This window comes from Loxodonta africana, chromosome 1 (assembly GCF_030014295.1).
Source record: "Loxodonta africana isolate mLoxAfr1 chromosome 1, mLoxAfr1.hap2, whole genome shotgun sequence".
NCBI lineage: Eukaryota > Metazoa > Chordata > Mammalia > Proboscidea > Elephantidae > Loxodonta > Loxodonta africana.
In genome coordinates, this window is record NC_087342.1 from 23,949,359 (window position 1) to 24,021,447 (window position 72,089).

General features: G+C 38.0%; 1 pseudogene; it reads right to left on the reverse strand.

Moving 5' to 3' along the window:
- Nucleotides 1-17,045: 17,045 nt before the first annotated feature.
- LOC100667227 (small ribosomal subunit protein uS2B-like) lies at nt 17,046-36,527 on the reverse strand (annotated as a pseudogene).
- Nucleotides 36,528-72,089: the final 35,562 nt, after the last annotated feature.

The following is a 72,089-nucleotide window of genomic DNA, read 5'->3' on the forward strand; positions in this document are numbered from 1 at the left end:
ACATCATAAGGGTTACCAAAAGGAACAGGACAAAAATCTGTGGCCTCAGGAAGATTTACAATCTGGTAAAAAGGAGGAAAAAAAAGCTGGCAGGCACTGCACGGCTTTCGTACAACATTGTATTGCAAGCACGCAGCATAGTGCCAGCAAACAGTAAGTGCCAAATCAATGATTAATACATGAACAAATGAGAGAGACAACAATATTTAAAATGTTGAGGATCACAATTGTTCCCTCTATCTTTATGACTCATAAAGGAAATAAACTGTAAAACTCATGGTTTAAAAGGGTTAATCACACTTTAAAAATGGTGGCTTTGGTACTTGAAAAGTCAAACTAAAGAAGTAGCAATAAAAGATGGGTTTTTGTGATTTCATTTTAGATCCATATCTATCTCTACATTTTACTCAACCCTTTCATCAAAATTATTGAAGTTTTTGAAAAGGTTATTTGCTTTGAATCTGTTTCATGCCATTCTGGCAGAGGGGTGGGTGCCTTCTGATGATTAAAAATATTAACTCAAAGCAAGAATGAATCTTTCACTCAAAGCCATATTAACATTTTAGCAAATTTGTCATGCACATGTGTAAGGCAAAGCATATTTGTTTCCTTTGTGATAATCCAAACTGCTATAAATAGTGGAATCATTCTTCAATAAGGAATTATAAAGGTTTTGCATATTTTAAAAGTTCCAAACAGAGCAACAAAGAATAAATAAAAGGGGAAGAAAAAGCAGAGTCACAATTGTTCTTGGGACTCAGTGCTAACTGCAAACCAAAAAAGCGGAGATCAAGAAGGTTATAAATATGGGACATCTCAGGGACTGGTAATGAAATTTATTCATATTATATTTTTCCTTTGCAATAAAAGCAATATTTATTATTTTGAAATGATTGCAGAAAGAGAAAAGTCATTATATACAAGGGAATAATATTTGGGACATTTAAGCAGAGTAGGCAGTTTCATGATAAAGGAAATATCTAGGCAGTTTTTTTGTGGTTGTTTTTATAAAGAGCAAAATATTTGCTATAATCTTTGGAAAATCTCAGCAACTTTAATCAAATAGAACACATGTAGTTTTCAAAATTTATATTATCTTAGTCCAGGAATTGGTTTAATAAAAAGGGAGACAGTGAGCATCTGAAGTTTTTCAATCTAAATACTTCAACAACAAAAAGACAAATAATCCAATTAAAAAATGGGCAAATGATTGAGCAGACACTTCAGCAAAGAAAGCATTCAGGTGATTGACAGACACATGAGGCAATGCCCACGATCATCAGCCACTAGAGAATTGCAAATCAAAACTACAATGAGATAGCATCTCACCCCAACATTACTGGCACTAATAATAAATAAATAAATCAGAAAATAACAAATGTGGGAGAGATTGTGAGGAGAACGGAACTCTTACCCACTTCTGGTGGGGATGTAAAGTGGTACAACCACTATGGAAAATGAGGAGGCACCTCCTTTAAAAGCTAGAAATCAGCCTTCCCATTCTTAGGAATATATCCTAGAGAAATAAGAGCCGTCACACAAACAGGCATATGCACACTCATGTTCATTGCAGCATTATTCACAATAGCAAAAAGATGGAAACAACCTAAATGTCCATCAACAGGTGAATGGATAAACAAACTATGGTACATACACGCAATGGAATACTACACAATAAAGAAAAATGATGAATCTGTGAAACATCTCACAACATGGATGAATTTGGAGGGCATTATGCTGAGTGAAATAAGTCAATTACAAAAGGACAAATATTGGATGAGACCACTACTGTAAAAACTCAAGAAAAGGTTTAAGTGCAGGAAAACAAACAAACAAACAAGCTTTGATGGTTATAAGGAAGGGGAGGTATGGGGAAGGGAAATCATTCACTGGATAGTAGACAAGTGTTAAATTTGGTGAAGAGAAAGACAGCATACACTATAGGGGAAGTGAGCACATCTTGACCAAGGCAAAGCCATAGAAGCTTCCTAGACACATCCAAACACCTTGAGGGGCCAACTTCCCAGGCCTGAGGGTTGGGGACCATGGTCTCAGGGGATATAAAGGTCGATTGGCATTGCATAATTCAAAAAAGAAAACATTATCCATCCTACTTTAATGAGTAGTATCTGAGGTCTTACAAGCTTGCAGGTGGCCATCTAAATAAGATACACTTATTGGTCCTATTTTATACCATCCGGAGCAAAGGAGAATGAAGAAAAACAAAGACACAAGGAAAATATTAACCCAAACGACTAATGGACCACATGAACCATAGCGCCCACTAGCTTGGGCCCAGAAGAAACCAATGTTGTCTGGCTACCACCACCGATCACTCTGACAGGAATCACAGTAGAAGGTCCCAGACAGAGTAGGAGAAAAATGTAGAACAAAATTCATATTCACGAAAAGAGACCAGGCTTACTGGTCTGGTGAAGACTAGAGAAACCCCCAAGACTATGGCTCCTGGACACCCTGCTCACTCAGAACCGAAGCCATTCCTGAGGTCCACCTTTCACCAGGTCTACTAAAAACAAAATAAAACAAAACAAAAACATTGCCCTCAAGGCAATTCTGACTCAGGGATCCTACAGGACACAGTAGAACTGCCCCCATAGGGTTCCGCAACGAGTGCCTGGTGGATTTGAATTGACAACCTTTTGGTTAGCAGCTGTAGCTCTTAACCGCTAGGCCACCAAGGTTTCCAGGTCTATTAGACCGGCCTATAAAACAAATACTACACGTGAGGAATGTGCTCTTAGTTTAATCAAGTGTACAAGACCAAATGGGCAACACCTGCCCAAAAGCAAAGACAAGAAGGCAGGAAGGAACGGGAAACCTGGACAAATGGACACGGGGAACCTGGGGTGGAAAGGGGAAGAGTGCTGACACATTGCAGGGATTGCAACCAATATCACAAATCAATCTGTGTATGCATTTTTGAATGAGAAATTAATTTATGCTATAAACTTTCACCTACAGTACAGTAAAATTAAAAATATATAATATATCCCCCTCAAAAAATTTTTATTTAAATCTTTAAAATTTTCCTTTTTGAGGAGCAATCTAGTTATTATTAGAGATCATTTGAAACCTTGATATTTACTACTAAGTTATTATTTTGAAGCATCTAAACTAAGGTATGTATTTTTTTCTAAAGTGCTACATTTAGTTTTTGTTAAGATGCAAATTTTCCTTCAGCCATAATTTAAAGGAATTAAAGTTTCTTCATCAATATTCATCAAAACACACAGCTTCATAACAAATATAAGTAAAGCATTTCAAATTCTATCATAAATATAATTTAAGCCTACTTCATTCTAATAAGCTTCAATTATCATCCCAATTAAAAAGAAATAAATAAAATCAAGACTGTATGGAGTTCTTGCCCTGAATCTCACAATATCATAAAGAAATAATCTCCACATATTCAATTCAATTTAACCAACTGTTATGTACAGGCATTGTAGCAGGCATTGTGCAAGATATGGAGTTGGTTTTCTGCCTTTTAAGAGCTCAACAGTGTATTAGTTCTTAACTATAGCTTTATCTCCTAAACTTTAATCCTTTTTTTTTTTTTTTACCAAACAAATTCATTGTATCTCCCCATTATTCTAACTGGCCTGAGTAGGATTAAGTGTAAACTCAATACCCTGGTGACCTGGAAGAGAAAGTTCTGAAGTCTCTGGACTGCATGTTCCACATTACATCTTTATAGAAAAAAAAAAAAACAACTGAGCTCTAATACAGAGAGATCTGGCACACTCTTACATAATTAAGAACAATTCAAACACAGTACGTACATTAGCATACTACCTAGAAACTGTTTTATAGATAAAACAATATTAAAACTACTTAGTCTAAAAACAATCCTAAAATATCAATGTAAACTTACATTTTAATCAAGATGGAGTAACAAGAGAGTAGATTTATCTTGATTACTTAAACAACTAGAAAACTGGACAAAATATACGAAACATTGAAGAAATTTGGTTCCCGGAAGAAGAGAAACAGAAAGCTAAGTCCTACACTTTCACCAGCATAATGCCTAGAATGTACTTCCAGGCTACAGCTCAAAAAGGGAAGCTAAAGAGAACCTACTATTCCTACTGAACTGAGGACAGAAGTCAGTCCTTTAAACAGAGATAAAAGGTCAGAAAGGTCAAGATGGCTAGAGTTTGGGGACAGAATATCAGAATAAAGAGAACTGCACAGGGAGAAGGCTCAAGGATCCATAGGAAAAAAAAAAAAATAGAAAGGTCCCATTAAATCTTCAGTTGAGTGCTGATTTGTGCATGCATAAGAGGAAACAACCAGAAGCTAGGAGAAACTCACATAAAGGATAAGGCATAACAATAACCAGATCCCAACAAAGGGCTCAGAATAATTCACACTCTCACCAGACAGAATGAAAAGACTTTACACGAGGCAATAAGTACATCTTTAGAAGGGTACCTTAGAAGGGTGCCACTTCAGTAGAATGTCTAAATTATATTTTGATTTAAACTTTTTCTGGAACTTCCCGCTAAGAAAGCTTAAAAGTAAGCCTCAAAAGTCTCCAATAGATTCTTAGTATCTTAAATAAGCACCTGAAAAATCCAAAAGTCTTTAAAGGAATACCAAAAAATTTAACAACCAGTAACAGAAAATTTTGGATGTCCAACTTCTAATTGAAAATAATCTGGCATACAAAAAAGCAGAAGGAATAGTAACCATAATCTGTCCTATAGGGTCGCTATGAGTCGGAATCGACTCGATGGCACCGGCTGGCTGGCTTAACTATAATCAGGATGAAAGTCAATCAACAGAAACATATCCAGAAATGGTAAGTTTAATAGAATTAACAAAGATATTTAAAAAAAAAAAATTTTTTTTAAATATCTTTGTTAATAGCTATTATAATACGCTGCATATGTTTAAGCAGGTAGAGGAAAATATTAGGGTTAGAAGAATAATGGAAGTTATAGAAAAGGAAAAAAGGAAACTTTTAGATCAGAAATATTCAATAAAGTGAAAATTACATTGGATGGAATTAACGATAGTTTGGACAGGAATTAAGAATAGTTTTGGCACTAGAAAAAATAGCAATAAACTTGTAAAAATACAATATATACTTTTCAACGTAAAGCGTATACAGAAAAAAAGATAATTGAAAAAGAAAAATTAACAAAGCACCAGAGATTTGTAGGACTATATAACGTAGTCTAAAATATGGCTAATTAGAGATCCAGGAGAAGAGAGTAGAGGAAAAAAAGGTGTTTGAAGAAATACTGTCCAAAAGTTACTCAGAATAACTATTAAGTTATTATTTTGAAGCATCTAAACTAGGGTATGTATTTTTTTTCTAAAGTGCTACATTTAGTTTTTGTTAAGATGCAAATTTTCCTTCAGCCATAATTTAAAGGAATTAAACTTTCCTAATCAATATTCATCAAAACACACAGCTTCATAACAAATATAAGTAAAGCATTTCAAATTATATCAAGTAGAATAAACATGAAACAAGTTATCCTAATGCAGATCACATTGATTAATGTGAAGAAAACCAGTGATACAGAGTAAATCATAAATGAAGTCAAAGAAAAAAAGATGAATTACTTACAGAGGAACAAAAATAAGAATGATGGAAGGTTTCTCATGAGAAACTATGAAAATCAGAAAATAATACAGGACATCCTTAATGTACTAAAAGAAAAAAACAATGTATTTTTCAAAATTGTTAATGAAAGAATAACTTTTACTGACCTATAAAAAATGAGATGATTTATTATCAGTAAACCTAAACAACAAAAAATGTTAAAGGAAGTCTTTCAGGCAGAAGTAAAATGACACTAGTTGGAAATTTGGATACACACACACACACACACACGATAAAGGACAACAGAAAAAGTAAATATGTAAAGATAAAAGATGTTTTATTTTCAATCTTAAGTCCCCTTAAAATATAACCATTAAAGATAGTAACAAGGAATAGTGGGGATTATAACATATGTAAAAGTAAAATGTATGATTAAAATAGCATAAAAATTAGGGAAAATGGGACATAAGAATGTAAAGCTTTTACACTATGCATGAAGGGGTAAAACATTACTTGAATGTTAGATTATGATAAGATAAAGATGCATATTTTAATTTGTAGAAAAACCACTTAAAATAAAACCAACAAGTATAGCTAATAAGCCAGTGGTAAACATAAAGAGAAATCATAAAAAATACTCAATAAATCCAAAGGAAAGCAAGAAAAAAAAGGATAAGAAAGAACAAATGGGAAAACAGAAAACAAATAGCATGATGGCTTAATTAAATTTAACTATATCAATAATCACAGTATATGTAAGTGATTTAAATGCTCTGACTAAAAGGCAGAGTTTGCTATAATGGATTTAAAAAAAAAAAAAGAGGGCCTCAACTACATATCATATAAGAGACCCACTTTAAACATAAAGACATAATAGATTAAAAGTAAAAGTCAGAAAAAGATATATAGATATACAGAAATGAATCAAAAGAAAGCTGCAGTGGCTATATAAATACCAGAAAATGTAGATTTCAGAACAATCAAGAATAAAGAGAGAAATTTCCTAATGATAAAGGTATCAACTTACCAAGAGGACAAAACAATCCTGTGTTTTTCACCTAAATCAGTGTTTCAAAATACACAAAGAAAAACTCATAAAAACAAAAAGAAAAAGAAACTAATTCAAAGTAATTCGAGTTCAAACTTTTCTCTCGGTGACCAATAGAACAAAAAGACAAAAAAACCCAGCAATATTGTAGAATATTGAACAACTCCACCAACTTGACCTAAATGTCCTCCACCCAAAATGAAAAAAAAAAATCACTCTAATCACTCTTTTCATATGCACATGGAACATTCACCAAGTTAGACTGCATTATTGGCCATAAAATAACTCTCAATAAATTTTAGGTTTTAAGTCATACAAAATATATTCCCTAATCACGATGACGTTGAACTAGAAAATCAATAACAGAAAGATGTATGAAAAAATATACTCGAATATTTAGAAATTAAACACATTTCTATGTAACCCATGAATCAAAGAATAAATCTTCAGTATTGTTAGAAAATATCCTATAAAAATAGAGGATGCAAATACGGTCATTCAGTAGAGAAAAATTTATATCATTCAAATATTTATATTGGGAAAGAAGAAAGTTCAAAATGATCTAAGTTTCCACTAAAGGAAACTAGAAAAAGAAGAGAAAATTAAACACAAAATAAGCAGGAAAAAGAATATAAGAATGATCAGAGAAGAAATAATTCATTAGAATCAGAAAACCAATAAAAAATAATGAAGATAAAAGCTGGCACAAAGAGAAATAAAATCAATAAATCCTTAGCCAGACTGAACATGAAAATAAGAAAAAACACGTAAATTATCAATATCAGGAATAAAAGAGTGGACATCGCTAGAAATACTACAGACATTAGAAGGATAATAATGGAGTTTTACAATCAACTTTATAACAATAAATTTGACTACTGAGATTTAATGGGCAAATTTCTTGGAAGACAAACTATCAAAGCTCACTCAATAGGAATGGATAATCTAAATAGTCCTATCCCTTTAAAAATGAACTCATATTTAAAAAGTTTTTGAATTCATAGTTAAAAATTAAAATTGAATTAGTAGTTAAATAACTTTCTGGGCCTTTCTATTCGTTCCAGGTGACTTCATTAATGATTTATATCAAACACGTGGGGATGAAAGTCTACCAACCAGTCCAAACTTTTCTGAGAAATAGAAGAAAAGGAATACTTCCAACTTACTTTATAAGGCCAGAATTACCAATATGGAAACTGCACGAAGACATTATAAGAAAACTGTAGACCAATGTTTCAGATGAATAGAGATGAAGGAATTCTAAACAAAATCTTACCAAATAAAATTAGACAATATAGAAAAAGGACCATGAGCAAGTTGGGTTCATATTATGAAAATAATGTTGTTTTAATGTTTTTTTAAAAATCAATGTAATTCAGCACTTACTAGGCTAAGGAAAGCAAAACCATATAATCATCTCGATAGATGCAGAACGACATTTGACTAAGTTCAATGTCAAGACAGAAAATCTCAGAAAACTGGGAAAAGGAGGGAATTTTCTCAACTTACTAAAAGATATCTATGAGAGATCTATACCTGACATAATACATAATGGTGATAGAAATATCTTATTTCCCATAAGATCAAGAACAAGGCAAGAATGTCCAATCTCATCACTTTTATTTAACACCATACTGGAGATCACAGCCAGTACAATCTGGAGGGTTGAATTTAAACAATCTTTAATAAAAGACAAACTATTGTCTATGTAGAAAGTCTTAAGAAATGTACTGAAAAGCTAGGAGAACTAATAAGTGAGTTTAGCACAGTTGCAAAATATTGGCCAGTATATAGAAATCAATTGTATTTGTCTAAGCTGCTGGCGTAGTGGTTAAGAGCTACAGCTGTTAACCAAAAGATTGGCAGTTCAAATCCACCAGTTACTCCTTGGAAGCCCTGTGCGGTAGTTGTACTCTGTCCATTAGGGTCACTATGAGTTGAAATCGGCTCGATGGCAATGGGTTTGGTTTTATTTTTTTAAGCTAGAAACGAATAATTGGGAACTGATTTTAAAATGTACAATAGCATCAATAAATATAAAATAATTTGTAATGAATTTAAAAAATTGTGTGTAAGACCTGTATGTTGAAAACCACAAAACATTGCCAAGAGAAATCAAAGACCTACATAAATGGAGATACATTCATACAATGTTCATAGATCAGAAGACTCAATACTATGTCAGTTCTCTCTGGTTGATTTATAGATTCAATAGAATTAAACCCAAAATTCCAGGAGGCTTTTTTTGCAGGATAGATAAAACAGCTTTGAAAAAAGAACAAAGCTGGAGGACTGACATACCTGACTACAGGATATACTATATAGTGTCATTTATAAAATTACTGCAGTCAAGACATCATGATATTGCTAAAAGGGTACACATCTAGATCAATTAACAGAATGCTGTCCAGGTACAGACTTACAGTGATTAATTAATTTTTGATAAAAGTGCCAAATTGATGTAGAAAGGATAATCTTTCCAATAAATATACTGGAACAATTAGAACAATTAGATATATTCGGTGTAAAAATAATAAATCTTGACCCTTACCTCACACTATCCTGAAAGAGTAATTTAACATGGATTATCGACATAAATGTGAGAGCTAAAACAAAAAACTTTTAGCAGAAAACAGGAAAAATTCTTTGTGGCCTTAGGTTTGGTCAAGTTTTATTAGATAGTACATAAAAAAGCATAAACTATGAAAAAAAATAATGTTTCATCAAAATTTAAAATGTTCACCTTTCAACTGACAAAGTTAAAAAATATATATAAATGAAACCCACAGGCTGTGAATAAATATGTACAAACAGATATTGTATAAACTCTTTGTACCCAATATATATAAAGGACACAAATAAATAATAACTGAAACAAAAATGATAAAAATAGAAAAAAATTGAATAGTGTCATTCAACAACTACCTGAAAGGTTGTTAGTTTGAACCCACCCAGAGGTGCTTCAGAAGAAAGGGCTGGCTATCTGCTTCCAAAAGGCCGGAGTCTTGAAAACCTTATGGAGCACAGTTCAACTCTGCTCACGTGGGTTCGCCATGAGTTGGAATTGACTCAGGGCCACCGGTTTTTTTTTTTTTAGTTACTTAATGCTCTAACAGAAAAACCACATAGGTAGTTTTAAAGAACAGAAATTTGTTTTCTCACAGTTCTGGAGGCTAAAAATCCAAATCAAGTTTGCGGCCCTTTCAAATTCTGTGAACTCTCTTCTCGTTTTTGTTGTCTGTTGGCAATCCTTGGCATTTCTTTGCTTGCAGCTGGGTCATCACATAGCATCTGTCTTCCCCGTGTGTGTGTGTGTGTGTGTGTGTATGTGTGCGCGCGCATGTGCGTGTGTGTGTCTGTGTCACTGCTTTTATAACTCAAAAGTGATTACGTGTAGGACCCACCCTATTCTGGTATGATCTAATTAACATAACAAAATGAAAACTCATTTCCAAACAGGATCACATCCATAGGTACAAGGGCCAAAACCAAAAACCAAACCAAACCCATTGCCATCAAGTAGATTCCAACTAATAGGAACCCTACATAGGACAGAGTAGAGCAGCCTCATAGGATTTTCAAGGCTGTCATTTTTATGGAAGCAGACTGCCACATCCTTCTCCAGTGCAGTGGCTGGCGGGTTTGAACCTCCAACCTTTTGGTGCGCATCTAAGTGCTTTAACCACTGTGACACCAGGGCTTCTAAAAGGGCCAAGCCTTCTGTATATATTTTTGTGGAACACAATTCAATCCAAACAAATAGACGCTTCACCATAGAAGTATATGAATAGCCAACAAGCATATTTCAGATAAAAAGATATGGCATGAATAAAGGCCTAAGAGTGGACGAGAAATATGTGGAGGCTTGGTCACGGAACAGTGAATCCAAAGCGGATGGAACGTGGAGTACTGTGAGGGAAGGCAGAAGAAATGCAAGAAAGGTAGGCGGCGGTGTTACTGAGAAAACCCTTGAAAACCAAGCTGAGTAGTTTAGCCTACCTCAAAGACACTATTTTTGAGGACCAAGGCTTTGCATAAAGTTTGCTCTGGCATTGTAGAAAGGAAAGTGGAGAAAAAGGAAAAAGAAAACCACTCAGAAGAATGCTGCTTTCATCCAGCACTACGTTGGGAGGATTAGCTCCTGGGGGTTTCCCCAGGATCAGAGACGCCGCAAACGTGTGCGGAAGTCAGGGGAGCACCGCCATTTTGAAAAGTCAGGTTGGGGGAAAAGTTACACAGTGAAACTCTGCCTTTCTTTATACACTGCAAGACTTCACCTCCAGAGTAAAGACGATTTTACTCCTCTCTCCCTCCTCCTCCCACTGCCCCGCCATATTCCAGCCCTTCTGCAGCCTAAATAACAGGGTGTTTCCCTGCATACAATTTCCACGGGGCACTTTGAAACCATTTATCAACTGACTGCAGTTCCCGGTTGTGCAGTGTCTTCTTTATGAGTCTGTGAAGGACTTTGCAACCTTTGAGAATCAACACATAGTCTTGTCGTGAAACTCTCCCTTTTTAAAAAAATGGATGCAGTTGCACGATTGGACACATCATAAGAAGTATGAAGAATTATCTGAAGAAATCACAAATCTTAGTGCGATCCAGTCAGCATAACTACCTTCCAGATCTGACTCCATTTGAATTTAGAATTAAACCAAACCAAACCAGTTGCCATCCAGTCAATTCTGAGGCCTGACGACCCTATAGTACAGGGTAGAACTGCCTCATAGGGTTTCCATGGAGCGGCTGGTGGATGTGAACTGCCAACCTTTTGGATAGCAGGCGAGCTCTTAACCATTGCACCACCAGGCTCCAAGTTAGAATTAGAAGATAGAATTTTTATTCTCAACTTTTATTTTCCATGTTCCTGTCCAGGAAACATCCACAAATTCCTCCGTTAATATTCTGTATGAGCCCGTGGAGATATGCCAGATATTTGAATGATGAGGTCAGGAAGTACATCTCTTGACTAGGTGATGCATTGATCTGGATTACTCTGTGGGAAACAGCAAAGAAAATAAAAATCCAATCTCTTTGTTTCAGAAGTTCACTGATTAATTGCCACAATAACCTTGTAAGTGAAAACCATCATTGTAACGAACTTTATAAATAAAGATATATGTGCAGAGACGGTAAAAAAAATAATAAATGTTCGAAGTCACACAAGCAATCAGTTACAGGGCCAGGATTAAAACTCGGGTAGTCTTCATCCAGTGGTTAACCCACGTGTTTAACCACTATAGTGTTCTGCATTTCATTGAACTAAACTCTAACCTCGGCATAAACCTTACTATTCTGTTCACTGAATTACAGTTACATGTGTCTAGGACTTTCTTTCCAACACAGAGAGACAATGACATGTAAAGAGCTTACTTAGACAAGGAACCAAAACTGAAAAACAAACCTGTTGCCACTGAGTCTATTCTGTCTCATAGTGACCCTGTAGCACAGAGTAGAATGGCCCCATACAGTTTCCAAGGAGCAGCTAGTGGATTGAAACTGCCAACCTTTTGGTTAGCAGCTGAAGGCTCAACCACCGCACCACTTGGACTCCAGTGCAGTCACTTAGTAAGAGTCTATTAAATGATTACCAATATTACTATAATTATTAAACAGACAAGGAAAGATAATTTTTGGTCTGATGTTGCCTAGAAGAGCCTCACTTCAAGTGTTAAAAGGATCTTGGTAGGTTGGATTTAGGAAGAGGGGCATCCTAGGTAGGATACAAGGCAGGGAGGTAGACTGGTGGAGGTCAGGAGGGGGGAGGGTAGAGACAGAAGGCTGGAAACGTAGCCATAGGACAAATTAAACAGAATTCGAATGTTCTTCTGTTTGTGATGACAAAACCATTAACAGCTTTATCAGGAGGAAAAGAAATTGAATTTTTGCACTTTACAAAAACAAAACACTTTTGGAAGACGAGTGGAGGGTGAATTGGAGAAAGGAAATAGGAAAACCAGTAGACAGATACAGCAAACCAAAAAATCAAACCAAACCTGTTGCTGTGGAGTCGATTCCAACTCATAGTGACTCTGTAGGACAGAGAACTGCCCCACAGAGTTCAGATACAGCTAGTTGCCTCTGAATTCTGGGCTATTCATTGTGGTCTAACATTTATAGACTTTGCACCATGTTCCAAGTAATATTCTGAGCTAATTTAGTGCAATGACTAATTTACTTTTTTTTTTTTAAGATTCAAGCTTTCTTTTACTTTTTTTTGCATTAAAAGTATTCAAATTTATTTCTAATTTTCCCACCCCATTTTTTTTATTAACTTTTATTGAGCTTCAAGTGAACGTTTACAAATCAAGTCAGTCTGTCACATATAAGTTGACATACATCTTACTCCGTACTCCCACTTGCTCTCCCCCTAATGAGTCAGCCCTTCCAGTCTCTCCTTTCGTGACAATTTTGCCAGCTTCCAACTCTCTCTGTCCTCCCATCCCCCCTCCAGACATGAGATGCCAACACAATCTCAAGTGTCCACCTGATATAATTAGCTCACTCTTCATCAGCATCTCTCTCCCACCCACTGTCCAGTTCCTTTCATGTCTGATGAGTTGTCTTGTCTTCGGGGATGGTTCCTGTCCTGTGCCAACAGAAGGTCTGGGGACCATGGCCGCCAGGATTTCTCTAGTCTCAGTCAGACCATTAAGTATGGTCTTTTTATGAGAATTTGGGGTCTGCATCCAACTGATCTCCTGCTCCCTCAGGGGTTCTCTGTTGTGCTCCCTGTCAGGGCAGTCATCGATTGTGGCCGGGCAAAAACTAGTTCTTCTGATCTCAGGATGATGTAGGTCTCTAGTTCATGTGGCCCTTTCTGTCTCTTGGGCTCTTAGTTGTCGTGTGACCTTGGTGTTCTTCATTCTCCTTTGCTCCAGGTGGGTTGAGACCAATTGCTGCATCTTAGATGGCCGCTTGTTAGCATTTAAGACCCCAGACGCCACATTTCAAAGTGGGATGCAGAATGTTTTCATAATAGAATTATTTTGCCAATTGACTTAGAAGTCCCCTTAAACCATGGTCACCAAACCCCCTCCCTTGCTCCTCTGACCTTTGAAGCATTCATTTTATCCCGGAAACTTCTTTGCTTTTGGTCCAGTCCAATTGAGCTGACCTTCCATGTATTGAGTGTTGTCTTTCCCTTCACCTAAAGCAGTTCTTATCTACTAATTAATCAATAAAAAACCCTCTCCCTCCCTCCCTCCCTCCCCCCCTCCCTCCCTCCCCCCCTCGTAACCACAAAAGTATGTGTTCTTCTCAGTTTTTACTATTTCTCAAGATCTTATAATAGTGGTCTTATACAATATTTGTCCTTTTGCCTCTGACTAATTTCGCTCAGCATAATGCCTTCCAGGTTCCTCCATGTTATGAAATGTTTCACAGATTCGTCACTGTTCTTTATCGATGCGTAGTATTCCATTGTGTGAATATACCACAATTTATTTACCCATTCATCCTTTGATGGACACCTTGGTTGCTTTCAGCTTTTTGCTATTGTAAACAGAGCTGCGATAAACATGGGTGTGCATATATCTGTTTGTGTGAAGGCTCTTGTTTCTCTAAGGTATATTCCGAGGAGTGGGATTTCTGGGTTGTATGGTAGTTCTATTTCTAACTGTTTAAGATAACGCCAGATAGATTTCCAAAGTGGTTGTACCATTTTGCATTCCCACCAGCAGTGTATAAGAGTTCCAATCTCTCCGCAGCCTCTCCAACATTTATTGTTTTGTGTTTTTTGGATTAATGCCAGCCTTGTTGGAGTGAGATGGAATCTCATCGTAGTTTTAATTTGCATTTCTCTAATGATCGAGAGCATTTTCTCATGTATCTGTTAGCTTCCTGAATATCTTCTTTAGTGAAGTGTGTGTTCATATCCTTTGCCCACTTCTTGATTGGGTTGTTTGTCTTTTTGTGGTTGAGTTTTGACAGAATCATGTAGATTTTAGAGATCAGGCACTGGTCGGAGGTGTCATAGCTGAAAATTCTTTCCCAGTCTGTAGGTGGTCTTTTTACTCTTTTGGTGAAGTCTTTAGATGAGCATAGGTGTTTGATTTTTAGGAGCTCCCAGTTATCGGGTTTCTCTTGGTCATTTTTGGTAATGTTTTGTATTCTGTTTATGCCTTGTATTAGGGCTCCTAGAGTTGTCCCTATTTTTTCTTCCATGATCTTTATCGTTTTAGTCTTTATGTTTAGGTCTTTGATCCACTTGGAGTTAGTTTTTGTGCATGGTGTGAGGTATGGTCCTGTTTCATTTTTTTGCAAATGGGTATCCAGTTATGCCAGCACCATTTGTTAAAAAGACTATCTTTCCCCCAATTAACTGACACTGGGCCTTTGTCAAATATCAGCTGCTCATACGTGGATTTATATCTGGGTTCTCAATTCTGTTCCATTGGTCTATGTGCCTGTTGTTGTACCAGTACCAGGCTGTTTTGACTACTGTGGCTGTATACTAGGTTCTGAAATCAGGTAGAGTGAGGCCTCCCACTTTCTTCTTCTTTTTCAGTAATGCTTTTCTTATCCGGGGCTTCTTTCCCTTCCATATGAAGTTGGTGAGTTGTTTCTCTATCACCTTAAAAAATGACATTGGAATTTGGATCGGAAGTGCATTGTATGTATAGATGGCTTTTGGTAGAATAGACATTTTTACTATGTTAAGGCTTCCTATCCATGAGCAAGGTATGTTTTTCCACTTAAGTATGTCCTTTTGAATTTCTTGTAGTCTAATTTACTTTTTACAAATAACTTATGTGGTGAATATTTATTAACGCATGTTTTCCCCCACTTCACTCTCAAAAAGTCCTGCTTTGGAAATTACATTTTGTGGTCACCCAGTCATGCAGCACTTTGTTCCTGGGTGAGAATAAAACCAAACTTGCTGCCATCGAGTGGATTCCAACTCATAGCGACCCTATAGAACAGAGCAGAACTGCCCCATATGGTTTCCAAGGAATGGCTGGTGGATTTGAACTGCCAACCCTTTGGTTAGCAGCCGAGATCTTAACCACTGTGCCACCAGGGTTCCAGGTGAGAAAAAGAAGTGGAAAATAAGGCAAAATTGTGCTATAATGCAGCAACCAGAGCTTTCAGTGGATGCACTGGGTAGGGTCAGAAGACAGGAGCCTTTAACACAAATTCTGACTCCGCCCTGAGATTGGCTTTTTCTTTATTAATTATTCCTGACCATAAGGATCAAAAATTGCTGCTGCTAGAAAGAACATTACCAATATCAGTTTCATTTTAGTCAATTCCGACTCATGGTGACCCTTATGTGTGTCAGAGTAGAACTGTGCTCCATAGTTCTCAACGGCTGATTTTTCAGAAGTAGATTCCCAGGCTTTTCTTCCAAGGCACCTCTGAGTAGACTCAAACCTCCAACCTTTCAGATAGCAGCTGTCTTATCTAGTGCTGCTATAACAGAAATACTAAAAGTGCATGGCTTTAACAAACAGGAATTTATTTTCTTACAATTCAGGAGGCTAGAAGTCTGAATTCAGGGCATCAGGTCCAAGGAAAGGCTTTTTCTCTATGTCAGCTCTGGGGAAAGGTCTTTGTCATCAATCTTTCCTTGAGTCTAGGAGTTTCTCAGTGCAGGGACCCTGAGTTCAAAGGACACACTCTGCTCCCAGCTCTGCTTTCTTGGAGGTAGGAGGTCCCTCTCCTCTCTCTTTGCTTCTCTCTTCTATATCCCAAAAGAAATTGACTCAAGGTACAACCTAATCCTATAGACTGTATCCTGCCTCATTAACATAACTGCCTCTAATCCTGCCTCATTAACATTATAAAGGTTAGAATTTACAACACATAGGATAATTACATCAGATCACAAAATGGAGGACAACCAGGCAATATTGGGAAACATAGCTTAGCCAAGTTGACACCCATTTTGGGGGGACACAATTCAATCTATAGCAGTAGCCAAGCACATTAACCATTTGCACCAGCCAGGGACTTCAGAAGGAACGTTAGAAGTCATCTAATCCAATTAGTCTTAATAGACACGTATGTGGACCCATAGAGACCACTGATGATAACATCGTAGGCAAAATTTGCAATGCGTTTTAAATGTGTTTTACCTTTTCCTTTTTTTTAATCTGAGAGGAACATCCTCATTGTTTTTTATTATCAGAATTAAAACCAAAAACTCATTGCCTTTGAGTTGATTCTGACTCACAGCAACCTTATAGGGCACAGTAGAACTGCTCTATAGGATTTCCAGGGAGTGGCTGGTGGATTCAAACTGCCGACCATTTGGTTAGCAGCCAAGTTCAGAATTAGGAACCATTTATCTGGACTAGCCTAGAAAATGATGAGTCCCAAAGTCCTAAGACCACTCAGTGATTATTCCTCCCCACTCAGTGGCCTGGTCGGTGGGTGGGCTGCAGACCAGTCTTCAGTCTTCAGTTGCAGGCTGAGCACTCCAGTCTTCTGTAGGGGACTTGCTGAATTGGTTCAGACTAATCTACAACCTGGGCTGAGCAGCAGTAAATTCAAGAGCGGGAGCAGTCCATTCACCCTGAAATTCCTTCTTGGCCACATCCTCTTCAGCAGTAGCCTGCATTTTCTTCACAAACGCTTCAGGATCTCTTTAGAAGTAGAGATACGGCATGACCTCCCATGAGTCCTCACCGGAGATGACAACACGCATGTGGAGAACTTCCTAGGCCACCATCTACTGCCATCACCAAGTGAGCGTCTTTGTTGTTGCGTGGGTTGGCAATGTCCATGTAGTACAGAGGAGAATCTGTGTGACATAGAGCAGTGGTAGGGAAGTTAACATAAGACGCCTCTGTGAGAAGCTAGTGGTCAGCCCTGGGATCAGTAACCACCAGAAGACACAGCTCCCAGAAACCCGCCTGGATCTGGCTAGTGAAGGTGTCAGGAGTGAAGCGTCCATCAATAGAAGCAGCTCCATGGGCAGCAGCAAACTTCAGACTACCCCACTGGACGGTATTCCTGGGGGATATGACACTAACATCAACCGGGTTTTCAGTGGCAACAATGGAACGAGCCACCAGCAGAGGCTTCTCTCAGGTGTATGATGTAAATAACATCACTTTTACGTAGATGTCCTGTTCCCTTTGGAAGTCAAGGTTGGTGCCACTTAAGTGGGTCCCTGCTGCAAGTTAGAGGACACCCTTCTCTTCTGTCTGCAGGACATCAAGGGCTCTGAAATTGTGAAAGGTTTCGTTTAAGTCGTGACAGGAACCCAGGACTACGCCATATGGACCCCTTTTTGGTTATCCAGAAAGCTCTGTGCCCTTTTTTCTTATATTCAAGTAAAGAGAATTGAAAAGGTGTGATTTGTATGATTTTGGTATCGTTTACTTATGCAGAGAAAGGATGAACAGTGAATATGAGATCCAAAGAAGCAGGGGTTGCATTTGTTTTGTTCACAATATCCTCACTGCTGAGAACAGGAACGGACCCATAGTAGGCTCTCTCAATAAGTACGTACTGAATTAATGAATGAATGACATAAATGGTCTGATTTACTGTATTGTTGCTCTTTTGGATCTCTGTGAACAATGTGCACAATTTGGCCACATGGTGGAGCCATTTTTACAGTTATTTGAAAAGTGGAACTAAAGAGGAAACCAAATAATCCAAGAGACTACCTTTCCTTTGAGGCAGTGATTCACATTCAGACAACAGTGTAAAATATTGAGATAATTTCTCTGACAGATCTACTCATTCAGAATCCAACATAAAATGGACACAGGACAGAAGACTTGGATCACTGATAAAGTATGGAAATGTTGCATCTGTGCAGAATTTGTACTGGTTTAATGTAGGAAGTGTACTAATCCACATGGTATTCACCTGGGTGGCTGGTAAGCACCACTCTACAGCACTCTTTGGTCACTCAGCACCTTAGGACTGACAAAAGCATCCACATGACAGTTGGCTGAGCCAAGAGAAAGATCCTTCCTAATGTCTAAAGCTGCTGATATGTGGGCCACAAAGATTTCTGAACGGGCAATAAAGAAGAACTAGAGTTACTCCAGATTTCAATGTTTTTATCACTGAGTAAGATAAATCATGGAACAAGTGACTAAGAAAGACAGAACATAGAGCTTTGTAAGTGGGGTTGGATGGTAGAGCTATGGGGAGAGCAGTTTTGAAGCCCGCTTCCACTAGCTCTTATGAGCAGGTGATTCTCGTTTGGTATTAGATAAGTTCTGTTTTCTCTTTAGCTTTCACACTCAATAATGGGGAGAAGGGAACTGGAGAATTCCAGTACCCCTACTCAACACCATTTCAAAGTTAACTTTCTGGTTCTTTCCAATGCCTCCAGGTTCTCTCTGCACATTCACCCTACTTCCAGTACACATATATTCTCTTTCAACTTCCCCACCTCCACCTCCACCCTCACACACATATTGTCTTCTTACAGCCTCCAGCTGTGGCTATTGGCCTCATCCTCGGCATAATGTCCTAGAGTTCATGATACATGACCAACTGTTAAAATGTCACTTCCAACATATAGCGCTATGTAAGTGATTTAATTCATTGTTGCTGGTTTTTTTTTTTTTTTTTTCCCTTCTTTTCTCTCAGTTAAGGTACCTGAGGGCCCATTTTTCTGAACTTTCCCAAGGATATACCTTGAGTTTTAAGTCACGTTGTATAGATATTGGGATTTATGATCCTCCTATAAATGATCTTTGCTAAACCTGTGAAAAGAAACAAGACAGCCCTAAGACAAAGAATTCACCAGTCACCTGCCAATTTGTCATACTGTGGTGGCTTGCATGTTGCTGTGATGCTGGAAGCAAGGCCACTGTATTTCAAATACCAGTAGGGTCACCCATGATGGACAGGTTTCAGGGGAGCTTTCAGACTAAGAGACTAGGAAGAAAGGCCTGGTGATCTGCTTCCAAAAATTAGCCAAAGAAACCTTATGGATCACAATGAAACATTGTCTGACACACATCATAAGGAGGGATTAATTGCCAGAGGAAGACAACATGTTTGGTGAAGTAGAAGGCCAGAGAGGGTATGGGAGACCCTTGGTGAGATGAGTTGGTCATATGGCAATGATGGACTTGAATATGCTGATAATTGTAAGGCTGGCACAGGACGAGGCAACATTTTGTTCTGTAGTGCATGGGAGCACCATGAGTTGGAGCCAACTCAACAGAAGCTAACAATAGGACAGGGAATATGGTATGGCTGGCCACAGAGTCAGTTTTGGAGATTTTCCTTGGCTCTCATCAACAGCCTGTTCTAAGTCTCTTGTGTTCTCTCTCTCTTTATTTCCCAAATTCTCAAAGTCTTAATGTCATCTCCTTTTCACTCAAAGCTCTACTGTACACATGCTAAAATCTTGCTTCACCAATCGCATAAATGCCTCAAAATTAAAAATCTTTTTTACCCAACCCTATGAAAATGACATTTTTCTCAATTCCTTATAGTATTATATTAGAACATTTTTTCTGATTAAAAATAATTCACATCAGTGAAATACCCTTAACCTTCTCAGGGATTTGCCAACTCAACAAATTCCATTCTGAGGAGAATTTGAAGGCTTGTATGTGTGTGTATGTGCGCGCGTGTGTGCGTGTGCACGTGCATGCAAGCTGACATGATTTGTATAAATTCATCCATTCTTTAAAAGTTTCACAAAGAGATAGGAAAGGGTCATCAGTAGCTAAAATATATATATATTTTTTTTTGTAAAATAGGCAGCAGATGGAAGAATACAGACAAAAAAAGTAGTTAAAAAAACTGCTCATAACACATTAAGAGTTAAAAATGGAGGCAAAATCTGACAATTTCTGCAAAACTTCCTGGAAGTTCCAGATGAGAATCAGAGGTATGGCAGGTGAGGAAAAAGAAAAAGGGTAAAGTAATAAAATTAATCAATTGTCTATAGTACAGCTGTACATAGGAGCTCCCTGACTTGATGCTGGCTCCTGTCTGTGGAACTGATAGCTGATAGTCGCTAGCATTTATGACCTTGCAGAAAACTGTAGGGTTCCTCTCTAAAGAAATAGAATCAACAGCTCCTGGAAAATTATGACAGCTAATGGCAATACTGGCCTCCAGGGAAAAGTCATTCCTTGTTCTGGTAGTCTAATGAATATTAACCCATGAACAGATCAGAAAGGGAAGCGCTTTGGTCTTCAGCCTCAACCAAAGATACAGGGTATCAACGCAGCCTTTTTATTTAGAGAGGAGGACACTGGGAAGACAGACCTGCACGTACCTAAAAGAAACCACACCAGCTAACTAGAATAATAAATCCAGTGCTTCACTTTTAAATATTAAAAGACAACTAAGCTCAGACAGACATACGAAGAAAGAGAAAGACTGAGATGAGCAAAGAAGATGTTTACCCCCGAGGTGGGGGGAGGATAATTCAGGGAATAGACAGGGACCTAAAATAAATGAACAAACAAAACTCCTAAATTAGAAAGATGTGAGAAATTTTGAAGGATGCCACGAAAATATAACAGTGAGACAAAAAGAAATTTTTTGATATTTGCAAATGTGAGGGTTAAAGATTGGAATTTAAAAGATTGGTAGTTCATAACCACCAGCAACTCCGCGGGAGAAAGATGTGGCAGTCCACTTCCATTGCGATTTATAGCCTTGGAAACTCTATGGGGTCCCTCTAAGTCGGAATCGACTCAACTGCAGTGGGTGGTTTATACATATATATATATAATAAACTAAGGAACTCCCTCCCCTTAAAAAAACAGAACAAAACTGTTGATCTAACAAGTGAGTTCAGCAAGTTTGCAGATTTCTATACAGTAGCAATAAACAATTCAAAAATAAAACTAAGAAAAATTCCATTTAAAGTGACAACAATAACAAAATGAATAAAAGGAGTAGGAATAAACTTACAAAAAGAAGTGCAAGACTTTTACACTGAAAACTACAGAACTCTGCTAAAAGAAATTAAACAGGATCTAAATAAATAAATAAATGGGAAGATATCCCATTTTCACAGATCACTGTTAAGATGACAATACTCCCAAAATTGACCTACAGATTCAACACAAACCCTGTTAAAATTTCAACTGGCTTCTTGGCAGAAATTGATCCTAAAGTTCACGTGGAATTTCAAGGGGCCCTAACTAGCCAAAACCATCTTTAAAAATGAAGAATAAAGTTGGAGGCCTCACATGTCCTAATTCAAAACTAACTGCACAGCTACAGTAATCATGACAGTGTGGTACTAGAATGAGAGTAAACATATAGATCAATGGAATAGAATTGAGAATTCAGAAACAAATCCTCACACTATGGTTGATTTATTTTTGTCAAGGATGCCAAGAAAATACGTGAGGAAAGAATAGTCTTTTTGCAAATGGTGCTGGGACAACTGGATAGTCACGTGCAAAAGAATAAATTAATACCCCGTCTCACACCATACACAAAAGGTAACCAAACTATATCAAAGACCTAAGTGTAAGAGCTAATACTATAAAATGCTTAGAAGAAAACAAAGGAATAAATATTCCTGACCTTTGATTATGCAATGATTTCTTAGATATGACATGAAAAGCACAAACAAGGGAAATAATTAGCTAAATTGGACATCTCCAAAATTAAAACTTTTGTACTTCAAAAGACACAACAATAAAGTGAAAAGACAACCTATTGGGAGAAAAAAAAATTCAAACCATATGTCTATAAAGGACTTTTATCAAAAATATTTAAGAATACCTTACAACTCAGTAATAAAAAACAAACAATCCAATTAAGAAGGGACAAAGGATTTGAACAAATATTTCTCCAAAGAAGATGTTCAAACCACCAATAAGCACATGAAAAGATGTTCAACATCATTGGTCATTGTTATTAGTTGCCATCAAGTTGGCTCCATTCATTACAGAAAGAAATGTTGCTGGTCCTACCCCATCTTCATGATCAATGAAATGTTTGAGTCCATTGTTGTGGCTTTCATGTCAATTCATCTCATGGAGGGTTTCCCCTTGTTTTCACTGACACTCTACCAAATATGATGTCCTTTTCTAGTGATTGGTCTTTCCTGATGACATGTCCAAAGTAAGTGAGATGAAGTTTTACCATCTTTGCTTCTAAGGAGCAATGTGGATGCATTTCTTCTAAGACTGATTTGTTTTTCTTCTGGCAGTTCACGGTATGTTCCATATTCTTTGCCAATACCACAATTCAAGTGCATCAGTTTTCTCCTGTCTTCTTTTTTCATTATCCAGATTATACATGCATATGAGACAACTGAAAAGACCATGGCTTGGATCAGAAACATCACAGTCCTCAAAGTGACATCTTTGCATTTTAAATCTTTAAGGAGATCTTTTGCAGATTTCCCAATTAATTAAATTTCTTGACTGCTGCTTCCATGGGTGTTAATTGTTGATCGAAACAGAATGAAATTATTGACATCAAATTCTTCTCAATTTATCATGATGTTATCAGTCTAGTTGTGAAGATTTTCATTTTGGGTCAGATGTAATTCATAATGAAAGCTGTCGGTTTTTGACTTTCATCAGTAAGTGCTTCAAATCATCTTCATTTTTAGTAAGTAAGTCTGTGTCATCTGCATATTGCACATTGTTAATGAGTCTTCCTCCAATTCTGATGCCACATTCCCTTTCTTATAGTCTGGCTTCTCAGATTATTTTGTTCAGCATACAGATTAAACAAGGTTCTACATGAGCACAATTAAGGATTCTGGAATTCCCATTATTTGCAATGCTATCCATAATTTGTTGTGGTTCACAAAGTTGAATGCTGTAACACAGTCAATAAAACACAGTTAAACGTATTGCTGGTATTCTCCGTATTCAGTCAAGATCCATCTGAAAACAGCGATAATATCCCTTGTTCTACATCCTCTTCTGAATTCAACTTGAACTTCTGGCAGTTCCCTGTTGATATATGATGTTAGTCATTTTTTAATTATCTTCAGGAAATTTTGCTTGCATTGGTATTAATGATATTGCTCAATAATTTCCACATTCAGTTTGATCACCTTTCTTTGAAATGGGTAAGAATGCGGATCTCTTCCAGTTAGTTGGCCAGGTAGCTGTCTTCCAAATTTCTTGGCATTGATGAGTAAGTGCTTCTAGCATTGCATTTGTATGTTGAAGCATCTCAGTTGATGTTCTTTCCATTCCTGGAGCCTCATTTTTCACCAATGCCTTCCTTCAGTGTAGCTTAAATATCTTCCTTTAGTACCCACAGTTCTTGATCATATGCTACCTCTTGAAAAGATAGAACATTGACCAATTCTTTTCAGTACGATGACTCTGCATATCCCTTCCATCTTCTTTTGATTCTTCCTGCATCATTCAGTTTTTGGCCCATGGAATCCTTCAATAATGTAACTTGACATTTGAATTTTCTCTTCAGTTCTTGCAGCTTGAGAAATGCCAACGTTAGTTGCAGAATTATTCACAATAGCCAAAAGGTGGATACAATCCAAGTGCCCATCAACTGATAAGTGGATAAATAATATGTGATATATACATATAATGGATTATTTTTCAGCTATAAAGAGAAATGAAGTTTGATACGTGGATGAACCTTGAAAACATGCTAAGTAAAATAATCTAGACACAAAAGGTCAAATAGCATATGATTCCACTTTTATGAAATACCTAGAATAGGCAAATCCTTTGAGACAAAAAAAGATTAATTATTACCATAGGCTGGGTGAAATTTAGCATGATGAATTCTATGGTATGTAAATTATATTTAAATAAAAGTATTATAAAACAAGGTTTGCCGTGTCTTTAATAAATTTCAGAAAAATAAGAGTAAGAAAAGGTTTTCAAAAATATTTCAGAGAGCAAAAGAGATTACCTATAAAAGGAACAAGAATCAACATAGTATTAGAAAACTCATTTGTAAAAAATAGAGCCAGGATTTCAAAATTCTGGAGAAAAAAATTCATTGTAAATTTGATTTCTACCTAGACTTGTTCTCATTCAAGTCTGAGTGGTACATTTGCTTTCTATTGCTGCTAAACAAATCACCACAAACTTAGCAGCTTAAAACAACCCGTTGTTGTTGTTAGGTGCTGTCGAATTGATTCCAACTCATAGCGAACCTATGTACAACAGAACGAAACACTGCCTGGTTCTGTGCCATCCTCACAATCGTTGTTATGCTTGAGACCATTGTTGCAACCACTGTGTCCATCCATCTCGTCAAGGGTCTTCCTCTTTTTCACTGACCTTCTACTTTACCTAGCATTATGTCCTTCTCTAAACAACCTACACTGACCAATTTCCATGTATTAGGAGTCCAGGCGTGGCTTAGCTCATCCTGTGCTCAGGGTCTCAAAAAGCTTCAATCTAGGTACATCAGGTGGGCTAGATTCCTTTTTGGAGCTGGGAGAACTCTTCCAATTTCAAGTGTTTACCGGCAGAATTCAGTTATTTGTGATTGTAGGAGTGATGCGCTTGCTTCCTTGCTGGCTGTCAGCTGGGTGCTGCTCAGCTCTTAGAGGCCCTCACAGTTCCTCATCATATGGCCCTCTCACAGGCTGTCTTACAACATGGCAGCTTACTTCCTCGAAATCAGATTGCGTCTTCTCTCTGATATTCTACGATGCCATCGTGTAATCAAGGGAGTGACTATCCTACTATCTTTGCTAGAAGCCAGTTGCAGATTCTATGTACACTCAAGGGTATGACACAGTGAGGATCACCTTAGAATTTTCCTTACCACAGAGGGCATGATAAATCACAGAAAGTTTATTCTTCTTATGCCTTTTCAGAGCAATTTATCTCATGTCCTTACAAAACTTGGTGAAAACAAAGAAAAAGAAAATCATGATATAAAATAGTAAGTATATATATGTGTATATATATATATATCAGGAGAACCATTTTGATATGGTTGCCAGCAGTAGATTACTGGTGTCAGCTCATCCGAACTAATTGTTAACTTTTTGGGAATTTTGCAGGCAAGTTGTTAAGTACAGATATTATTAAAATTAAATTTTATAAACTTAAATTATATTTAAAAACAGAGGTAATGAGTACTCAGAACTTACCATTTCTAATTATTTTACAACACTTTATTGCTATCTATGCTGTTGATGGAGCACTGGTGGTGCAGTGGTTAAGAGCTAAGCCTGCTAACCAAAAGGTCAGCAGTTCGAGTCCACCAGCCTCTCCTTAGAAACCCTATGGAGCAGTTCTACTTTGTCCTATAGAGTTGCTATGATTTGGAAAGGACTCGACGGCAACGGGTATGCTCTTGAAGGTATTCACATCTATTGTATCTCCTTCCAAGTCCGCATTCACTGTCTTCATTTTGGCAGTTTCAAATTAGCCACAAGGGGAGTATTTACACCAAGGAATTTGGCAGTATTACAAATAGTGGCTCTGCCCAATGTCACGGAACTGTTTGTTACGCATTTATCAGCACATCACTGGTTGCTGGGATAAGTTTTAGATTTGAAGGTACTATGTCCTATGGCAAAGCAGCAAGAACTGGCTCTTTATAGCTAGGAACTTTAACAGTAAAATGGCAATAAAAAGCCTTGAGAATTTGAGGATTGGGGTGAAAATCTTCAGAGGATGTGACCAGGAATTCCAATGTGGATATGGTACAGAACCCTGGCTCTAGACCCCAGTCGAAGCCTTTCATTCCAACATTCTTTGGAATAGAATTTCCTAAGGCCTTTGGTCAGGACTACCCCTCATTACTGTTCAAAGCTCTGAAGTACATTAGCTCCTGTGTGAGTCAGACAGGATTCTTTTTTCCCTCTTGCTGACCATGTGGAGCAGCAAGGAGAGTAATGATAGTTGACTTAAGGAGAGAACAAATCCATGAGTCATTCGTCTGTGTCCATTATATTCCTTAGGCTTCACCTTAACTGAAGTATTAAATTATTGTGAGCTCAGGATCAGTCCTACCTGAGAATTGTCTATAGGTCAAGTGCAGGCCTGGCACAGGATAGATGTGTTGTATTAAACTGAATTGAACTGAGTTACCTATATTCAGTACATTAGACCAAAAATTAAGAACCGTAATGTGCTCAGAATAAATCCTTACGAACAATAGTAATTTGGTGGTTTCTAATGTATTTATGAGCACACTGTCTAGAAGTTTTGTATACAAAATGAGTATACAAGGCATATCCTTATTTATACGTAAAATGTAATTTTATTTATTACTGACTGGACAAAAATAAAATTTGACAGTTCCAACCAACAATTAAGAAAGCAAGTCATCCTAAATGTAAAATTTCTCTTCATTACGTATATAATTGAGTATTTTACCTTTTGAATCAGAAGGTTAAGGAAGTGTCTGGTTTACTCTGCTTGACTTTCTGCTTTTCAGGACAATATATATATATATTTGGAAACTCTGGTGGCGTAGTGGTTAAGTGCTACGGCTGCTAACCAAGAGGTCGGCAGTTCGAATCCACCAGATGCTCCTTGGAAACTCTATGGGGCAGTTCTACTCTGTCCTATAGGGTCTCTACGAGTCGGAATCAACTTGACCGCAGTGGGTTTTATATATTTATATATGTGAAACCCTGGTGGTGTAGCGGTTAAGAGCTACAGATGCTAACCAAAGGGTCAGAAGTTCGAGTCCACCAGGTGCTCCTTGGAAACTCTATGGGGCAGTTCTACTCTGTCCTATAGGGTCGCTAGGAGCTGGAATTGACTTGACGGCCATCAGTTTCATTTTTGTTTTATATGCGTATATATATAATTTTTAAACTCAGGGAGCATTAAAATTTAAAGTACTTTTCTATGAGGAAAACCAAAGACATAAGGAAAAATTTAGTACAAAGGACTAATGGATCACAACTACCACAGCCCCCGCCAGACTGAGTCCAGCACAACTAGATGGTGCCTGGCTACCGCCACTAACTGCTCTGACAGGGATCACAATTGAAGATCCCAGACAGAGTGGGAGAAAAATGTAAAACAAAATTCAAACTCACAAAAAAAGGCTAGACTTACTGGTCTGATAGACACTGAAAAAATGCCAAGAGTATGGCCCCTGGACACCCTTTTAACTCAGTACTGAAGTCATTCCTGAGGTTCACCTTTCAGGCAAAGATTAGACAGGCCCATAAATCAAACAATAACACCGAATGTTCAACTATGTATACGAGACTGAATGGGCACCCCCGCCCAGGGGCAAGGATTAGAAGGCAAGAAGGGACAGGAAACCTGGATGAATGGAAATGGGGAACCCAGGGTTGAGAAGGAGTGTTTGACACATCACAAGGTTGGCAACCAATGTTACAAAACAATATATGTAATAATTGTTTAATGAGAAATTAATTTGTTCTGTAAACTTTTACCCCCCCAAAAAGAAAGAAAAGCACAATTAAAAGAAAAAAAGAATTTTTTTTAAGTATTTTTCTCATGCAAAGGGATATAGAGGGAGCTAAGTATTTGTTGGTTGGAACCCTGGTGGTGTAGTGGTTAAGAGCTCGGCTGCTAGCCGGAAGGTCAGGAGTTCAAATCCACCAGCTGCTCCTTGGAAACCCTATGGGGCAGTTCTACTCTGTCCTATAGGGTCATTATGAGTTGAAACTGTCTCCATGGCAACTAACAAGTATTTGTTGAGGTGTTTCTTTCTTCTACTAATTTCTCAATGAGTACTTGAATTCCAACATCTTATAAGTAGATATTTCAGTTTTTATTGTACATGATGAAGTTTCTGATATAGACCAGAAAGTGGCTTCCTTGGCCAAGCTTCTGATGTACAACACTTCCAATTTTCTGATATCCACCGATTACATTTGAGTGCTGACATTTTACCTTGACAATTCACAAGAACCTTGAACTTGCTGTTTGATTTAGTTTCAATCAACATTTAGTGAGTGGTGGCAGGCATTAAGAACTGTCAGTGGTTCTTCCACCAAGTTATTATCTCTAACCTTTAATATCTCTATATTTTCATTATCCATCAGTCCCGTTTTGTCTTCATTTTCTGTTTACCAGCTTAGATTCCAAGTTTCATTATTAAAATCATTACTTTGAAAACACCCAGGATGCTAGTCTTCCTTTTCTCCTCTATCATTCTTGCAAAAAGAACTCAACCATCTATTATTTTTATACTTACACCAGAGAAGCTGGAAACAGTCACGCATTTGGGCAGAATAGTGTATTAGTTCCCCATGAGTGCTGTAACAAATTACCACAAACTTGTGGCTAAAAACAACAGAAATTTATTCTTTCACAGTTCTGGAGACCAGAAGCTTTAAATCAGTATCACTGGTTGACATCAAGGTGTTGTACATTCTCTCTCTGGAGGCTGTAGTGGAGAAGCCATTCTTTGACTCTTCCAGCTTCTGGTGACTGCTGGCATTCCTTGATTTGTGGTCATGTCGTTCCAATTTCTGTCTCTGTGGTTACAGTACCTCCTGCTCCTTCTGTATATCTAATGTCTCCCTGTCTCCTTCTTACAAGGACACTTGTGATGACATTTAGGACCCACTTAGGTAATCTAGAGTTCCAGAAATTGGGACCTGATATTTTGGGGGGACCATTTTCCAACCACCCACAGTAGGTTTCACTTTAAATTCATGACCTCAAAATTTGAATGGGTTGTTAACACTGCCTAGCAATCTTGCTATATTTCCTGACTCATTAAGATGATTGTACATCCTCTTGCTCTTAAATATTCCATAGTATCCCTTCCCACTCCTCTCTTAGATAAATACTTTCACTAAGAGTCTATCTACGAGTGATATTTTCTTTTTCTATCTCTCCATCATTCCAGCCAATGTTTCATTTGCTCACTAAACACCAGTCACAGTTCATTCAATACATGCATCTTTCTTAATCCGGAGCATTTATATACACAGTTCCTTCTTGATGATATGTTTCACTCCACTACTCTTCTTCCTCTTATCCCTCTTCCAAACCAAAGCCAGGACTGTCCTTTCTTATTCCTTTGGTGTCAGAGTAATACCACTTCAAATTGGCCTTTCCATATGACCTATCTTATTTTGCTAGTTTCTTATTTCCACAATTTTCTATTTAATGTAACTCTAGACCATGACTGGTTATTTATCACTATATACCTAGTGCTTAGTCCAATGTCTGGCACACTGTCATTGCCTCAATAAACTTTTGTGCTAATTGCTGGAGACACAAATGATAACATTTCACAATTCTAAGTCAGAATGGCTTTATGGCTGGGTATGTAAACTAGGGAGTCAGAGGCTTGTATGTAAATTCTGGTTTCTCTATGTTTCTGCTGGAAGAATGTAGGCAAATTAAATATCTTGATATTCTCCCATTTCATTGAAAATCGAGAGCCTAGTCACAATTCTACCTCTGACCAGCTCTGACTCTAAAGAAGTCATGTACGTTATCAGACCTCAGTTTCTTTAACTCTATAATAACGGGCTTGGACTCAACGATCTCGAACATTCATGTGATGTTTCATATTCTGTAATCCCCTTTTTTATAGGACAGTGCAAATGGGAAAAAAATCGATAGAACAGACAGAAAGGACTTTCTTAAAATTTCTGAGAAAAATGGCACAACTATGTTTCATATTTATGACCACGTAATCTTTTCAGTATTTATTCAGAAATGAAATACAGTACATGAAAATGCCAGTCATGACAACATCTCTCTTTCCAAATTTTATTGCATTTGATTGAGGAGTTGACAAGCCACACTACTTGTCAATCATCTTTCATCCTCACCTTTTGACTGCCCGGAAAAGTGTGGCAAAAAACTCATTTCAGTTCAGCTTGGGTTATTCCTTGCACCTCTTAAAGAACTAGATGGATGTGTTCTATGTGAAACAGGTGACAGTTTTTGACAACCCATCTGCGAGACAGAAAACTGAAAAAAGGGAATTTTACTTAGAGAACTTTATTTTACATAATATTGAGTATGGAGAAAAAAAAAAATTCTTCCGTGCCATAAGACCTAACGTTGTATCTAGAAACCGCTACTTACTATTCAGAAAAATATTTTTAAAAATGATTTCAGGTCATCTTTCAGGTTGAAACTGAAGGCAAGAAGATAGGAATCATAGACACTAGATGATCATAACAATGAAGAATATTTAAGATATTCATGTACTAATTAGTGCACAGGAAAGAATAAGCAACTTGGAACCAGGATATCTGGATATAGGGTCACTATGAGTTGGAATTAACTCAGCGGTATGGGTTTGGTTTTTTGTTGGTTTTGGTTCTGGCATGGCCACTAGCTTGCTTCTTAAAAACATGTAATATGACAGTATATGATAGCGAAGGATTATTTCTTGCACTAAGCTGTATTGACTCAAATATTTCCTGTTGGCCTAAATATATGCATCTGTTAAATATTCCAATGCAAATAACAGAAGGCTCAACTCAAAGTGGCTTAAACAGTAGGGTTATTTGCTATTTCATATAGTATGAGATCCCGTGGTGTGGCATTTAATTGTTGCTTGATTCAGTGAGTTAAAGAAACTGAGGTCTGACAAGGTAAACCAGTTCTTCAAAGTCAGAGCCGGTCAGAGGTAGAGTCATGACTTCCGGCAGTCCACGGAATATTCAATATTCTTTAGCAACACCATACTTCAAATACATCAGTTCCTCTTGAGTCATCCTAATTCACTGTCCAGCTTTCGTGTGTGTATGAGGTAACTGAAAATACCATGCCTTGGGTCAGGTGTACCTTAGTTCCCAAGGTGACATCTTTGCTTTTTAACACTTTGCATAGGTCTTTTGCAGCAATTTAATTTTTTTACTCCTGATTCTATGGGCATTGATTGTGGATCCAAGCAAAATGAAATCCTTGACAACTTCGATATTTTCCCCGTTTATCATGATGTGGCTTATTGGTCCAGTTGTGAGGATTTGGTTTTCTTTATGTTGAGATGTAATCCATACTAAAAGCTGTAGTCTTTGATCTTCATCAGTAAGTGCTTCAAGCTCTCTTCACTTTTAGCAAGCAAGATTATGTCATCTACATATCGCAGGTTGTTAATGAGTCTTCCTCCAATCCTGATGCTGTGTTCTTTATATAGTCCAGCTTTATGTAAGTTTATGTGGCAGATAATCCTTCAGATTTCACAAATGAAATATTAATGAAAACTTATAATTATACAAGGAAATAAAGAATAGATTGTCCATCCCATTTGAAATAATCTGTTTAGTATATTATCATTTACTCCAATACTAACTCAATTTAAAGTAGAAGACTAATACATACATATTTAAATTTAGAGAAATACAAGTATAAAAGAAATTATAATACAAAGGTATTTACATAGCTGTCCCCTCAGGGTTCAAGGACCTCGTCTCAAACATAGAGATTTACCAGGAACAGGTGTCCAGTAAACGTTTAGTGAAATTGTGAGGGTTTCCATTTTGGTTTGACAATGACCTGACTTATTTTAAGTTTCCTTGGTTAAAATACACACGCACGCACACACACACACACACACACACACACATATAAATAATAAAGAGTAAACCAAATTAGGTGCTTGGGTGTTTGCTTTCTGAAGTTTCTCAGGAAACCATGAAGGTATTTGGAAAAGATCCATTGCCAGCTTTGCGAAATCTGACATTGCATAACTGTGATTTAAATGCCCTTTGGAACACAATTCACTTTTTTTTTTTTTTTTGCCAGTTAGAAGCAACTTTTTTAAAGACTGAAACTAACAGTCAATTAGCCAGGACCTTCTTCTACCTGCTCTGGAAGGCAGCTTTTAATACTTCTATCCAGCTTCACCTCAATGTGGCTTGAGCATTTCAATTGAGTCTTTGGAACTGTTTTTATTTGTTTGTTTGTTTGAAATTCTTTTCCATTTTAGCATGGAATTCTTCGGCATAATGAATGCCAAGAATAAAAAAACCATGGGTTTTATCCTCAAGATTCAACTTTACTCTGAACCGTCTCCCACTTTTTTTTTTTTTTAGCACACCAATTGCATTTGCCCTGATTTGAATAGAAATTTTTTACCCCCTACACAGTCATTGGCAATGATTGCCTCTGCCTACCTCAGCTTTTGAGATTCAAAAATTTGTTTCAAATCAATTCCATAGAGGAGAAAAAAAGAGTCCGTGTGCTGGCAAACCTAAAGGAATTCAAGATACTAATTTAAACGTTACATATCAGATTAATCTGATTTGGGATGTGCTGTCTAGAGAAATTTATGTACGCTGGGGCAAGTAAGCCAAGGTAGGAGAGTAATAAAAGAGAAAACCAAAATCCATTGCCATTGAGTCGATTCCGACACATAGCGACCCTATAGGACAGAGTAGAACTGCCCCATAGAGTTTCCAAAGAGTGCCTGGTGGATTCGAACTGCTGACCTTTGGGTTAGCAGCCATAGCGCTTAACCACTACGCCAGCAGGGTTTCCAATAAAATAGAGAGGGGTGCTATATTCTCCCAAAGTTGGAGTGATGACTCTGCCACTCTCCTTGTCTCTCAGAAATACAGCTACAGACAGAAGCATCAATATGCGGCAAGCAGAACTCTCAGAAACCGCCTTACTCCTTCCCGAGTCTTTCTAATTCTCCTCTCTTAAGTATTAATTAGCAAATGAACCAATCCAAAACCACTTAAATGTTGGCTATTTATACACTCATGCCCATTTTGTGAAGAAAAGGGTAGGTTAAATTACTTAAAAGAAAAGTGTCACGGTGCCAACATACTTAGTTGTTTAATTTATATTTAATACGAAAAAGAAAAGAAAAACTAATTGTCTTTATGTTCCCCCTCACCACACACACTCCACACCTCATACTTTCTCCTGGCTTTGTATGGGATTATTAAAAAGGAAAGAATTTTCCTGGAAAAGCTACTGCTATAATGTGCCAATTGTTACATTAATCTGCCCCCGGCTCCACCCCCCAGCTCTATTGCTTAGCAGGAATTTTGGACTTTACTCAGGAACTGCTTAGTGAGCTTGTCGGTGGACAGGATTAGTTTAATCTCCTCTCTCAAGCCTCTAAGCACTGGGAAAGGTTAAGGTGGAGGAGGAGCAGTGGTAAAACGGGGAGAGCAGGGGTGAGGGAAAGAAAGGTTGCTGATGACCTACTGCCAAGGCTTATTTTGTCCTTGAACTAAATTTGAATAGTGTGGGGAAGGGAGGAAGGGGAGGGGATAGAAGGAGTGGTGGCGAATAAGACTGGTAAACTGGGATGGGTGGTAGTGATCTCCTCAGGACTTCATTGGGCCTGGAGTGCCTCTGAGCCCTGGGGGCAACACACAAATGAGGGGGAATGAAAGAGGGGGAGGAGGAATGTAGAATGATGATTACAATCCACAAATAAAGGACTTTGAAAAAGAAAAAAAGAATTTTTGGATATGAATGGAGTAGGGCAAGACTGTACTTACTGATTTTGGTGGACCATATCCATCATGAGGATGGTCTAGGTGGGGATCACTGGAAGATTTTCATAGGGAAAATACCAACCTTCTTCTTCCCCCTTAATCAAAACATTTGGGGAGCCTAAATAAGTTCAGCTAGATGACTTTTATGACACAAAATTTGAAAAGTATTTTATGAACTCTACTGCACACGACAAATATAAGGACTTGTTATTTTCAGTGTTGTTGCCATATCTGGATATAATGAGAAAGATTCAGTTTCTATATTGGGGCACCATTCACACTTTTTTTTTTTTTCCTCATTAAAATTTTAGTGTATAGCACTTCCTGTCTGAAATAATACAAAGGCCAACACCAGTTGCTGTCAAGTCGGTTGCTCCTCATGATGACCCCATGTGTGTCAGAGTGGAAAGGTATGTCACAGTATTTTCATGGCTGATTTTTTTAGAAGTAGGTAAGCAGGGTTTTCTTCTGAGGCACCTCTGGGTGGACTCCAACTGCCAAACTTTTGGTTCGGAGGCAATACATTACACTTTGCTTATGTGCTCATTTTGCTGAAGATTTATATCTAAATTTGTAAACTAAGAAGTATTTTGTATTCTCTTCCTGTATATTTCTGATTTCCTCATTAATGATCAGCCCATTAGAAAAATTTATTGCATAGGTTTAAGAGAACACTTTTTAGTTAAAATCCATAAAATGGATAAACAAAAGCATATTGAATATGCGTTTGTGTACATTCTGCTCTTGAAGTTAAGTGTATTTGCTTTTTTGAGAATTTACTCTGATCAGAGATAAGTCTACAAACTATTTGCCAAATCTGTTTTATTTTTCATCTTTATTTTCAGATATTTATAAATTTCATCCATTTTTTTCCTCCAATAAATTTCTCTGGACTTGTTTAAGTTCTTAATTGTAGATTAGTTTTAATTTATTACTTTCTCTTATTTATTATTCTTGAGTTCATTCAATTGCTTTTTTAAAAATCTATTTATCTAGAAAGCATAGCTCATTAATATTTAGTCTTCTTCACAAATGTAATTATTTAAGAAATTACATTTCCTCTTCAAATTACTGCTTTAATTATATTTCACAGGTTTTTGCTATATGGTATTTTAGCTGTCGTTCAATTCTAAGTACTATTTGATCTTGATTTCTGAACTTATCTATTCGTTATTTAATTTTTTTTTGAAATTCTAAACATACTCTCCTTTGTTTATTTTATCTTCAATGTTTTATTTCCAACTTATTTGTATAGATTTTACAAATGTGATCTCCATGATGCTTTTACAATAAAGCAGATTTCAACGAGGAGGCAAGACGGCAGCATAGCTGGTCATACAATCACACCTCCCTCCAGCAACATCAGAAGAAGACAACAGAAACATAACGTAACCAAAAATTTCAGGGGCCCGGACAGTAACTGAAGACTTGGAGAACCATAGGGAAAGCTGAATCAAGAGAAAGGTAAAATACACACGGTGGAAAAGCAGAGTTTGGCAGAATGTATACACTTGACTCGGCAGCCCAGTTTAACTCAGCCACCTTAGGGCAGAGACAAAAGGCACTTCTGAGCAGAGAGCACAGGGAGAGAGCAATGTGAAGAAAACAAATCAAGATGGAGAAATTAAGAAAACAATCCCGGAATGGAGTGACAAGATGGGTGGGTGCATATAGGGACTGGGTGCAGACCTGGAAGAGAGCAGAGCTTGGGTGTAGCATAGAGTGGAGTTCTGGGAACTCCAAGGAGTTGATACACAAGGACAGTGGTACGGACTGAACTATAGGAAATCCCAGGCAAAGAGTGGAAAGGCCGGTGCTAGTGCCACTAAGGAGGGGCAAACAGAGAAAACACAATGACACAGGTTTGTGCTCCCCTAACCCAAGGGAGTGCAGCAAAGTGTAACCACAGGAAATTGGTCCTGTAAACATGAATGACCCAGGGAACTCTTCTGTTGGAGATAGCTGGGTACACTCCAAAGCACAGCCATCCATTGGAGGCTAGTCCAGTCATCTATGGCAGTAGGCACCGTAGGCTGAACTCCCTACCAGAAGCCAACTGGCCTGAGGCAGGAATTCTGCCTGGGCACTCATGGCAAAAACACTGCCCAGGCAGCCTTCACCCAGCTTGACCCACCGCCTTGAAATGCACTTGCCACACGTGACATCATAAACACACTCTACCCAGCCCAATGCAGCAAGGGCAACTTCCCTGATGCTGTGGACACACCCACCCAAACTTAACCCCACAGGCACACGCACGCTCACCCAGAAGCCTGAAGTGCCTAGTCCAGGTCAGCATAGCACCTGCAACCCCACCTCTGAACCTGAGCAAGCCAGTGGCCTTGGACCTGCATGGTGACCCCATTCCTGAACTCTCACCACACCATGGCACCAGTCCAACCACTGACAGGTGCAGCAGTTGAGATCCTGCCACTGGGCCCATGCCAAGTGTGTAGTCCCACCCCTGGACCAGAGCAGCACCTAGGCTGTGACCCTGAATTGGTGCCTTACCTGCTGGGCCTGTCTCGGACTAGTGTAGCAGCCATGCCCAACCACAGCCGAGCACTGCTGACACTTCTGCCCAGCTCTACACTATAAGGACAAACATCACACCCCATCCTGATGCTGGACACACCTAGACACGGAAACATGAGATTGAAGTAGCACAGGCCAAAGCTGTCTAGGGATAAGTATGGCTAGGACAGGCGATCCTGTGAATTCTGAGAATAATCAATGAGCTAAAAGAACAATTTAAAGAGAAGAGAAAGAAACTAATCTCCTTATCTACTAAAGCAAAACAAATAAATTTTAATGTTCAATTCAAAACAAAACAAAACTGTTGCTGTCAAGTTGATTCTGACTCATAGTGACCCTACAGGACAGTAGACTTGCCCCATAGGTTTTCCAAGGTGCACCTGGTAGATTCGAACTGCTGACCTTTTTGTTAACAGCCACAGCTATTAACCGCTATGCCACCAGGGTTTCCTAATGCCCCATAGATAACAATTATAAAACATACAAAGAGACAGGAAAGAATTGTGTGAGCAAACAAAGCAAGGGGTCAGAAATAGTCCCCGAGGAAGAACAAATAATGGAATTGCCTGACAAAGATTTCAAAGCATTAATACTAAAAATGCTCAAAGAGATAAAGAAAACACTGAAAAATATCTAAAGAAAATCAGGAAAACAATACAAGAACAGAACAAAAATTTAAATAAAGAGATAGAAATCATAAAAAGAATTACAAATACTGGAGAATAAAAGTAAAATGACAGAAATGAACAACATCGTGGAAGGACACAGAAGTAGAATTGAAATGACAGAGGAGAGGACCAGTGAAGTTGAAGACAGCATATTTGATATTATTCAGTCTGAAAAGTAAACAGAAAAAAGAATGAAGAAAAATGAACAAAGCCTAGGAAATATGTGGGGCATCATTAAGAAGAATAATTTATGGATTATCAGAGTTCCAGAATAAGAAGAGAGGGATATAAGTCTAGAGAAAATCTTTCAACAAATAATAGCAGAAAACTTCCAAACACCCTGAAAGACGGGAATTTTCCCAATCAAGAAGTGCAACAAATTCTATGAAGGGTAAATTTTAAAAGATACTAAGGCATATCAATCACACTCTGGAGAATCAGGGACAAAGAGATAATTTTAAGAGCAGCACAAGAAAAGCAAAGTATCACATACAAGGGGGTCCCAATAAGATTAATTTCTGACTTCTCTTGAGACACCATGTGAACAAGAAGACAATGGAACAACATATTTAAACAGCTGAAAGAAAAGAACTGTCAGCCAAGAATAATATAGTCAGAAAAATTTTCATTCAAAAATGATGGCAAATCAAGACATTCCCAGATAAACAAAAATAAAGGGATTTTTTTTTTTTTTTTTTTTTTTTGCCACCAGACCAGCCCTACAAGAAATACTAATGGAGTCCTCTAGAAAGAAAAGTAGCAACATTTAATAGCCATTCAAAGTGATACATACACAGGGGAAGGGAGGGGTACTCCATTAAAGAGAAACCATTGACAATATACGAATCAGACCTAAGGTACTTTTGGTTGATAAATATAAAGGGCATGTCCTCCATGCGTTACAAGGACATAATTATAGGGAAGAATAAAACAGAAGGGGAGATTAGGAACTAAATAAAAATAACATTAAACTAAATTTAGATTACAGGCAAACTGAGATACAAAGATGTAATTGATGACAATGTCAACAATAAAAGAGAGAATGATTAGTGTAGATGCAGAATTTTTGTATGGTAAAGAAGTTAAGGTGGTGCAAAGATAATAGCAGGATGTTTTAAATGTAAGATGTTAAATGTAATCCTCATGGTAACCACAAAGAAAGTAAATAAAACTACTCACTAAAATAAAAGAAGGGGGAAAAAAAAAAGACTCAGCGATCACAAAAACCACAATAATAAATAAAACAAAAAGAAAATCTATATTTAAAAATAACTCAGCACTAAGGTAAAGAGGAACAAAGAAAACATTAATCTCACAAAAAAAGGAAAATAAAATGGTAGAAGTAAATCCTCCCCTACTGATAATTACAGTGAATGTAAGTGGATGAAACACTTCAGTCAAGTGACAGAGAATGTCAGGATGGATTTAAAAAAAAAAAAAAATCCCAGCCTATTCATATACTGTCTGCAAGAAACACACCTTAGGCACAAATATATAAATTGGTTAAAAGTCAATGAACAGAAAAAATTTCAATGCAAACAGTAACCAAAAAATAGAAGGAGTAGTAATATTAATATCTGGCAAAATAGACTGAAGTCAAAAATCTACTACAAGAGACAAAAAAGTCACTACGTAATGCTTAAACGGTCAATTAACGAAGAAGATACAACAGTTGTAAATATCCATGCACCTCCTGCCAGAGTTCCAAAATTTATAAAGCAAACTCTAACAGAACTAAAAGGGGAAAAAGATCTACAATAACAGTAGGAGACTTTGACACAACACTTTCTATGATAGATTGAACAACTAAAAATAAGATCAATAAACAGAAGAATTGAATAACACTATTAACTAACTGAACCTAACAGATATATATAGAATACTCCACCCAACAGCAACTCAATGTACATTCTTCTCTAATGCACATAGGTTTAGACCATATTTTAGGACACAAATCAAAACCTGATAGATTTAAAATGATTAAAATCATACAAAACATCTTCTCTGACTCTAGTGGAATAAAGTTAGCAATAAGTAACAGGAAGAATAAGGGAAATAGATGAATATATAGAAACCAAATAACATACTACTAAAAATCAAGGGGAGGACAGCTTAAGATGGCAACTTAGTCACACACACATTGCTATCCTCATGCAACGAAGAACCAAGAAACCAAGTGAAACATATACAGAAACAAGCTGGGCACCCAGAACAGCAACAGAAGGATAAATAATTAAATTGAACACCAAATGGAATCAGAAACTGAATGAAAACAGCAAATGAGGAGATTTATAGACTGTAGGCACCCTACCAGCCAGCCTGGCACAGCGTCACCATCTTGAGACAAAGTGAGCAGCATTCCCAGTTGAGGAGTACAGGAAGACAACTTCATGGAAGCCCAAATAGGAGACAAGAGATACTATGTAGACAAACCTGGAGCAAAGGAAGGTGAGCAGAATTCGAACTGGATCTAAGGAGGGAAAGTGTAGGAAGGTGGGTGAGAGACCTAGGAACCCAGGTGACCATAGCAGGGAGGGAGCTATAAAATAGGAACAGAACTACTCACCAGTGGTGGTCCCTGATCGTTTGGGTGGGTGGTGCTGGTAGAGTGGAGGATCCTTGGAGTAGTGGCTAGAGATCCCCCACCCGACTGGACTCTGGACAGCCCCCCACTCTTGCATTTTGTTGAGGCTTGGTCCTGATTGCCGGCTGCACTCTGTGGGGACACGGTCCCCTTCATGCCCCACTCCTGGCAACCAGTGGTGAGCCTTCCCCCCCAACCCCCAACCTGGGCATGCATACTCCTGTGTCAGTGGACCTGCACCTGGAGGTTCATGACCACCCCCACCCATTCCCATGCAGCCACACCCACCAGCAATCTACACCACATGCTCACACACTCTTGAACCTGCAACCAGAGGCTTGTGTTTGCTTGCTCTGACCACCCCTGCACAACTCTACCCACCTGATGACCAGTGGTGTGAGTTCCCAATTCACCCACCTGACATCTGATGACTCGTGCACCCTTGCCCAATCACGCGGCAACCAGTGGTGCACACACACCACCCAATCCAGCGACCAGCGAGAATGCTTCTTGTACCCATACCCAGGTGATGGGCTGGACAAACACATCACCTTACCAGCAATGTATACTAGTGCAATAGTACATATCGCACACCCAGTACATTCCTGCAGGCCATTTGCACTTTCACTGAAACCCCTTAATACCTCACCATGTACTGAAACACCAATTTGTACACACACAGCAGGCCTACCCCTGTTCATTTGGATAGCATTCCCTCACAGTGGATATGGAGACATCCTGCCCTGACCTCCAGAGAACGTACCAACTGCTAGCACCAAACTTAATGCTTCAGAGACAGCAGAAAATAACAAATCATATGAAGAAACAGAATAAGATGACTCAAACAAGTGAGCAAAATAAAGGGGTAGAAAACCTTTCTGAGGAAGAAATGATAATAGAACTACCTGACAAGGAATTCAAAAGACATATATAGGAACCTCAAAGAGATGAGGAAAACACAGACAAAATCCTAGAAGAATTCAGGAAAACAATGCAAAAACAAAATGACAAAATAAAGACAAGTAGAAACCATACAAAAACAACAACTAGAAATCCAGAAGATTAACAATAAAATATCAGAAATAAATAACTCAATAGAAGAACTCAGAAGTAGAATTAAATTAATGGAAGAAAAAAGTAGAGAAATAGAGGACAAATCCCTTGACACTAATTTGTTTGAGAAACGATCAGAAAAATGAATGAAGAAAATTGAAGAAAGCCTAAGAGTTATGTGGGACCCTATCAAGAGGAATATTTTAAGCGTAATGAATTGCAGACAGGAGAAGAAAAAAAAAATCATAGAATTGTTGAAGATTTATTGGCAGAAAACTTCCCTAATATCATGAAAGATGAAAAAGTTTCCATCCAAGAATCTCAATGAACCACATATAGGATAGACCCCAAAAGAAAGTCACCAAGACATATCATAATTAAACTTTCCAAAACGAAGGCAAAGAAAGCATTCTGACAGCAACTCATGAAAAAAGAAATAATACCTACAAAGGGGCGCCGATAAGACTAAGCTCTGATTCTCGGCAGAAACCATGCGGCAAGAAGGCAAGCAATGGGATGACATAAAAGCTCTGATGGAAAAGAATTGCCAACCAAGAATCACATATCCAGTAAAATTGTCTTTCAAATATGATAGCAAATCTAGGACACTCCCAGACATAAAGAAATTAAAGGAAATTTGTAAAAACCAGACCAACCTTACAAGAAATATTAAAGGAAGTCCTTTGGACAGACCACCACCAACATCAGACAACTGAGAGGAAGACACACAACAACATCACCCAGATACCAATCCAGATAAAGAATTCTCAAAAGCAAAATAAGGGTACAAAGCTGAAAACAGGGAACCAGAGGTGTCAATCTGTAAATGATGTCAACTTCAATACAAAAAGGGGGAATAAATGGTGTAGTTATAGAACTTCTATATGGAGAGAAATTTTAAGGCAATGTCAAGTTATAACAATTTAAACTTATGAAGAGAATGGTAAATTTCAGAGTAACCACAATTAAAATTATAAATCCATTCACCAAAATAAAGAAGAAGATAATCAAAAAGACTCAGGAAACATAAAACCAACAGTGAAGGAAATGAAAAGAAAATCCATAAACAAAAAGAACTCAGCAGAGAAAACTAAGCAGAACAAAGAAACAATTAATACCATAATACAAAGCATAATAAAATGGCAGCAGTAAATTCACACCTATCAATAGTTACACTGAATGTAAATGGTTTCAATACACCAGTCAAGAGGCAGAGATATGTAAGAGTGGATTAAAAACATGACCCATCAATATATTGCCTACAAGAGACACACCTCAGACAGAAATGGATAAACAGGTTAAAAATCAAAGGATGGAAAAAATATCATGCAAACAGTAACCAAAAGAGAGCAGGAATGGTAATAATAATCTCTGATAAAATAGACTTTAAGTCAAAATCCACTATCAGAGACAAGGAAGGGCATTATATAATGATTCAAGGATTAATCAACCAAGAGGACATAATCATAATATATATTTATGTACCCAATGACAGAGTCCAAAGTACGTAAAACTAACTCTAACATATTGAAAAGAGAAATAGCTCTACAATGTGTGGCACTTTACCACACTACTTTAGATGATGCACAGAACGAATAGAAAGAAACTCAACAAAGATAAATAACACAATCAACCAACTGGACTTCTCAGACACATATAGAACATACCACTCAACAGCAGCACAGCGAGTGTTCTCCAGTGCACAGGGATCGTTCTCCAACATAGATCACTTTCCTGATAACTAAAGATTTGAAGGCATTTTCATGGGCTTATCAGGCATTTGTATATCTTATTTTCTGAAGTGACCGTTGAAGTATTTTACCCATTGCTTAGATGGGTTTTATGTCAGTTTGTTATCCATTTGTAGGAATTTACTATATATTTCAATACAAGTAGGATAATGTGTATTGCGACTATTTTTCCCAATCTTTCTCTTGAGTTTTTCTCACTCTTAATAATGTATTTGATGAACCACAGTTTTCAATTTTAACGAAGACTAATTTATTGGTAGTTTATGGTTCCCAAAACCAAGCCCGTTACCGTCGAGTCAATTCCGACTCATAAAGACTCTATAAGACAGAGTTAGACTGCCCCATAAAGAGGGCCTGCTGAGATGCAAACTGCCAATGTTTTGCTTAGCAGCCGTAGTTCTTAACCACTACGTTACCAAGTTTTAGTGTTTAATTAATCTGTTTAAGAATTATTTGACTACTCCAAAGACATGGGGTTTTCTGCTATGTTCTCTGATAGAAACTTTTTCTTTGTTACTGTTTTACTGTTAACTTTTAGATGTACAGTTCTTCTGAAATTGAATATTGAGTATAGTGGAGACCAATATTTAGATATTTTAAAAATACATATATTCAATTGAATCAGAACCATTTATGGAAAAGACCATTTCTCCTCCTCTGCTTTGCAGTATTATTTTCATCATAGACCAAATATTAATATATGTGTGGATCTGTTAAGTCTTGTTTTTGGTACAGTAAGTACTTCAGTTTTGTTTTGTGTAATTATTTCCTTTGCTATTTTGATCATTTGCATTTCCATACATATTTTAGAAATGCTTTTCAATTTATAGAATAAGAGAAGAAAGCAAATTTCTTCGGATTTTTCTTGGGATTGCATTAAATCTATAGATGAATTTGGATAGAAATGACATCTTGACAATACTGAGTCTTCCTATTCATAAGGCATAGCCTTCCAGTCCGTTAGATCTTCCTTAATTTCTCTCAATAATGGATCGTAGTATATAACCTTAAATATTTTCTTATATTAAACATGTTTTATTCAGCCTTCCACTGTAGCCCACTGACATATTTTAGTTCTCCCTTTTAATAGCTCCATTCAGGTTATTACTAAATGTGGAACAGGATGGAAGTAAGCACAGATCCCTAGGTACATAACTAAGGCTTCCTCCAGGTTAACGTGAGGATTCAATAGTGACTCTGTGGAAATGTTCACTCAATTAATTATGAATCTATCTACATGAATTTTTGTGTAGTCCTTATTTCTCCAACTTGTCTCAAGCAGTACCAAAAAGAATTGGTCGATGTTCAATCATTTCAGGAGATAGCATATGGTCGAGAACCAATGATATTGAAGGAAGAAGCCCCAGCTACACTGAAGGCATCGGTGAAAAATAAGGCTCCAGGAATTGATGGAATATCATTTGAGATGTTTAAACAAATGGATGCAGCACCAAAAGTGCTCACTCATCTATGCCAAGAAATTTGGAAGACAGCTAGCTATCTGGCCAACCGACTAGAAGAGATCCATATTTGTGCCCATTCCAAAGAAAGGTGATCCAACAGAATGTGGCAATTACTGATCAATAAGATAATGTGAAAGCGGTTGCAGCAGTACCTTGACAGGGACCTGCCAGAAATTCAAGCCAGATTCAGAAGAGGATGTGGAAAGAGGGATATCATTGCTGATGTCAGATGGGCCATAGCTGAAAGTGGAGAATATGACAGATGTTTACCTGTGTTTTATTGACTATGAAAAGCCATTCGACTGTGTGGATCATAACAAATTATGGATACCATTGCAAAGAGTAGGAATTCTAGAACACTTAATTGTGCTCATGAGAAACCTGTACTTAGACCAAGAGGCAGTCATTCAAATAGAACAAGGGAATATGGCAGAGTTTAAAGTCAGGAAAGGTCTACATCAGGGTTGTATCCTTTCACCATACTTATTCAATGTGTATGCTAAGAAAATAATCTGAGAAGCTGGACTATATGAAGAACAGGGCATCAGCATTGGAGGAAGACTCATTAACAACCTGCTATATGGAGATGACACAACCTTGCTTGCTGAAAGCAAAGAGGACTTGAAGCATTTGCTGATGAAGATCAAAGACGACAGCCTTCCATATGGATTGCATCTCAACATAAGAAAACGAAAATCCACACAACTGAATCAATAAGTGTCATCACGATAAATGGAGAAAAGATTGAAGTTGTCCAGGATTTCATTTTACTGGGATCCATAACCAATGCCCATGAAAGGAGCAGTCAAGAAATCAAGCGACACATTGCATTGGGCAAATCTGCTGCAAAAGGTCTCTTTGAAGTGTTAAAAAGCAAAGATGTCACTTTGAGGACTAAGATGCACCTGACCCAAGCCATGGTATTTTCAATCACCTAATATGAATGCAAAAGCTGGACAATGAATAAGGAAGACTGAAGGAGAATTGAAGCCTTTGAATCACGGGGTTGGTGAAGAATATGGAATATACACATGGAATACCAACTGCCAGAAGAAAAAAACATATGTCTTGGAAGAAGTACAACCAACGCAATGTTGACAACCAGTCTCACAAAACAATTTGTGTATTGGCTGTTTAATGAGAAGATAATTGCCCCTGCAAATTTTCACCTAAATCACGCACACACACACAAAAGAAGTACAGTCAGAGTTCTCCTTAGAGGTGAGGATGATAAGACTTCATCTCATGTATTTCGGACATGTTATCAGGAGGAACCAGCCCCTGGAGAAGGACATCATGCTTGGTAAAGTAGAAGATTATTGAAAAAGAGGAAGACCCTCAACGAGATGGATTGATGCAGTGGCTGCAACGATGGGCCCAAGCATAGTAGTGATTGTAAGAATAGTGCAGGACTTGGTGGTATTTCATTCTGTTGTACATAGGGTCACTGTGAGTCAGAACTGACTCGACAGACCCAACAACAACAACAAATGCACACTTATGAGGAGCCCTGGTGGCGCAGGGGTTAAGTGCTCTGGTGCTAATTGAAAGGTAAGTAGTTCGAACTCACCAGTCTCTTGGCGGGAGAAAGGTATGAAAGTCTCCTACCATAAAGATGTACAGCCTGGAAACCCTATGGGGCAGCTCTGTTCTATCCTGTCAGGTCACCGAAAGCTGGAATCGACTCTAGGGCAGTGGGTTTGGGTTTTTGGTCCTCTGGAATCTGCTCCAAGGAGCCCTGGTGGTGCAGTGGTTAAAGCACTAGGCTGCTAACCGAAAGGTTAGCATGCAGCCTGGTTAACTCTCACTTGTCCTGATTCCCTGGCACAGAGGCCAAATCCTCAGCTAAAAATATTCCTGGTTTTCCAGGTTTCTTAGCTAGGTACATATTTTTGTGATTAGAACTTGTTATTTGGGGGAAATTTATGATTTAGAACCAGTCCTCAAGGAAATTCTGTGGCTTCCCTGCTGTATATATGTATATACATACATACATACACATCATATATATATATATATAATACATTCTCTTAGTTGGTTACCTCCTTGCATGTTTCTTCATTATCTCCTTGGATTCTAAAACTAAAGTGTTATTTATTTGTCAGATTTGTTGAATTGATTGGGAGGAAAGCCTTGCAAAAAATTCTAGGAAGTGTCCAAAATTATAGATTGTATCTACCAGTCATTCTTGGTAACAGAGTTCTATTGAATTTAAATATACTCCTGCATTCTCTTTTAATGTTCATTCTCTCTTACTCTCTTCTTTCTAATCTGGCTGGAAAATAAGAAATGCTTATAGAACAAGCAAAAGTTTAATCGTTTTGATCCTGTTCAGAGTCGTGTAGAAGAGTGTAAGGACCCAAGAAAAGACACATTCTAGCTCCAAGCATAACAAAACGTCTAGGTGGTTTGTCAATGCGCAGTGAAATCCCCCTCTGAATAGAAACATTAAACATTCTTCCCACTGTGCCTTTAAAAAGCCCCTTGTGTGCTAGTCTGGATTCTGCTGCCAGGCCCAGCTGGGACATTCCTCATCTCTTACCACTGAGATTCTCTAAATGTCTGTCAGCCAGTTGCAGAGCTTGCTGAATAGGTCAGCATTACCTCATGCTCTCAGAAAAGGTGGCAAAAACAAGCTGGTTGTCTGTTCCCTCCGCTGATTATTTATTTTAGGCAAATAGGAGCCCTTGGGTTTGAGATGCAGCCCTGGTGGTAACTAGAACACAGAAGAATAGCTTCAAGGAGGTGAAGGGTTGTGAAGGGGAGGGATTGGCAGCCAGTTCTTTCTGGGGGAAGCTTGAAGAGATGGGGCGTGGGGGGAAGCAGGGGGAGAAACGTGAGTTAAAAGAACATTCCAAGTGTGCGCCTGGGATCCTTTAACGGAGGCAGAATACTGACCAGTTGAGCAAATGAAGTCCTTTCAGGGGCATCCAGATAAATAGTTGGTTTGCATTTTGGCAGAAAACACCATGATTTCTGGCTCTTCAGAGGACGGTTTAGAGAACATAGATGACAATTCCTCCTCTGCAACCTGAACATATGCAGGAGTTAAGAAGTGTACAGAAAGTGAGGGAGAAGTACTACTCACTTTTTCTTTTTCCAAAAAAAAAAGGTATATTTGATGAGTATAATTTTTTTAAATACTAAAGTTATGAAATGTTGAATCAAATATGTATTCACCCACTGTAGAAAGCATCCACCCTCCATTGTGCAGAAAAAAAAAAAAATTTTTTTTTTAAAGGTGTGGTAAAAAGGAAAATAAGGTCTACCGTGGAGAAGATTCGGCCTTTCTCAGGTACAGGATCGCAGTCCTAGCCATAAGCAAACTGTGGAGGCTGCGGGTATGGAGGCTCAGTTAGTGTCAGGGTTTGGATATTTTATTGTAATGAGAACCTCCTTTAATAATCGGAATCTGAACAATCTGAGTTAGAAGTCCCTTCAATAATCTGAAGAAAGAACCAAAGAGTGAAAGGGGACACTTGTTTGTTTGCAAAGAAACGTCCCTCTCATCAAACTAGAAAGATGACAGAGAGATACAAACAGCTTCACTCTGACCCCGATCAAAATCACAGAAAAAAGAACATGTCTACCTTAACATATGCAAGTTTAGTATGCAAAAATTTCACTGTTAGTTTTGAAAGACAACACTTATATGTATTACAGTTATTAGACTCTAAATTAAAAGGGATGATAGGTCTCATACCTTGAGTAAGACTTTGGTTTATATTATTAAAAGTTTGGAAGGGTGATTTTTTTTCCTCCTTATATTCTTATAGCCTGTGAGATAAAGCATTCTATGATATTTAGAGCTTGACTTAAACAAACGTGCCTGTTGAAGTTGCAGACCCATTTGTATGAATAAAAACAGGTTTTGATGTAAAGGATGAAAAAGAAAGCAGGAGAAAGACAAAGAGGGAGAGAGGAACATACATATAAACACACACATATACACTGATTTATATACACACAAGCTGTAGAATGAAGACAAATACACATAAAACATACATATATTTAAGTGTAGAAATACATATCAGTATTTCATGGATCCCCCCATGGATCTGTCAGTTTGTTGTACTGTGGGGGCTTGCGTGTTGCTCGAAGCTATATCGCTGGTATTCAAATAATAGTAGGGTCACCCATAGAGGACAGGTTTCAGCTGAGCTTCCAAGACTAAGACAGACTAGGAAGAAGACCTGGTGGTCTACTTCTGAAAGAAAAAAAAAAGCCAGTGAAAACCTTATTAATAGCAGCAGAACATTGCCTAATATGGTGCCAGGAGATGAGTACCTCAGGTTGGAAGGCACACAAAAGACGACTGGGGAAGAGCTGCCTCCTCAGAGTCGACCTCAATGGCAAGGATGGAATCAAGCTTTTGTCATTTGCTTTGTTTGTTAATGTGGCACAATACAAAATGAGAAGAAATAGGTGCAAATATCCATTAATAATCAGAATGTGGAATGTACGAAATATGAATCTAGGAAAATTGGAAATCGTCTGTTTTAGTTATCTAGTGCTGCTACAACAGAAATACCACAATGTCTTTAACAAAGACAAGTTTATTTTCTCACAGTCCAGTAGGCTACAAGTCCGAATTCAGGTCGCTGGCTTCAGGGGAAGGTTTCCTCTCTCTGTTGGCTCTGGGGGAAGTTCCTTGTCATCAGTCTTTCCTTTGGGAGCATCTCAGCACAGGAACCTCAGGTCCAAAGGACATGCTCTGCTCCTGGCACTGCTTTCTTGGTAGTATGAGGTCCCCCTGGCTCTCTGCTGGCTTCCCTCTTTTATTTCTCAAAAGTTGTTGTTGCTGTTAGGTACCGTCGAGTTGGCTCCGACTCATAGCGACCCTATGCACAACAGAATGAAACACTGCCTGGTCTTGAACCATCCTTACAATAGTTGTTATGCTTGAGCTCATTGTTGCAGCCACTGTGTCAATGCACCTCATTGAGGGTCTTCCTCTTTTCCACTGACTCTGTACTCTGCCAAGCATGATGTCCTTCTCCAGGAACTGATCCCTCCTGACAACATGTCCAAAGTATGTAAGATGCAGTCTTGCCATCCTTGCCTCTTAGAAGCATTCTGGCTGTAATTCTTCTAAGACAGATTTGTTCATTCTTTTTGCAGTCCATGGTATATTCAATACTCTTCGCCAACATCACAGTCCAAAGGCGTCAGTTCTTCTTCAGTCTTCCTTATTCATTGCCCAGCTTTCACATGCATATGATGCGATTGAAAATACCACGGCTTGGGTCAGGCACACCTTAGTCTTCAGGGTGACATCTTTGCTCTTCAACACTTTAAAGAGGTTCTTTTTAGCAGATTTATCCAATGCAATATGTCTTTTGATTTCTTGACTGCTGCTTCCATGGTTGATGATTGTGGATCCAAGTAAAATGAAATCCTTGACAACTTCAATCTTTTCTCTGTTTATCATGATATTGCTCATTGGTCCAGTTGTGAGGATTTTTGTTTAGGATGGCTTAAGAGACTATCTAATCTTGTAGATCTCATTAATATAACTGCCACTAATCCATCTTATTACATCATAGTGATAGGATTTACAGCACATAGGGAAATCACATCACATGACAAAATGGTAGATAATCATACAATACTGGGAATCATGACCTAGCCAAGTGGACAGATATTTCGGGGGGACATAATTCAATCCATGACATCATCAAAAATGAAATGGAACATATAAAGATCAATATCCTAGTTCTTAGTGAGCTGAAATGGACTGGTATTGACCATTTTGAATCAGACAATTACATGGTCTACTATGCCAGGAATGACAAATTGAGGAGGAATGGTGTCACATTCATTGTAAACAAGAACATTTCAAAATCTATCCTGAAACACATTGTCAGTGATAGGATAATATCCATATGCCTACAAGGAAGACCAGTTAATACGACTATTATTCAAATTTACACACCAACCACTAAGGCCAAAGATGAAGAGACTGAAGGTTTTTACCGACTTCTGTAGCCTGAAACTGATCAAACATACAATCACAGTGCATTGATAATTACTGGCAATTGGAATAGGAAAATTAGAAACAAAAAAGAAGAACTGGTTTTTTGAAAACATGGCCTTGGTGACAGAAATGATGTGGGAAATCACTTCATAGAATTTTGCAAGACCAACGACTTATTCATTACAAATACATTTTTTCAACAACATAAATGGCAACTATACACGTGAACATCACCAGATGGAATACACAGGAATCAAATGGACTACATCTGTGGAAAAAGATGATGGGAAAGCTCAACGTCATCAGTCAGAACAAAGCCAGGGGCCAACTTTGGAAGAGACCATCAATTGCTCATATGCAAGTTCAAGTTGAAAAAAATTAGAGCAAATCGGCAAGAGCCAAAGTACAGCCTTGAGTATATCCCACCTGAATTCAGAGACCATCTCAAGAATATATTTGACTTATTGAACATTAATGACCAAACACCAGACTTGTGGGATGACATCAAGAGCATACTACATGAAGAAAGCAAAAGGTTATTAAAAAGACAAAAGAAAGAAAAGACCAAAATGAATGTCAGAAGAGATTCTGAAACTTGCTCTTGAATGTAGAATAGCTAAAGCAAAAGGAATTAATGCTGAAGTCAAAGACCTGAACAGAGGATTTCAAAGAGCTGCTAAGGAAGACAAAGTAAAATATTATAATGGCATGTGCAAAGACCTGGAGACAGAAAACCAAAAGGGGAGAACTCGCTCAGCATTTCTCAAGCTGAAAGACTGAACAAAAACTTCAAGCCATGAGTTGCAATATTGCAGTATTCTACGTGGAAAATACTAAACGGCACAAAGCCAAAAAAAACCCAGTGCTGTCGAGTCGATTCTGACTCATAGCGACCCTATAGGACAGGGTAGAACTGCCCCACAGAGTTTCCAAGGAGCCCTGGCAGATTCGAACTGCCAACCCTTAACCACTACACCACCAGGGTTTCCCTAAATGACACAGAAAGCATCGAAAGAAGATGGAAAGAATACACTGAGTCACTATACCAAAAAGAACTGGTTGACATTCAAACATTTCAGCAGGTAGCATATGATCAAGAAGCCATGGTACTGAAGGAAAAGAGGTCCAAACTGCACTGAAGGCATTGGTGAAAAAGAAAGGCTCCAGGAATTGAGGGAATACCAGTTGAGATGTTTCAAGAAAAAGATGCAGCAGTGAAGGTACTCACTCATCTAAGCCAAGAAATTTGGAAGACAGTTACTTGGCCAACTAACTAGAAGAGATCGACATTTGTGCCCATTCCAAAGAAAGGCAATCTAACTGAATGCAGAAATTATTGAGCAATGACATTAATATCACACCCAAGGAAAATTTTGCTGAAGATTGTTCAGAAACATTTGCACTAGTATCTTGACAGAGAACTGTCAGAAATTCAAGCTGGATCAGAAGAGGACGTGGAACCAGGGATATCACTGCTGATATAAGATGGATTCTGGCTGAAAGCAGAGAATGCCAGAAAGATGTTTACCTGTGTTTTATTGACTGTGCAAAGGCATTCACTTCACTGTGTGGATCAAAACAAATTATGGATAACATTGCAAAGAATGGGAATTGCAGAACACTTAATTGTGCGCATGAGGAACCTGTACTTAGATCAAGAGGCAGTCATTCCAACAGAACAAAGGGATACAGCAGGGTTTAAAGTCAGGAAAAGTGTGCATCGGGGTTGTATTCTTTCACCATACTTATTCAATCTGTATGCTGAGCAAATAATCTGAGAACCTGGACTATATGAAGAAGAACGGGGCATCAAGATTTGAGGAAGACTCATTAACAACCTGCTATATGCGGATATGCTATGAGTCGGAACTGACTCGACGGCGCTGGGTTTGGTTTGAGTTATATGCAGATAATACAACCTTGCTTGCTGAAAGTGAAGAGGACTTAAAGCACTTACTGATGAAGACCAAAAACTACAGCCTTCAGTATGGATTACACCTCAACATAAAGCAAATAAAAGTCCTCACAACTGGACCAATAAGCAACATCATAATAAACAGAGAAAAGATTGAACTTGTCAAGGATTTTACTTGAATCTACAATCAATGCCCATGGAAGCAGTAGTCAAAAAATCGAATGGTTCATTACACTGGGCACATCTGCTGCAAAAGATCTCTTTAAACTGTTAAAAAGCAAAGACGTCACCTTGAAAACTAAAGTGTGCCTGACCCATGCCATGGTGTTTTCAAACACCTCATGTGCATGTGAAAGCTGGACAATGAATAAGAAAGATGAAAGAAGAACTGACACCTTTGAATGAAGGTGTTGGCAAGAATATTGAATATACTATGGACTGCCAGAAGAACAAAGTTGTCTTGGAAGAAGTACAGACAGAATGCTCATTAGAAGCGAGGATTGTGAAACTCTGTCCCACGTACTTTGGATATGTTATTAGGAGCTACCAGTCCCTGGAGAAGGACATCACCTTTGGTAGATAAGAGGGTCAGCAAAAAAGAGGAAGACCCTCAATAAGATGGATTGACACATGGCTGAAGCAATGCGTTCAAGCATAAAAATGATTGTAAGGATGGCACAGGACCAGGTAGTGTTTCATTCTGTTGTACATAGGGTCACTATGAGTCGGAACCGACTGGATGGCACCTAATAACAATGACAATTATCATGGATCTGGATTTGAATCTTGACTTTATGTAATTGTATGAACTTGCGCAATTAATTAAAATTTCCAAGTTACAATTTCTTTGTATATAAAATGAAAATAATAATTCCTATTTTACAGGGTTGATTAAATTAAATGGAAGCACGTATGTAGTGGGTTTAGTGTTGTGCATTGCGTTTGGCGGGTGCTCAACTAGTCTTTCATGCTACATATTTTCTTACCGCCACATTTGGTTTGATCCATTGCATTGTTGGTTGTCTCTCTTTATTAAATAAGAATCTATTAAAAATAAAAGGAGTTAATGAAAAAAAAAAAAGATCTTCACAAGGAAAGGCATTCAGGGAAAGAGGCTAAAGAGATTGTTGAAATACATTCTTCATATTTTACTTATATCAGTGCATGGGAATAAATGTGTGAATGTAGGGATGGGAGTGTCCATATAATACACGTTTTCATAGCCACCCTATAGGACAGAGTAGAACTGCTCCATAGGGTTTCCAAAGAGTGACTGTTGGATTGGAACCGCCGACCTTCATGGTTAGCAGCTAAGCTCTTAACCACTGTACCATCAGAGCTCCTAATAAGTGTTTTAATGAATATAAAATGATTCTAATGAAACTGGATTGGTTTAATTTTTATAAGTGCACACAGGCTTTTTTTTTTTTCTTTTCTCTTTCTTCAAGTATAATTTTGGAATAGGCTACTATTTCAGTTGTTAGAGCACACTCTACGATCATAGATCATATACACACACGGAGACCTGGATATTTCCATGGCAATGGGGAAGGCTGGCCTGGATTCCTCACAATGTGAATGCTTCAAAACAAACAAACTTGCACTATAGGCCCACAAAGTCTATTTAAATCATCATTAATGGCTTGGAAAACCACAGACTCTATTATATGCTCTGTTCGCAACACTTTGCTAATGATAGTTAAAAATGCCTCGTGTTTGCCAACAATTCCAGGGCCTTCTTCAACTCAAGAAGGTAAGAGTGGGGAGAATACTAAGAGCAGTGTCTACTAAAAGCAACTTTTGACTGGGGAATTTAAAGAAGTTTGAAAACAGAAAACCAACGCAGAAAGATAAAATGGTCTTGATTCGAGGGGGAAGAAGCATTACATGGTTTAAAAGCCCTGGAATATGTTGCTCAAATAAGAAAGATACTGATAAATAAAAACAGAAGTTGACATAGGATTTACTTAAAGATTAGCACACCAAACCACTAAATGAAATAACTGATGTGTAAATATTTGGTAGTATTTAAACCTTTGTATCAGGTATACCTAACCTATAATTTATGCATAATGAATGGGTTTTTGGGAAGGCTTCTTTTATTCCTTTTTAGGTAATCTTGTAGTTCAGGCCCATCTGTAGTTTTTTTTTTTTGGAGAGAAGATCAATGACTTTGAACAGATTTTAAAATAGTTTCTCGCTCATAAAATATTATTGTTATTCATAGTCTTAATTTTACTAGGGAGTTAAATTTGAAAATTATGAATTACAAAGTAATTTTTAAATATATTGCAAGAGCTATCAAAAGTGATAACTGTAGTCCTGGAAATTTACTCCAAGTAAACAATAACAAACAGGAACCAATAGTACTGAAGGCAGAGGTCCAAGATGCACTGAAGGCATTAGTGAAAAACGAGGCTCCAGAAATTGGTGGAATACTAATTGAGATGTTTCAACAAATGGATGGAGTGCTGGAAGTGCTCACTCGTCTGTGCCAAGAAATTTTGAAGACAGTCACCTGGCCAGCCAACTGGAAAAAAGAAAAAAAAAAACTGGAAGAGACCCATATTTATGCCTATTCCAAAGAAACATGATCCAATGGAATGCAGAAATTATCAAACAATATCATTACTATCACATAAAAGTAATATTTTGCTGAAGATCATTCAAACATGGTTGCAGCAGTACATTGACAGAGAACTTTTCAGAAATTCAAGTTGGAATCAGAACAGGATGTGGAACAAAGGATATCATTACTGATGTCAGATGGATCCTGGCTGAGCAGAGTGTGCCAGAAAGATGTTTACCTGTGTTTTATTGACTATGTAAAGGGATTAGACTACGTGGGTCATAAAAAATTATGGATAACATTTCAAAGAATGAGAATTCCAGAACACTTAGATGTGCTCATGAGGAAACTGTACATAGACCAAGAGGCAGTTGTTTGAACAGATACTGTGTTTAAAGTAAGGAAAGGTGTGTGTCAGGCTTGCATTCTTTCACCACACTTATTCAATCTGTATGCTAAGAAAATAATCTGAGAAGCTGGACTATATGAAGAATAATGGGGCGTGAGGATTGGTGGAAGACTAACAACTTGTTTTATGCAGATGACACAACCTTGCTTGCTGAAAGTGAAGAGGGCTTGAACCATTACTGATGAAGATCAAAGACCACAGTATGGATTACATTTCAACATAAAGAAAACAAAAATCCTCACAACTGGACCAATAAACAACATTATGATAAATGGAGAAAAGATTAAATTTGTTGAGGATTTCATTTTACTTGGATTCGCAATCAACACCCATGGAAGCAGCAGTCAAGAAATCAAAAGATGCATTGCACTGGGCAAATCTGTTGCAAAAGATCTCTTTAAAGTGTTGAAAAGCAAAGATGTCACCTTGAGGACTAAGGTGTGCCTGACCCAACCCATGCTGTTTTCAATAGCCTCATATGCATGTGAAAGCCGGACAATGAATAGGGAAGGCTGAAGAATCAACGTTTTTGAATTATGGTGTTGGCAAAGACTATTGAATACACCATAAACTGCCAAAAGAAGGAACAAATCTGTCTTGGAAGATGTACAGCCAGAATGCCCCTTAGAAGCAAGGATGGTGAGACCACATCTCACATGCTTTGGACATGTTTTCAGGAGGGATCAGTCCCTGGAGAAGGACATCATGCTTCGTAAAGTAGAGGGCCAGCGAAAAAGAGGAAGACCCTCAACAAGATGGATTGACACAGTGACTGCAACAATGAGCTCAAGCATAACAATGATTGTGAAGATGATGCAGGACTGGGCAGTGTTTCGTTCTGTGGTACACAGGGTCACTATGAGTCAGAACTGACTTGATGGCACCTAACAATAACAACAAGAATAGACGAAATTCGGTAGAAGAAAAAGTTAACAAGTATATATTAATTAGGAAGCTTTTAGCTGTCTCAACTAATAAATAGCTTTTCAAATGAGAATATTTGTCAACACATAGAAATGTAAAGATAAGCGTTACATGGTAAGTTAATTTAGTAATATCACCTCCCATCTTTTGGCCCTGTTGTTGTTATGGCCAGTCAAGCTGATTGCAACTCATAGCAACCCTGTTTGACCCATTAGTTTCTTGGATGTAATATTTACCGGAGCCAGTAACCAGGTCTTTTCTCCCATAGAGCCACTGGTGGGTTCAAACTGCCGACCTTGTGGTTGGCAGCCCAGCTCTTAACCATTGCACCGCTAGGGCTCCTCTCTTGGTCTGGTGGGGCTCTCTTCTCCCACAAAGTCACTCACTATTAAGGTCCATCATGGAATGGCATGACTGCAGCAATACCAGGAATCGCACACAGACAACAATGTCCAGATGCATGAAAGAGATGATTCCATTTATATATCCTCATCTAAAATTTAGAAACCTTTCCCAGAATCCCCTCAGAAGATTTTTGTCCCCTCTTACTGACGAGCATTGCATTGCATATCTTTGTCTAAAGCATCATTGGCAAGGAGATGACCAGATTCATTCCCTGGGACATGGAAGAGGCCCAATCTACTGTGAAGGACTAGGTTGCTCAGAGGAGGGTGAAAAAATTAGGGTTCTATTTTTTATTAGCTAGAAAGAAGCTAGGCAATGACCGTCACATAGACAAGTGTCAGCACTGGCCACAATGCACTCCCTAGAGAATTTTTTTTATTGACAGTTTACCTTTTATGGTTAAATATTTCACATAAACCAAACGCACTACCATCGAGTGGGTTCCTACTCATAACGACCCTATAGGATACAGTAGAATGGCCCCATAGGGCTTCCAAGGAGCAGCTGCTGGATTTGAACTGCCTGACTTTTGGTTAGCAGCCCAGCTCTTAATAACTGCACCACCAGGGTTCCAAAATATTTCACATACATGGACAAAAATTGATAGTAATATAGTGAACACCTGTGTATACAATCACTCGGTTTTATTAAATATTAACATTGGCTCAGCTCTTTGTTTCAAGAAAGAAAATTACAAATATATTCATGATCTCCTCTGCAGTCAGCATAGGTTATGGTCCCTTCTCTTCTTCTGCAGCTGTGACTGTTATTCTAAATTACTCCTTTGTCTGTTTTCATGCTTCATTTTATATTTGTACTACATATGAATTATTTGTGATTTTCATTCTTGGTAGAGAAAATAGAACAAATAGCAAGTTTGTGATAAGAATACAAGTAACATGATATTCCTAAGAATTGTTGACTACCCCCCCCCAAAAAAAACCCAGTGCCATCGAGTCGATTCCGACTCATAACGACCCTATAGGACAGAGTAGAACTGCCCCATAGAGTTTCCAAGGAGCACCTGGCGGATTCGAACTGTCCACCCTTTGGTTAGCAGCGGTAGCACTTAACCAGGTTTTATTTCCTGGTGGTTCTAAATTTTGCTTTAGTAAGCTCAGTTAAGCAGATGAGTCAATAAAAATTAGAACTGAATTTCATGTAAATTGATCTTTCAAAAGTAAATACGCCATTGATGAATAGGCTCCCCTGACTGATCTAAAGAGATTGAAGAAATAATTGAGTGACTATCATGTCCCTACAGCTGATGATAGCAGGAGCAAGAAAAAAAAAAAAAAAAAGAACCCCAGAATATAGCACACTGCTTTAAGAATGATACTTTCAAAAACAACTGGATTCCTCAGTTCTCCACTTTAAATATGCAACTGAATATAGTGGTCCAGTAGCAGTCAGCACATAGTCCAGGAGAAAGCATTCACATTTCATCCATCATCTGCTATATTCATCCTGCAGACTTCCCATGCTGGAAAGTATTCTGCTTGGCAGGGAGTTGGTGTCCCTATTTGCTCCGCTGTCTGCCTCATCCAAAAAAAAAAAAAAAGCCTTTCTTTTTTAGGATGTTGGGGTTAAGAGTTTTCAATTCAACCCATATGGATAGGTTATGGATGCTTGGGTTAACCATAATTCTGCTCACCCATAATTAATTTGCTCAGGGACCAACTGAAACATATCTTATTCGTCTACTATGTGCAAGATATGTAGTAGTCAACAAACAATCCAAGATGAGTAAAAACCAGTTCACATGTTAGGAGGTCACTCTCTATGGGCATAGGAAATGTGTCAAGTACTGTCTTAAGTGCAAATTACAAGATGAGCACAGATGAGTCAGAGATTAGGGTCCATCAAGGAAACCTGGAGATGTTTCATGGCTGAATAATTGAGCTAGGTACAGAAGAGAGGAAGGGAATGGCAGGAGTTAAATACACTGTTTAAAAGAGGAAAAGCAATCCCATTTGGTGCCTGGTTTGAACAATATCTCTTATTCTGCTCTTTCACTAGGCCCACTTATTTGACTCTTAATGGGCTGCAGGTCTCCTCTTATTTTAAGAAAATTTTCTCAGCTCATCACCCAGGCTTCTGAGACTCACTTTGGTAATGCCCTTCAGTCATTTCTTCATTCCCCATCCTGACCTTCTTTTGCCTTCTTCTCTTCTCATACCCAGTAATCTTGCTAATCTCTCACAATAAACCTGGGACACCTACTGAGACCGAAGCGTGAATTTATGGCAAATGAAAACTTGTTTCTCTGTCATCAAGCACATGGCGGGTTTAATCTCCATCCCTTCAGGACTGAGGAAAAATTCTTGCATCCCAAGGAATGGGAGAATAACAAAGTAATTAAATATCCATACTTCAACTGTCTGACTGTGCATGTCACATTCTGTCCCAATCTAACCTCTCAGTCTCTCTCTCTATTTCTTTTTTTTTTTTTAATTATCTCCTCCCTGAGGTGAAGAATGGAGCCTTGGTGGCCCAGTGGTTGAGTATTCTGCAGTTAACCAAAAGGTCAGCTGTTCGAAACTACCAGCCACTCCTCGGAAAAAATATGTGGCAGTTCTATTCTGTCCTATAAGGTAGCTATGAGTTAGAATCGACTCAGTGATGATGGGTTTGCTTGTATTTTTTGGAAGGTGAAGAATACTGGATAAACACAAATTGTCAGAACAACAAACAAAATAGTCTTGGAGGAAGTACAGCCAGAATTTCCTTAGAAGTGAGGACAGTAAGGCTTTGTCTTGCTTACTTTGGACACAGCATCAAGAATAACCAATCGCGGTGAATACAGCATCATGTTTGGTAAAGCGGAGTGTCAGTAAAAATGAGGGCAACCCTCAATGAGATGGACTGACGCAGTGGCTCTAACAACGGTCTCAAACATACTGATTCGGAGGATGGTGAGGGAACAGGCAACGTTTCCTTCTGTTGTACAAAAGTTGCCATGAGTCAGAACCAACTGGAAGGCAAATAAAAACAACAAGGCACCTTTTTAGATATTTTTTCCTAATAATCCTCTGATAAAATTTTATATTCCACTAATATACTATGTTCCTGTTTATGTTTTATATATCTGAGTTTATATGTTAAAAATTAAGATTTTTTTTACTCGTGGGGGCAATATTGCCCATCCATCCATCCATCCATCCATCCATCCATCCATCCATCCATCCATCCATCCATCCATCCATCCATCCAACCATCCATCCATCCACCTACCTACCCACCTATCTATCTAATCTATCCTACCATCCTTCCATCCATCCATCCATCTCATCATCTATCCACCCATCAATCAATGTGTCCATCTTCAATTTTTTCCCAAAAGAAAAATCACTAAACTTTTGTGAACGTTAGTCTTCGAGTTTATGGAAACTGATACTTACTCTAATAGACATATTCTGAGGCTCATAATGAATGACTTGTACAAGTGTTCTAAAAATGAAATAATTGTATATATTAAAATTTGGAGAAAACGTCAGATGGAATGAACAGAAGTTTTGGCTACTGTTACTGCTGTTCTACATCACTAACATTATAGCCTTCTCTGAATACTCCGTGTAATTTTCCTAACAGTCCATGGTGGAGGGAATGTGTATGTGTGCAAGTATGTTTATAGGCGAGTGTATTTTGCACAAATATTTCAACTATGGTCTAATTTGTAGTCTCCTGAACAGTTTACATGATTCCCTATGTGTTACAAATGGTTTACACTTGACTACTAACCTGAAGATTGGTGACTTGAACCCACTTAGCAGTACCATGAAAGAAAGGTCTGGTGATATGCTTGCATTAAGGTTACAGCCAAGAAAACCCTGTGGAGCAGTTCTACTCCGTAACACATGGGATTGCCAGAGTCAGAATGGACTTGATGGCAACAGGTTTGGTTTTTGGTTTAAACAGATTATATAGGAATTAGCTGATATTTTGTACATTTTATAACACATAATTCAACCTCCAGTAAATAGAATCTCTTTGGGTAGAAGCTCTAGAATTGGTGAGAAAAGAGTTTTTCCTTGATTCTGTGTGAGCTGGGGAAGGGGGTGCATCATGGGGTGTCCTTAGGTTATATGATCTCTTAAGAATTTCTGATTTGATTACTTCTGGCATTAAAAAAAATCATCTCCTTTATTAAACACATGCTAAGTAATCAGGTGCTACCAGACAATGTTATTTTGAGTAAATGTTGAAAAGGGTTGCTTCATAGAAAATGTAAGGCAGACTTTATTCCCTTAACTAAACTCCAAGCAATTAAATACATAAAATTTGTCTCCCAGTCTAATGCAGTTTCTGCTTTCAAATTAAAGGGGAAAAGATGCTCTTTTTATGAAATAGCCAGATTCCATTGATACAGGAGGAATTCAGGGAAGATTCCAGTTCAGAGAAAATTCACTTCTGCATATTTTACTCTTACCCTTAGAATGTATTTATTTTGAGGACTCCGTTGATCATCTTACATCCTTTTCCAATTATGTTTAGTGGAAAATTTTATGCTTTGGAATCAGGCATCCAGGCTTGGATTCCACCTCTGGCATAACTGTTACATGTTTGGGGTGATTTTTTGCCTCTTTGAAACTCAGTTCCCTCATTTTACAAAATGGAAGTAATATATAAGATTTGGGGACAGGTTAAATAAGATACGGGCCTGGCACAAAGGAAGATTAAGAAATGTGAGTCTGTTTGCCATTTTCCTCAACCACATTTCACTCCAAGTATAGAGATTGTACCTACTTATAGATTTGTGAATGGATGTTGCTTGTGAATCATCTTTTCTCCCCTGAGCACCACATCCTTGGGGGCTTTAGGTGATTTATAAATAGGAGGAAGAGGAAACAGTCATTTTCATTTATTATCATATGTTTCCATGTATGTACTTTCGATACACGGGCAGGTTGCCTTAAAGGCTGTCTCCAGATCCTGAGTAGCCACCAGAGTACTGGGATGAGAATTCCACTCAGTGGTACCAAACACTCCATGGGTATTGTGTCCATTTATCCTGATCCAGTCATAAACAGTGTTGGTAAGCAGCTTTAAATACACACAGACAACAGAAAGTATACAACAGAAAAAGTTCCATTATGAGTTGTTCTCCCCAGCCCAAAAGCTGTTTGGGCAGGATGGAAAGCTTCCATGGGTGTCCCCTCTCTTTTTGTACCCTGGACAAAGGACCCAAGGGGTATTCCCTCACCTAGTTTTATATTCCAAGGGTTGTGTATTTCACTGCATAGAGCGTAATGCAAGTTTTCCCACCTGATCACCCAAAGAAAACGGTAGACAGACATGGGGGTGGGGGTGCCAGCCCAGAATTTCTAGCTTGGAATTGTATCTCTTGAACTCTGCTGCTTATTTAGACAAGCCATTAATTAGGCTTCAGAGGGAGAGATGCAATGGTTTGTTCCAAATTCCAAAGATGCTAGCAGAGGGCAGGAATAAGGAGTAATTATAGGCATTTGGGCCATCCAAAGGACTGCCTCCTCTCATTACTGTAGGCAAATCACTGCACTAGGCATTGTGAAGGTTTTAGGAATTAATAAAATAAAGAGTTCATTAAAAAGTGGATGGTACTGACATAAAAGACAATCTATATGACAGGGCTTGATAATCTACTGTGTCATGGATTGAATTACATCCCCCAAAAAATGTGTGTATCAATTTGGCTGGACCATGATTCCTGGTATTGTATGATTTTCCTGGATGTTGTAAATCCTGCCTCTATGATGTTAATGAGGGAGGATGGGAAGCAGAAGTTCTGTTAGTGAGGCAGGATTCAATCTACAAGACTGGATTGTGTCTTGAGGCAATCTCTTGAGATATAAAAGAAAGAAGAGAGCAGAGAGACAGAGGGACCTCACACCACCAAGAAGGCAGTGCCAGGAGCAGAGCATGTCCTTTGCATCCAAGGTCCCTGTGCAGAGAAGCTCCTAGTCAGGGGTAAGATTGCTGAGAAGGACCTTCCTCCAGGTTCAACAGAGAGAGAAAGCTTTCCCCTGGAGCTGACACCCTGAATTTGGACTTTTAGCTTACTTTGTTTTTACTGTGAGGAAATAAACTTCTCTTTTTTAAAGCTATCCACTTGTGGTATTTCTGTTATAGCAGTACCAGGTGTCTAAGATGTACTGCTATAAGGGTTCAAGAAAAATTCTCTGAACACATAGGAAAGTTCTAGTTGCAGGAAATTATCAAAAAGAAAAACAAAAAACAAAGAATAAAAGTATCTTATTTTTGGATAGGCCATTGTCATAAAGGCTACCCATCCCTGAGTCCTGAACCAAAGGTCATTTGCATCAGAAAATATTTCCCAACACTATGTCATTTACTCATATTATAGACCAACTACTTTCTTCTACTTTTATCCTGTCCTATATAAGCATCCAAGAACTATGAAATACACTTCTGCCCAATGTCCAGTGGGCAGATGAGCTATGGCTGGTAACAAGGAGTAAATGACAAGAATCCCTCAATAAATGGCTTGCACTTGAGTTTGGGGAACATGATTTGCCAAAAGGGGAAATTTGTGGGTGCTAAATTTAGAAGTGTATAGAAAACTTGTGGGCTTCAAAATCCCGTTTGGTTCCAAGGCCAGACACAACTTCAGAGCTCTGCAGGCTTCTTTTCCTCCTTTCTATTTTATTCCCATGGTAGTCTTAGAAGAACGAACAAGAATTCCTTTCAAGCAAGAATGTTTATTGCCTGCACGATGCAGGCTTCCACTTAGTTAGAAAAACATGTTTTTCAATTAACTTTCCCCTCATAAACAATGATTTAATTTAAAGGGATGACTATTTTGCAAATTCCAATAAACCAGATTTTATGTAGGAGAAAACCTTACTTTTTAAAGAAGGGACAATTAATTAATTGCCAAAATTTGTAGAAGCAGAGTCTAATTTTTAAGTTTTTCTCATTCCACAAGATTCTTAGTAGTATACCTAAAATGCAAAAGCCTGAATAATCTCACTTGATGTGTCTAAGGGAAGATGGCATCCATCCAATCTCACCCACTTGATTTTCATCGGTTTGCCTTTTGGTGAACAAATTCTCTCTGCTAATAGCAATTTGCTTTGAAACTGACTCTACATGATCTTGGCTTGATTAAGAATGAATTCCTCCTTGTTTCCCATCAAATCCTCACATTTAACTCTTTCTTTTAACATATTTGCTGCAGAGGACCTCTAAGTGAATGAGAATGATCAATTTCTTTTCTCCTTTTTCTACCAAATCAAGTAATTAGAATGCAAAACTCTTGAATCCCACTCAGTTGCCACCGTATCTAGATTTCTAGACATATTCATACATATATGAGTGATCTAAAAAAGAAAACATAAGGAATATAGTGCTCAAGTGGATATAAAACATTTCATAAAAATATAGAGTAAATACCATACAACCTAGAAATCCCACTGCTCAGAATATACCCTATAGAAATAAGAGCCTTCACACAAACAGATATGTGCACACCCATGTTTATTGCAGCTCTGTTTACAATAGCAAAAAGCTGGAAGCAACCAAGGTGTCCATCAACGGATGAATGGTTAAATAAATTATGGTATATTCACGCAATGGAATACTATGCATCGATAAAGAACAGTGACGAATCTGGGAAACATTTCATAACATGGAGGAACCTGGAAGGCATTATGCTGAGTGAAATGAGTCAGAGGCAAAAGGACAAATATTGTATAAGACCACTATTATAAGATCTTGAGAAATAGTATAATCCGAGAAGAACACATACTTTTGTGGTTACGAGGTGGGGAGGGAGAGAGGGTGGGAGAGGGTTATTTACTGATTAGTTAGTAGATAAGAACTACTTTAGGTGAAGGGAAGGACAATACTTAACACAGGGAAGGTCAGCTCAACTGGACTGGACCCAAAGCAAAGAAGTTTCCGGGATAAACTGAATGCTTCAAAGGTCAGTGGAGCAAGGGCGGGGGTTTGGGGACTATGGCTTAAGGGGACTTCTAAGTCAATTGGCAAAATAATTCTATTATGAAAACATTCTGCATCCCACTTTGAAATGTGGCGTCTGGGGTCTTAAATGCTAATAAGCAGCCATCTAAGAGGCATCAATTGGTCTCAACCCACCTGGATCAAAGGAGAATGAAGAACACCAAGGTCACACAATAACTATGAGCCCAAGAGACAGAAAGGGCCCCATGAACCAGAGACTTATATCATCCTGAGACCAGAAGAACTAGATGGTGCCCAGCCACAACCAATGACTGCCCTGACAGGGAGCACAACAGAGAACCCCTGAAGGAGCAGGAGAACAGTGGGATGCAGACCCCAGATTCTCATAAAAAGACCAGACTTAATGGTCTGACTGAGATTAGAGGAATCCCGGCGGTCATGGTCCCCAAACCTTCTGTTGGCCCAGGACAGGAACCATTCCCGAAGACAACTCATCAGACATGGAAGGGACTGGACAATGGGTTGGAGAGAGATGCTGACGAAGAGTGAGCTGCTTGTATCAGGTGGACACTTGAGACTGTGTTGGCGTCTCATGTCTGGAGGGGAGATAGGAGGGTAGAGAGGGTTAGAAACTGGCAAAATCATCATGAAAGGAGAGACTGGAAGGAGGGAGCGGGCTGACTCATTAGGGGGAGAGTAAGTGGGAGTATGGAGTAAGGTGTATATAAGCTTATATGTGACTGACTTGATTTGTAAACTTTCACTTAAAGCACAATAAAAATTATTTTTTAAAAAAAAGGTATACAGTAAATCTTCCTTCCATAAAGCCAAGTGGAAAGTATTCTGATTTTATAATAAATGGCAGTGATGACAGTAACAATAACAACAACAATAATGATAATAGCAATTAATTGAAGAATATACTGCTCCCTCCCCAAACTCAAGAACATATCATTTTTCTCCTCAAACCTCTTTCTTTACTACCACCACCACCTGCACAAGCTAGGACTGTAGTAAGTCTTGTCTAAGGACTTAATCTCTGATAAGTGGCACCTTAAAAGCTTTAGCTGGGTATTTGCACAGCTAAATTAGTAGCCACCAGGCAGTATGAATCCATCAGCACTCCTTGGAAAAAGGATAAGGCAGTTATACTCTGTCCTACAGGGTCAACAGGTTTGGTGTTTTTTTTTTTTTTGGATGATAGGCAGCAGGGAACTGGTGCTTCCTGTCAACTACTAGCAATATTATTATTTTACTTATTCCAATTGCTACCTGGATAAGCAGTCTTGGAAGTGCAACCCTCCAGATCCAGTCAAGCCCTTCAGGATAGGTCCTAAGCCAGAACCACCTTGCTAAGTCATTCTCAAATTCCAGACCAAAGAAAAGAGTGATGTAATAAATGCTTATTGTTTTTAAGCCACTACATTTCATGGTAATTAGTTATGCAGAAAAACAGCTTTTGATCCATCCTCTCAGAGGTATGTTTGTCCTTAAAACCCCCCAAAAACCCAGCACCTTTCTTAAATTTACATTGTTGTTGTTAGGTGTCATCGAGTTGGTTTCAACTCATAGCGACTATGCACAACAGAACAAAACACTACCTGGTCCCGAGCCATCCTTACAATCGTTGTTATGCTTGAGCTCATCGTTGCAGCCACTGTGTCAATCCATCTTGTTGAGGGTCTTCCTCTTTTCCGCTGACTCTATACTCTGCCAAGCATGATGTCCTTCTCCAGGGACTGATCCCTCCTGACAACATGTCCAAAGTATGTAAGACGCAGTCTCGCCATCCTTGCCTCTAAGGAGCATTCTGGCTGTACTTCTAAGACAGATTTGTTCATTCCTTTGGCAATCCATGGTATATTCAATATGCTTCGCCAACATCACAGTCCAAAGGCGTCAGTTCTTCTTCAGTCTTCCTTATTCATTGCCCAGCTTTCACATGCATATGATGCGACTGAAAATACCATGGCTTGGGTCAGGCGCACCTTAGTCTTCAAGGTGACATCTTTGCTCTTCAACACTTTGAAGAGGTCCTTTGCAGCAGATTTACCGAATGCAATGCGTCTTTTGATTTCTTGACTGCTGCTTCCACGGCTGTTGATTGTGGCTCCAAGTAAAATGAAATCCTTGACAACTTCAATCTTTTCTCCGTTTATCACGATGTTGCTCATTGGTCCAGTTGTGAGGATTTTTGTTTTCTTTATGTTGAGGTACAATCCATACTGAAGGCTGTGGTCTTTGATCTTCATTAGTAAGTGCTTCAAGTCCTCTCCGCTTTCAGCAAGCAAGGTTGTGTCATCTGCATAACACAGGTTGTTAATTAGTCTTCCTCCAATCCTGATGCCCCATTCTTCATATAGTCCAGCTTCTCATATTATTTGCTCAGCATACGTATTGAATAGGTATGGTGAAAGAATACAACCCTGATGCACACCTTTCCTGACTTTAAGCCAATCAGTATCCCCTTGTTCTGTCCGAACAACTGCCTCTTGATCTATGTAAAGGTACCTCATGAGCACAATTAAATGTTCTGGAATTCCCATTCTTCGCAATGTTATCCATAATTTGTTATGATCCACACAGTCGAATGCCTTTGCATAGTCAATAAAACACAGGTAAACATCCTTCTGGTAGTCTCTGCTTTCAGCCAGGATCCATCTGACATCAGCAATGATGTCCCTGGTTCCACATCCTCTTCTGAAACCAGCCTGAATTTCTGGCAGTTCCCTGTCGATATACTGCTGCAGCCGTTTTTGAATGATTTTCAGCAAAATTTTGCTTGCGTGTGATATTAATGATATTGTTCTATAATTTCCACACTCGGTTGGATCAACTTTCTTGGGAATAGGCATAAATATGGATCTCTTCCAGTCAGTTGGCCAGGAAGCTGTCTTCCATATTTCTTGGCATAGACAAGCGAGCACCTCCAGCACTGCACCCATTTGGTGGAACATCTGAATTGATATTCCATCAATTCCTGGAGCCTTGTTTTTTTGCCAATGCCTTCATAGCAGCTTGGACTTCTTCCTTCAGTACCATCGGTTCCTGATCATATGCCACCTCTTGAAATGGTTGAATATCGACTAATTCTTTTTGGTATAATGACTCTGTGTATTCCTTCCATCTTCTTTTGATGCTTCCTGTGTCGTTTAATATTTTCCCCATAGAATCCTTCACTACTGAAACTCGAAGCTTGAATTTTTTCTTCAGTTTTTCAGCTTGAGAAATGCCAAGTGTGTTCTTCCCGTCTGGTTTTCCATCTCCAGCTCTTTGCACATGTCATTATAATACTTTACTTTGTCTTCTCGAGAGGCCTTTGAAATCTTCTGGTCAGTTCTTTTACTTCATCAATTCTTCCTTTTGCATTAGCTGCTCGACGTTCGACAGCAAGTTTCAGAGTCTCCTCTGACATCCATCTTGGTCTTTTCTTTCTTTCCTGTCTTTTCAGTGACCTCTTGCTTTCTTCATGTATGATGTCATTCCACAACTCATCTGGTCTTCAGTCACTAGTGTTCAATGCATCAAATGTATTCTTCAGGTGGTCTCTAAATTCAGGTGGGATATACTCAAGGTCATATTTTGGCTTTCGTGGACTTGGTCTGATTTTCTTCAGTTTCAGCTCGAACTTCATATGAGCAATTGATGGTCTGTTCCACATTCGGCCCCTGGCCTTGCTCTGACTAATGACATTGAGCTTTTCCATCATCTCTTTCCACAGATGTATTCAATTTGATTTATGTGTGTTCCATCTGGCGATGTCCATCTGTATAGTCGTCTTTTATCTTGGTGAAAGAAGGTATTTCCAATGAAGAAGTCGTCGGTCTTGCAAAATTCTATCATTCTATCTCCAGCATTGTTTCTATCACCAAGGCCATATTTTTCAACTATTGATCCTTCTTCTTTGTTTCCAACTTTCACATTCCAGTCGCCAGTAATTATCAATGCATCTTGATTGCATGTTTGATCAATTTCGGACTGCAGCAGCTGATAAAAATCTCCTATTTCTTCATCTTTGGCCTTAGTGGTTGGTGGGTAAATTTGAATAGTAGTCGTATTAACTGGTCTTCCTTGTAGGCACACGGATATTATCCTATCACTGACAGCGTTGAACTTCAGGATAGATCTTGAAACGTTCTTTTTGACGATGAATGCGCCATTCCTCTTCAAGTTGTCATTCCCAGCATAGTAGACTACATGATTGTCCGATTCAAAATGGTCAATACCAGTCCATTTCAGCTCACTAATGCCTAGGATATCGATGTTTATGCATTCCATTTCATTTTTGATGATTTCCAATTTTCCTAGACTCATACTTCATACATTCCAGGTTCCAATTATTAATGGATGTTTGCAGCTGTTTCTTCTCATTTTGAGTCATGCCGCATCAGCAAATGAAGGTCCCGAAAGCTTTACTCCATCCAAGTCATTAAGGTCGGCTCGACTTTGAGGAGGCAGCTCTTCCCCAATCATCTTTTGAGTGCCTTCCAACCTGGGGGGCTCATCTTCCAGCACTATGTCAGACAATGTTCCACTGTTATTCATAAGGATTTCACTGGCTAATGCTTTTCAGAAGTAGACTGCTGGGTCCTTCTTCCCATTCTGTCTTAGTCTGGAAGCTCAGCTGAAACCTGTCCTCCATGGGTGACCCTGCTGGTATCTGAATACCGGTGGCATAGCTTCGAGCATCACAGCAACACACAAGCCCCCACAGTACGACAAACTGACAGACACGTGGGGAAAATTTACATTAGATTACCTTTTTCTACTTGATTTGCTGGACTTTTTATCTATTCTAGATATTGATGCAAATAACTTCTTCCAGTCTGAATTTCTTTCCAAATTTGCTTATGCGGTATTTTATCTTACAGAAGTTATTGATTTTAATAACTTAAATAAATCAATAATTTTCCTTTTTATTAGTGGTTTGAAGTCTAAGAAAATGTTCCTACAAAAATTATGATAGGTATTTTTAATTTCATTTTAAATGTCTAGAATTTTTGTTTTTAACATGTAGGTATTTAACCCATTTAAAGTCTCTCTCTGTCTCTCCCTCTCTCTGTGTGTGTGTTTATGTGTGTTTGTGTCTGTCTATCTGTGTGGTGTAAGGTATAAATAGAATTTTTTATATGAAAAATAACTGTTCTCAAAATGAAACATCCTTTTATTTTTAATTTAAAATGTCATTTCTGTCGCATGTCATAATGTATATACATGAATGTTTCTGGCTATTCTATTCTCTTCCACTGTTTATTTTCTATTTATATTAACAGGATACAGTTTTAAATACTTTATATTTGTAATAAATATCAATGTTTAGGTAGGCCAAACCTCCTTCAATTATTCAAAATTTCATTGGCTCATTCTGACCTTTTCTTTTCCATGCAAACCTCCTAGATATTCTGATTTGTGACTGATTAGATTTATAAATGAATTCCAGACTAATCAACATCTATTTTTGGAGTGAATTTTCCTATCTATGAATATTGTATAGCTTATTGAGGTGTTATTTTACCTGTCTCAATTATTATTTCATCCATAAATATACTGAACATTTTTTAGTAAGATTTATTCCTAAGAAGCTTCTAATTTTATTGCTCTTTGAAATATCATTTTTTTTTAATTATGTTACCTTTTTTATTACATTTTCACTTGGTTATTGATTTGGGTATGTTGATCTTGATGAGCTCTACTATTTATTTCAAATATGAGTTCTGTCAATTTCTATGTAGACACTTATACTCACTTAAAATAAGGTTACCTTTTTTCTAGCTTTATAATTATGATGCTTGGTTTTTTTTTTATTATTCTGTTCAAGTTGTAAAGTAAAAGTTGAATAAAAGTGGTATCATTGGTTGTGACCTTGTTTTTGAAGTAAATGTTTCTAAAGTTTTACTACCATATGTATTGTTAGTTTTTTTCCTTTTAAATAGATTTCTTTTTAAGATATTAAAGAAATTCTCTTCTATTTTAAGTTTGCAATAAGATTTTCAATCATAAATGGGTGCCGAATAACAGTGTATGATGATTCTACATATCTATTAGAGTCTCCATCTTACTTTCACGATTCTTAAATGCTATTCTTTTATCTAAAATCTCCTTTACCTATGCTTTGTGAGTGAATTCCTTGGCATTGTCTCCTTTTTTTCAAGTATCTGTTTGACTACTGTGTCCATTCTACAGTTCATCCTGTCAATCTGTTTTTTTTTTTATTATTTTAATAACTAAGTTTTTAAATTTTTCTTACCCTTGCCTTTCTGTTTTCATTTCATGATGTATTGTTCAATTTTCAATATTATCATTTTAGTTACTTATATGCAGCTCCTAGCACATCATCTCATAGTCAGGTACATAATTTTCTAGTATTTTTGTATCATTTTGATAAATCTATCTCTAATTGTTGATTTTGATGAATGTGCCTCATAGCTTTCGTGTTTGTATTGGGATATTGATTCTTAGTCTCCTCCTGAATGGGAGATTTCTTTCTCTTTCTTCCCCACCTCTACATTTCTGTCTACCTAATAGTTTCTTATTATTGTTGTCTCCATATGAATTCATTTGTTGCCTAGTCTAGAACATCATCTTATGTTGGGGCCTATAAGTCCTTCCCTGAAATAACTTTGGACTAGCTCATCTCAGGCTGGCTCAGGTCCTCAATGTGAGGCTCTGCTACCTCCTGCATCACGAGAGCCCAGAGAGCCACATTAGCCCTGAGAGATGTCCAGCAACAACTTTCTTCAGATTCCTTTATTCAGTTGGAGAGCTTTGAAAATTCCCTAGTTTTAATAAGCATGAACCAGGCACCAATGTCCCACCTAACATGCAGAACTTTTATTCCTCAGGAGGGAAACTATTGATTGATTTTGGACTTTGAGCCCAGGAAGGCTGTAGATTTATTGATATGTGTCATAAAATATTTTTGTTTTTTTAATGTGGTCATGTCTATTTAATGTTTTAATTTGCGTTTTATCTATCTATACAAAACATTTTAAGTTGGATTGGCAGAGGGTTGGCTACAAAACAAAAACTTAAAAATATTGATTAGAAGTCTATGATTCTTGAAACCATTACAATTGTATTAATGCTTTCTGACTTAAATGAGAAAGAAGAAGAAATATCAAAAGTGCCATGTGCTAAATACTAGTTACGTATTTCATTTTACTCAATGTGATTATAACCTGTTCAGAATTATCATATCACATTTTGCAAATGACAAAAATAAAGTTAAGTGATACGAAGGAAAATATTTCAGATTTGGACTCAGCCTTCTCTGTTTCTGAAATCATTTTTCCACTACTACCCGTATGAAAAAAAAATCGGATGATTTTGTTTGTTCATTCGCATGCAGCAATACCGCTGCTAATGAGGAGGATCCAATCTATGAACACGTTTCCCTGTTAGACAGGCAAGATAAAGAAATAGAAAAAACAAAACCAAACAAAAACAAGGATAGTAGCCAACATTTGTATAACGCTTTGTAGGTTACGGAAACCCTGGTGGAGTAGTGGTTAAGTGCTGCAGCTGCTAACCAAAAGGTCAGCAGTTTCAATCCACCAGGCGCTCCTTGGAAACTCTATGGGGCAGTTCTACTCTGTCCTATAGGTTTGCTATGAGTCGGAATCAACTCGACGGCACTGGGTTTTTGGTTGTAGGTTACAGTGAGTTTGTGGATGATTATTCCACCTAATGCTTTCAACAACCCTATGTGGTAAGTACTACTGGCATCCCACTTCACAAGTGAGGGGACTGAGGCTCAGAGATGGGAAGTAACTTGACCAGAATCATGCAACTGGTAAGTAGACAAGTTGAAACAAGAACCTAGATCTCTTAACTCTAGTATCATTCTCTTTCCACTGCAACACACATTGTGATTTCCTTCTCCAACATAACTTGACTGCCTTTCCTTTTATTCTCTTGAGTTCAAAAATTGCAATAATTAATCAGGAATCCCATTACATTTTCAAAAAAAATATTTTTAAAAATTATCCATGCATTTTTATGCAT